Source organism: Medicago truncatula, chromosome 4 (genome assembly GCF_003473485.1).
Source record: "Medicago truncatula cultivar Jemalong A17 chromosome 4, MtrunA17r5.0-ANR, whole genome shotgun sequence".
Taxonomy (NCBI): Eukaryota; Viridiplantae; Streptophyta; class Magnoliopsida; order Fabales; family Fabaceae; genus Medicago; species Medicago truncatula.
The window spans coordinates 51,227,188-51,299,276 of NC_053045.1; the positions used below are offsets into that span (position 1 = coordinate 51,227,188).

Genomic DNA, 72,089 nt, shown 5'->3' on the forward strand with positions numbered 1-72,089 from the left:
GTGATGATCTATGTTTGTTACGATTTGGTTAACATGTGTTATATGATGATGTTTATAATGTGATGAATATGAAGTAAATGATAATTAGAAGATGGTTGAACTATTAGGAATTATTACATGAAGAATTATTATTACTAATAGATGAAGTTATTTATGTTGTTAAATATAATTATTGAATTATATGCTTGATATTATTGTTTTGTGAAATCTCACCCCTTCTGCTTGAAAATGTTGCTCTTCGTATGAGTAACTTGCAGGTATTAATGATTAGTAGGAGTGGTGGCTCAAGTGTCTTAGGTGCTCTGATACGTAACGGGATGAGAACTTTGTTATTACTTTTCTATTCCTTACGTATTGTTTTTGAAGATTTATGACTACGTTTTTAGATTGGATTTTTACGAGACATTTATAAAGAGGCCTTAGTGCCAAAGACTGTTTTTAGTTAGTGAAGAAATTCCGCTGCGAAGTATTAAAGATTTTGTTATTGAATTTTAAAGGATAAATAGTTATTTATTCAGTTTATGATTTTAAGAAAAGAATGTGACATTCCGTTAATATGAATACTCTGATTGATTAAATGAAATTTTTACGTTGGAAAAACGGGGTGTTACACCCTGGAATGTTAATCATTCAACTGTTGAGGGCTTATGCCCTGGAATGCATTGTCATTCAATCTGTTGAGGGCTCATGCCCTGGAATGATCATCGTTCAAATTGTTGGGGACTTATGCCTCGGAATGCTTAGTGATTCAACCCGTTGAAAATGGTACCACAATCCTTTAGATGTTGTCGTTGTTGTTGATTATGCCGTTGTAGTGACCGTTGATGGAGCTATTGTCATTGTTGTTGATTATGCCGTTGTAGTGGTCGTTGCTGGAGTTATTGTCGTTGTAGTTGATTGTGTCGTTGACGTAGTTGTCGATTGAGTTGTTGTTGTCGTTGGTTTATTTAGTAAGTGTTATTAAAGTTGAAGAAGTATGAATATTAATGTTGAATATATGTTGTTAATTATATTATTTAATTAAGTTGTTAAATGCAGTTGATGATTATATATATCTATTATTATTGTTTGTGAATCTCACCCCTTCTGCTTGAAAATGTTGCCCTTCGTATGGGTAACTTGCAGGTAATAAAGATTAGTAGGAGTGGTGGCTCAAGTGTCTTAGGGCTCTGATATGTAACGGGATGGGAAATTGTTGCTAAGTTTATCATTCATTTATGTATCAATTTTGGAACATGTTGTTGAAGCTTTTATTGTTGTTGAATTAATTCCGCTGCAAAGTTTTAATTATTCCATTTGTGATTTTTAAGAAAAGAGGTGTAACATTCCGTTTAAGGTGTTTTACTCTGATTAATTTATGAAATTTCTATGTTGGGAAAACGGAGTGTTACACAGCGAATTTCTTAACATGTACGTAAAAAAAATATGTTTGTCTATTACTAGTTAACATTTTTATTTTTATTTCAAACTTAAATCATGTTTTAAGAAAAGAAGAAACAGCAACAACCAACCTACGAGATGGTGGGAGAAGATACAGGGATAAAGGAAATGAAAGCGATGAAAAGATTATAAGCTGTAGTTTTAAAAATTAAATTACACACTAAATATTGATCTAAATTGCTTTGATTTAATCCTCTCATCTCTCAATATAAATAGTGTTCTCATTTGATACATCATATACATATATAATTGGAAAAATTATGGGACTAAGGCTGTAGCTTTGATGGTTTTGCACTAGCTATACACGGTCTAAGGATTTGATAAAGAAAATACTAACAAACTTTAAGATGTATCTTGAAATTTATGTCGTCAATTCTTTAAAGTTTAAAAAGTGTTATTTTTCAATAAAAAACTTTATTTTTTCTTGCAAGTGTCCTAGAGGAACTTTTTAACATGACCATATTTTAATTCAATAATATCTACTTTTTTATGTCAAGATCTATAATATTTATTTTAATAGAATAATTTGTTGTTTAGATTCATTTAATATATTACAAAAACATCTTAAAATATTTATAATCAAAGTCAATGGAAAAAAAAAAAATTTGCATTAGCAAAAACGTTCCAATCTGGTATTTTACTAGTTAGGTTCCTCAAAAGATGGGTTCCTCAAAAGACGGTGGCATTTAGAATGCACAAATACAAAATTTGTGCACCATGCACAATTTATGCATTGAAGGACAGGTGGCGGTTGATGACCTGCTAAAAAGAAAACATTAAAAAAAAAGGAAACATATTATATTGATTAATATATCATTTATTGTTTTTGTTGAATACACCCCCCAAAAGTGAAACATGGAGGTAGTAATGCACAGTTGCACACCACTCTTAGAAACAACACGTGTGTTATCAGCTTGGTTCTCACTTCTCACCTTAGTTTTCTTTCCTCATCTTCATGTTTTCATTCCGAGATTTAGTTTTCCGTATAATCCATATTTTGTTTTACAATTTGATGAGATTTCTCTTGTGTGAATAATTATTTTTCGAAATTACTGGGTAAAACGATGTAACTTCTGTGGAAAATCAAAGATTTTAAACAATTTGTTTTTGCAAGAACCTTAAACAAATTTGCTTGTGGATTTGCAAAATATGTATATGATTTCACATTGCCATTCAAATCCGAACAAAACAACGTAAAAATCGTTGAATTTCACTGTGTATCGAACGAGATCTGGTCGGGTCAGATCATGGGTCGAAACGACCCATTTTAAACTCGCGGGCGAAGAAGATGACTAATGAAAAAAATTGGCAAAAAAAAAAACAAAAATGGACCACCCAAGATTCGAACCAGCCAGCAGTAACGGCTTACACAATTGAATATTACAAACTGTACCAACAATGCACTTATGAAATTATTGGATTTTAATTTTATTTAATTGTTGTTACCAGTTTTGAATAGTGGACAATTAATCAATGATTTAATTCATTTTATTATGGGTTGACACAAGCTTACCATTATTTAATTGACACAAGCCTAAATAAAATTTATATTGACACATAATTAATTTTTGTGTGTCCAAATTTTTTGATTTGTAGTTGTGTCCAACTAAGAATTTCTCTTCTATATAATTAATTTGACCGTTGAATAAAACCTAAGCGGGCTAAGGACAAAATACGAATTCGATTTTCAGCGATCCAAAGTTTTGTTATAAATCAATCGCACAAACTATCCCTTTGTCAAAATTCAAAGTTTCTGGTTTATTCTAAATTCAATTAAGTCATATCCAACAATCAGAATGATTTTGTTTGATAGCATTTATCATTTGGGTAAGTTTTAGTTAGAAGATAAGTGTAAGTCTATGTTGTTTCCAAATGGATGGTTTATCATCGCCATAGTTCGTATTCCTAGTTAACTCTTAGTTCAATTAGGTCATATTCCACGATCAAAATGATTTTGTTTGACATCGTTTGTCGTTTGGTTAAATTTCAATCGACTGACAATGACAATTTTCTTTTTATAAGAACGATTGGAAAAAAAGTTGATGCTCGTTCTACGCACTCAACATATATACTTTTAATTAATTAAAAGGAACAATTAAATATAACAATCCTTATCACATTCCCTATAAAAAAAAACAGCCTTATCAGTTATCGCATGGAGCAAAGCCAAAGCCAAAAGAATGGAACTAGAAATGTTGTAGGAGCCTTATCAGTTATCACATGCACTTTTTTTTCCATTATTTTTCTAAATACAGAAGATCAATTCAAATTCAGATAACATAGTATATTCAAAATTATCATAGAATTGCATAATATTCAATTTACATATTCTTTCTTGTTCATATCCTTTTCATCCCTTTTCACCCATCTTAGTCTAGCAAGGCGCAAAGAGGCAGTGAAAAAGATACAATGATGCCGCATATAGGCGTAACATCCCAAAAAAACACCGCAAATAGTATAAAACCACCGCAAAACCACAAAAGGCAATGGCTGCGAAATCCCCAAAAACAAACACCAGGAGACAACAGTTATGACTCTGAAATTAAATTCACTTCATCAAATTTCAGTTCCATAGCCCTGCCGAAACTGCCTAAACACCAAACGGAAAGGGGACACGCCTACAAACCAAAAAACTGCCACAGCAGGGAGGAGAGAAACACAGCAGCAGCTGCTGCAAGCTGCAAAAAACAGGAGCCTACCGCAAAAAAAAACACCAGAAAGGCTATCACAGAAGCAAAAAACAGCACAGACAGCAACAACACTAAAAACACACCCCTCTGCATAAAAAAACAGTCAAACGGCTACAGCTTCCATCCTTACCGCCGCAAGCACTCCTCCGGACACCACACCCACTCATAAAACATACACGCCGAGGTAGCCAAGATAGGACTTGTTCATATCCTTCATTTTACACCATTACAACAATATCAACTTCACATCAGAAGAAAAAAAGTTCTGAAAGTATGAATTAATCAAACTCATACTTCATGTAAACCATAATCAACTATCAATACTATTTTGGAGGTACAGGAACAGTGGCATAAAAGATTAACCTAGTCTCTAATAATAAAGTCTTGTAACCAAATCCAAACCATATATGCATCACAAACTCAAACTAAACAAGTCTTGTGCATCATTTTCATATCCATTCTCCACATGAGAAGTAGATTCCAAAATTAGTGCTAAATCCATGAAAATTCATTTTCTCAAAAAATAACTTATATAAAACTAAGGATCAAGCATCGTTCATTAACATACAACAACCAATGAGTCATGATGCCTTTGTATGCATATTCATATATCCATCATGCTAGCTACTCAAGATAAGGGTGGCTATAACGAAATAAACATTCAACCATTACTCTTGCTTAACACAATCATGTCTACATACACACACAATCAATAATGCTTAATTTCACCACACATGACAGACCCTTTCATCGCTTATTTGAGAGAATGTATTGTCAAAAATTAATGTCTTTATAAGAGTAAAAAATTAAACACTTGTTCAGGTCATCTCTTATTTGATGTGAGACTCTTTAACAATCACTATAGTGAACAATCTCACCTTCAATTTCCCATCTTAATAACAATGCAGACAGTGTGACACAAAGGAAGCGACACATACAGTTCAAAACATGTTAAAATCAAGTATCCAAATTTATTCTAAAAGCTAAATGAAGAACCTTTCTAAACTAAATAACATAGTCAAAATATTAACAATGACCGGCATAAAAAAAGAAGCATAAAATTGGATAATCAACAACATGATATTCTTATTATGTTGCCTGTTCAATAATCAACAACCAATATGAGAGTGGATTGTTACCCTTCAAACTTTAATAATAAAAATTAAACTTTTCTTTTTTTTTAACACAGCACAAATAAGAAAAAGGGAAAATAAAGAAAGGGAACTAGATCTAGAAGATAACCTGTACTGCATGATGTTGAAGGGTCCTTCTACAAATCCTTTAGCTCATTCACGATGCACTTTGAAGCCGTAATAATTGAAACTTCAAAATAACAACAAATGAAAAACATAATAAAGATCGTCAAGTAACACATCACCTCGTGATAGGCTAATTTCACGATGCACTAATTTCATCAATACAAAATTAACCAAAAAGGTTCAGTTTTCACCTGCTCGGAAGGTCAAGATGTTGTCAATTCTTGTAGGTAGCGTGTTCAAGCTGAAGATCCCACCTATTAAAAAATCACAACAATACTTAATCAAATTAAACCTAGGATTTCTCAAATCAAATTTCAAAAATCGTAGAAGAGTTAGGAAAACAAACCGGCAAGAAGAGAATGTCAAACAATGTTATGATTAATGATTTAATCGTCAAGAACAAGAACAAAGATTTAGATTGATGTTGTTGTAGTCGCTATGGCACGAGAGAAAGGGGAATCAATGGTGTTGCGGGTATCGCCATCGCGACGAGAGAGGGAGAGAGTGAATCGATGATGCTGAGAGAGAGTTTGAGGGAGGCTTGAGCGATCGAGCGTATGAGAGAACGGAAAGAGGGAAATGAATCGTGAAAGAGAAAGAAAAGAGGAAATGACTTTGAGGAGAGGTAGTAATAGTGTAATACTGTGTTTTTTTTATTTGGGAGAAGAGAGAGAGAGAGTAGAAAAATGGGAGGGAGAATGAAAAAAAAAAAAAAAAAACAGAGAGAGAGAGAGAGCTTGATAAATTTTCGGAAGAGGGAAACGAAAACGTGAAAATTATGGGGGGAAATGTTGGAGTCATAAAGTGCTGAAATCATATTTTGGAGCCTTCTTTTTTGATAAATTTTAAATTTAATTTAAAAATTAAATAAATTTGATATGTTAAACACAAAAACCTGAGGAGGGAAAAATAAGGAGGGAGATAAAATTTGATTATTTTGGGAGAAGGGGGAAAGTGAAATAATTCCGCCAAAAAAAGTGGTTAAAATGGAATTGAATTTTTTAAGAAAAAATTATACTTTTAGTCCATTAACTTAATTTTAGATAATAATTTGGTCCTTTATCTTTTTTTCATTTCAATTTTGTCATTTTGATCCATTTACATATGAATTTTTAAGCTTAAAATTCTATTTTCTTATGGTCTTTCAGTCTTCAAATCTATTTATCCTCGTCTATATTTGCATAAGAGTATTAGATTTGAAGCTTGAAAATGTATATGAAAATGGACAAAAAAGACCAAATTGAAATGAAAAAAAGATAAAGGACAAAACTGTTACCTGAAATTAAGTTAAAGGACTAAAAATGTAATTTTGCCATTTTTCAATTATTTTGAGCGAAAACTCAATTCATTACCTTATAGTATCCATATCCATGACACTAATATGAGTGGTATAAATGGACCTCACCTAATATATTATATTACTTCACACTTCTCAATTATTTAAACACTTCACACTAATGACAAGTTTCTTTGACCTAAACTACTTCGAAGATGTCACAACGACTAATCAAACTCACAAATTTTACCCTAACCGAAAGAGTCTTGCATTGAAAGTACTTGGATGAACGTTCAATGACTAATCAAATTTTTGTTATCTACTAACCAAGCTTACAACTATCGCCCTAATGACAACTCCCACCCTAATGACAAGATTATTCGACCTAAACTGCTTCCAAGATTATAAAACGACTGATCAGACTCCAAACTTTTACCCTAACTAAAAGAATCATGGATTCAAAGTACTTGGATGAACGTTCAATGACTAATCAAACTATTTATCAACTAACCAAGCTCACAACTAGGACCCTGATGACAACTCTAACCCTAATGACAATATTCTTCCACCTAAACTGCTTCCAAGATTTCAAAACGACTGATCAATCTATTGTTATCGACTAACTAAGCTTACAAATCTAACCCAAATAAAAACTATAACCCTAATGACAAGATTCTTTGACTTAAACTACTTCCAAGATATCAGAACGACTGATCAAACTCACAACTCTTACCCTAACTGAAAGAATCTTAGAGTCAAATTACCTGGATGAACGTTCAATGACCAACCGAGCTTACCTAATGACAACTTTAACCCTTATGACAATATTCTTCCACCTAAACTACTTCCAAGATTTCAAAACGACTAATCAAACTCAAAATTCTTGCCCTAACTGAAAGAATCTTGGAGTCAAAGTACCTGGATGAACGTTCAATGACTAATCAAATTATCTATTGAGAAACCAAGCTTGCAGATCTAACCCTAATGACAAGATTCTTTGATCTAAACTACTTCAAAGATGTCAGAACGACTGATCAAACTCACAACTTTTACGCTAACTGAAAGAATCTTGCAGTGAAAGTACTTGGAACGTTCAATGACTAATCAAACTCTTTATCGACTAATCAAACTCTTCACCGACTAATCAAACTCACAACTCTCAACCTAATGACAAGATTCTTCAACCTAAACTACTTCCAAGACGTCATAACAATTTATCAAACTCACAACTCTTACCTTAACCGAAAGAATCTTGTAGTCAAAGTACTTAGGTGAATGTTCAATGACTAATCAAATTTTTCACAGACTAATAAAGCTTACAACTCCCGACCTAATGACAAGATTCATCGACTTAAACTACTTCCAAGATGTCATAACGACTGATCAAACGCACAGCTCTTACCATAACTGAAAGAATCTTGTAGTCAAAGTACTTGGATGAATGTTCAATGACTAATCAAATTTTTCACCGACTAATCAAATTTACAACTCTCAACCTAATGACAAGATTCTTTGACCTAAACTACTTCCAAGATGTCATAACGACTGATCAAACTCACAACGCTTACTCTAACTGAAAGAATATTGTATTGAAAGTACTTGGATGAATGTTCAATGACTAATCAAATTGTTCACCGACTAATCAAGCATACAACTCTCACCCTGATGACAATAATCTTTGACCTTTTCGACTTAAAAGACCGCTTATTGATTAATCAAGATGTTTGAAAGACTAATCTACCTCGCAACTCTTACCCTTACAAAAATAATCTTGTACGAAAGGTACTTCCATGAATGTTAATTGATTAATCAATATATTCACTGCTTCATTTCTATTTAATTAATATTATGATTATTATTATAATTTATTTATATTACATCATAAATCAACATAAATTTAATATATTAAAATGAAAATAAATGATGTATGTTGTCTTTAATATAAATCACATACACCAATTATTAGCCAAATATTACACACTATTTATTCAACTACTAACTTTCCAACAAAAAAATAATCCAACTGCGCCCAATTTACTAAAACAAATTCTACTACATTTTAATTCATTTTCGCAATTTTCCATATATATAAAAAAAATATAAGCAATTTCAGTTGACAAAATAAATAAGCAACTTGTTTCAAATTAAACTGGCAGCAAAATAAATTTTAGTGACATTAAAAGTAATTTTCCTACTAACAGATTTTCTATCAAAGATGCATACAAAATCAGCAGCCCAAGCCCATACCAAAGTCACCAAAAAAAGGAATAAAATATCATCTTTTATTCAAACTGTGGGGTCCTCAGAACACCATTCACAAAATCTGCAGCAGGTCACCAATTCCTTTTTAGTGACAGATCTGGACCGTTGGAATATAATAATAATAAATTAATGGCTCATATTTGATTTCAGCTTTTAAATGCATAAGTTGTGCATGGTGCACAAATTCTTTCTTTGTGCATACCAAACGCCACCTCAAAAGACACATGAGTACAAAAGTAACAAAAAAAGTCTCATTATTGGTACAAAACAACTTATTATTTCACATATTTTTTATCATTATTACTACTACAACAACTTATTTTACTTATATTTGTCATTATTAGTATAACAAAACAGTTCCATAATTTTCCCCTACTCCCTCATTTAGTTCTTATAAGGGGTTGCAATTGCCATAAGAGGAATCTTTCTATGCACTGTGAAGCCAAACGATTCAGACATGTCCAATCCTTCAGCAGCACCAGGTAATTCCCAGTTAAATTGATGTACAAGGTTTGCCAACACAAGATCATTGACAGCCGTAGCATAAACTGCCCCAGGACAACCCCTTCTGCCAGCTCCAAATGGAATCACCTGGAAATCTTTTCCTTTAACATCTATTGAACAATTCAAGAATCTCTCTGGCTTGAACTCTTCAGGTTGATCCCAATGTGTAGGATCTCTTGCAATGGCCCAAGCATTGATAAAAACTCGTGTGCCAGCTTTGATGTGGTGTCCATTTAGTTTGATATCTTGTCTGCTTTCTCTTGGTACTAGTAATGGAATTGAGGGATGTAAACGTAGGGTTTCTTTAACTACTGCATTTAAGTATTTCATGTGACTTAAATCTTCTTCAGTTATGTGTGTTCTACCATTAGCCACTCTCTTTACTTCTTCTTGCAATTTTTTCATGATATTTGGATGCCGTAAGAGTTCTGTCATTGACCACTCTAGCAAAGTGGATATGGTGTCTGTACCTGCAATAAACATGTCCTGAATAGAAACAAATATATGGTCAATAAAATTTGCATAATCATTATTCATTACTACTTAAAACATAACACCACCTAATGACATACAACATTTACAAGCATGCAAAATCATACATGTACCTAGAGGTGTCTCAAACATTATATTAATTAGTTTAGTGTGCAGGGTCGGTCCAATAATTTTTAATTGTGAGTGAGACTTAATTGAATATTTATTTTATTATTTTTTTTGTTGGAATATACCATGATCAAATAAAGATTTGATTTATATTATTCCTATTGTGATGGGATTGCTCATATAATAACAAAATTTAAGTGATTTTTTTAATTAGATTTAAATAAGATTATAAGAAGGATAAGATTGTAAATAAATACAATAATTTTAACGAATGTTATGTTGGAAGAAATTACTACAGCAATACATGCAAAGGATGATAGAGATTTTAGTTTTACACATACCAGTAGTAGAGCCTTTATGACCGTTTTGTCAATAGGAAAGCCAAGTGATTCTGTTCTTTGGATCCAAAGCAAAACTTCAACAAAGTCATCATGCTCGTCACTATCTCCTTTCGGATTATTCATATGATCTTCAACAACACCCTCCAAAAGATCATCAAATTGTTTAGCCACCTTTTTTGCTCTTGCATAATATCCTGAAAGATGGCTGAACCAATCAAGCCAAGGAACATAGTCCCCAACAACAAAAGCACCAAGTAACTCAGTAAAATCCATCAATAACTTTGAAAATCCCTTCCCATTTTCACCACTATACTTTCTTCCCAAAACAACCCTACAAACTATATCATTCGTAGTTGTTGCCATTAATTCACTTAAATTCGCTGGTAATGAAGTGGAAGAAGAACAGTGCTTTATTTTCTCCATCATTAAACCCGTTTCTTCCTCTCTTACAGCGCGAAAAGAACGAACGCTTTTAGCACTAAGAAGATGTAACACACATATGCTCCTTAACTGCCTCCAATACTCTCCATATGGAGCTGATGAAACATCCCTAAAATTGTATAAAAGTATGTCGTAATTTATTTTGGGGGGTCTATTTGCAAAGACATGATCATGTGTTTTCATTATCTCATGTGCTGCATCAGCCGAAGAGATCACGAGAACTGGTACACGACCAAAATTAAGTCGCATGAAAGGGCCGTATTTTTTAGCTAGAGATTGAAATGAGCGGTGAGGGAATTGGCCAAGTTGATGGAGATTTCCTATTATAGGTAATTTTGGAGGTGAGTTTTTGGTTTCTGTAGAATTAGAATACCATTTTATTAGCAAAAAGAGGATGGCAAAGATGGAAGAGATTATGAGTAGCATTGTGTTCTCTTACTTTTTCCTTCTAATGTGGAGGAAATTGGCACTACTTTATATATATATATATATATATATATATATATATATAGTCATCTGGACAAGTTTTCTGTTTCTAGATCATTGAATCGGCTTGAAAATATAGAAATGTCACGCAACTATTTTTATTCTAATTAATTTTCGTTGCTGTGAGTGTGACATGCCTGTACACACATCCAATAGTATTTTTTTTTTGTTGGTCAATTAGCTTAAGGCTAATATTCTAGAAAAAACCCTTTTAGCAACGTTTTTTTTTTCAACTGTTTGACAAATGTATGGTTGCGTAAAGTCAAAATGTTATACGGATACAAAGCCATAAGCATTAAATACTTGGTTCAATATCTTCAAAGCTTGGTGCACCAATTTTTTGAAACTTTGCCTAAAATCAAAATAGAAACACTTATTGGTACGACATGATAGAAATAAACGAAAGTGCACGGCAACATATTGCCGTTGAATGAATCAATTCATTCACCAATATCACCATAACAGCTCTTTTATTCCTCTAAAACCAGACTTTACACAAGACATTCTGTCATTTTTCGCATGCATTTGTTCGCACTATTAGTATATGGCAATGGTAAAGTCAAGATTTTTTTTTTTTTTTATGGTTGACTGAAGGAGTTAAGACCATGCACAAACTAAGGTGCAGAAGAATTAGTCGGTACTATTGAGTTGCTAGGAGCTGCTATAATTTTAAGTTAAATTAATCACCGAAATTGAACCTTTAAAGGATACTCTAAGGTTTCAAACCAACACGAAATGCTATTGAATTGTTAGCAATTGCAGATTCTGCTGCTATGAATCACAACCATTCATTGGCATCCGCTGCTATTGATTAACGCCATTCAACGACGGCCACAACTCAACGCCAGTCGGCGGTCCATGTTCAAATATCTTTACATGTCGCCATTGCTTACTTCTCCCCTCCATGACCGTTTTAGCTTGAATGTAGTAAATGCATTGTTTCTTTGCTGACTCAGTCCAAACTTGACAACGTTAACCTAGTTAAAGTTTAATTTAAATTAAAATAAACAAACGTAAAACAAAAAACAAAATCAGATTTCCCAAAAAAATATGCATATGCACTGTCACATCATTTAGTGACTTGTGATCAGCTTATTTCTTCAACATATCTAGTAAAGAAAAACTTCAAAATTTATTAGGGTGGAAAGTTTAAGAAATTTCAAAAATTATACTGATCACCTTTTTCGAACATACAAATTGGATAATCAAATTTGTGACTCAGCGAAATAAGGGACCATAATCATCGATCCATATGAAAAATAGTTAAAAAAATTGCAATAAAATTATGAGTTCTTTATACATAACTATGATCTTAGAACACTTGTTTATCACTCACTCAAATCAATGAAAAAATATATTACACTCAATAAAATGAAGCAATAGAAGTATATTATCACTCAATTCAAAAGTCAACATTTTTTTGGAACCGCAACTAAGAATACCGATCAAGTAAAAAAATACCAATACTAATTAATCACAAACTGGCGTAGGCGATCCATAATTAATTTGGATTGAACACATGTACGAGAATTGACTTTTATATGGTCAATATGTTTGAACCTTATATGCTGACTTTTAAATAATCTACTGTATCTTGTATTTTGCTTTTTATTTCAACTTAAGTTTTTTTTTTTTTTACTTACTCTCTTTTTTGGTATAAAAGAGGGCAAAACCTAATATAAAAAACTACGAAATAAAACGGACATTTTATACATGTAAGCCACAGAAATATCATAAAAAATGAGTTTTTAAAGCTTAATAGGAGGAGTCTCCAAAACAGTCAAATTAAAATTATCCACAAAAATGTTAAAGTTAGCAAGTCATCCACTTATATTTTCTTCACGTCAAATATGGTTGATTTGCAAATGCTAATTAATTTTTAATAGCTTCTTGATACGATGAACTAAAATAGGGATATTTCCATTAAGCTTGAAATTGTCAAAAATCATGTCGATCAATATCTTAGAGTCACTTTTAACTATAAGATGATCTAAATGCTCCCTCCAAGCCATGTCTATATCTAAATACAACCCATACATCTCAGCATGTAAGGCATCACAAGCTCACATCTTCTTAGTGTAGCCTTTAATCAATTTACCATCTGAATTACGAAAAAGACTACCACAACAAAAAATATGACCCCTATCCTTGCACGCATCATTGTTGATGAGCTTTGATCCAACCTTCATGTTGTCGTGTCCATCCTATCTAAACAGTGTCGTTCAAATTAATTATTATTATTATTATTTTACTTATTCTACTTAAGGCTTTTTTTATTAAAAATTCTACTTAAGCTTTGAATGTCGATTTCTTTATTAGAGGATATTATCCACGTTTCTCTAAAAGACTTTTTTTATTGTCCTGTAAGTAAATCTTTTTTTTTTTTGGGTCTCTGTAAGTAAATCTTGATTGGTAGTTTTATGAACATTGGCATGCATGACTTATGATTCAAATTCTAGATTCTTCATTTCTTCATATTTATCTTGTGCAAGTATAGCCATTACATTATTTGATAAAGACTTTTTGATTATATCATAATCAAAGAGGGTATGCACTGAAGCAAATTCTAAGTAATGATTTTATGACACGCCCAAAGTCAACGTTTTATTTAATAAACTTGTTTTCATATTTTAACCAAAAAAGTTTCAATTATTTTTTAGAACTTATTATTTTTTTTTTTTGGTCAAGTAGCCTAGTGGCTATAGCTCACACAATTTAATTGTGGAGAAGTGGGGTGTCTGGGGTTCGAACCCTGGTCCCTGCATATAATATGCAATATCCCTATCAACTGAACTAAGCTCACGGAGATTTATTTTAAACATTAATACATATTGCTAGCGTGCATGAGAAATTAATTTGAATTCAACACATATGTAAGCATTTGATTTTTATGGTCACTGTGTTTGAAATTTTATCTTGATTTAAATTATTTATGAAAAATGGACAAGAATGAAAAGAAAAAACCCTAAATTATTTATTGTAAAAAAAACCTAAATTATTTATTTTATATTTGAACTTAAGTTTTTTCTGCTCATCTATTTAAAATTTGAATGTTGATTTCTTTAGTAGAGGGTGTGATGTGTCTTGGAAAGAGTTTTCGAGCGTATAATTTTTAGCGATTAATGTAATGTTTTTTTGACAAAAACTCAAAGCAATGTTTCATTTAATTAGGCATAAGGGTAACTATTCAACTTAGATGTGTGGGAAAAAGGAAGTAATATGTAAGCAATAATCAAAGTTAACATCAGACCTAATTATGTCTAAAGCACAACCCATAAGCAAAACCAAAACATAAAGATAAAGAGAGCAGAGAAACAAACACATCAAGATTTGTTCGGTCCAACAATGACATACGTATGGTGGAGAAATATCTCTCCACTTCACTATCAAAGAGTTTCTTTTAAGAGAAACAAAATCCTTACAAAAAAATTAGCTTCAAAAAGCTCTCCAAGAGTAATCCTAATTTCTACCATTTTCTCAAATATCTTCCTGTGACCAAGAGACTCAATGATTTCACTAACCAAGATGTTTACAATTGGTTCTCAAATGTTCCCTTCTTTGGTTACATGAGATTACTCATCAAATGGGTCAAATAATGTTTATATAGTGCTCACATCTAGAGAAAATCATGCCGCAATTTGTGTTGATTGCCCCATGATTCATTGTTTCGTATACAATACGTACAAAGTTGTCATAAGTCAAATCACTTCACGATCTTACAAATCACGCCACAACTTTGGACGTACCAAAACATGCTCCTAACATCACCAAATCATGTCACGGATGCTCCAAATCTCACCTAAATTTTCTAGAACTTACAACATCAACTTTGAGTCATTTTTCAACAAATTCAATTGTGAAAAGGACCATAAATCTCGCCATGTTCAACAAGTGAATGGCAAAATCATAACAAAACAAAATTAAAATTTTTTTACCCGTAAGACTTGGCAACCACGTTTTCTGGGTGTAATGAGTCTTATAGTTGGAACCAGGTGTGATGGGGTCAACCTCTTCTTCAAAACAAGTCTGTTTGATTTTTATTCTTCTCTCCACAAGACGTACTTACATTAATATTCATCTCAGCAAATACATCAATAAGATCGTCATCAAGTTATTCTTCGTCTTTGTCTTCATCGTCCCCCTCAGTGTGAAACTAGAGACACATGCAACAACAACCTTTACCTCATGTTCTTGGACTAATTTCTCTGCGTTGAAAACTATATTCTTTGCCTCTTCAACATTATATTTCAGCAAGACATTACCTTCCTTAAACTCATATTCCAAGCCTTTAATATGAAGTGTCAAACCCTCAATTTTAATTTTTGTATCAGAAGCCAGTTTTGAGCCTCATCGCGAAACTTACTTTCATACTCCAATTGAGCATGAAGATCCTTCACGAATTTATCACTTGTGAATTTTCTCTGGCTCGGCTCCCAAACTCGGAGGCATCACCTGTAGAACTATCAAAGTGGGTTTGGCTCATCGGGCCTTTACTTTATCCAGGGGTGGAGCCACACACAAGGTTGTGTGTGATCCTACCTTCACAAAATTTTGACAATATTTTAATACTAGATATTGATAAGCACCACAAACCGTGTAGCCTCCAATAGAATCCAACCGCCACCTCCCACATGTAACATTAAACTGAAAAGAAACATTGCGAAGTAAAATGACACACTCCCCTAACATATCCTCCTCCCAAACCCACAACCGTCTCCTCCACCTCCACGTCGCGCCCCCTATTATAAATATTTTACTTATGAGAATATTTATTTCACGAAATTCTTTTGTGTTTCAATTTTTTTTATTTTCTAAAAACTTACGTGTATTTCTTCAAGTTTCTTCTATGAAAATTTATAACATATCTCGTCTGTGACATAATCTATAACAATTGTACGTAAAATAATATCCAATCTCAAATGCAATTTATTTAAATTATAATTCACATTATATATATATATATATATATATATATATATATATATAGTCACATATCCATGTTTAAATATATATCATTGATAATTTACCATTCAACCAATTAAAATTAGCCAAATGAGTTAATATGCAACTGATACCCGCAAACTAACTCTCACTTTACCTACAAATTTGTTCATGAGGCTAATATTGATTGACTGATGAATAAATTACCCACAATTTTTCAAGGATAACACAGAAACAAAACCCACTAGTAATTATTAGTATCATTACAAATTTTATTTTTTTTCCATCTTAAATTTCATTATTGCCTAATACTCCCTCATTTAATCTACTTCTTATTAGGAGTTGCAAGTGCCACAAGAGGAGTATTTCTATGTGCAATAAAGCCAATTGTTTCAGACATATCTAATGTCTCCAATCCTTTAGCACCACCAGGTAATTCCCAATCAAATTGATGTATAAGATTGGCTAACACAATTTCATTGGCAGCTATAGCATACACTACTCCAGGGCAACCCCTTCTCCCTGCTCCAAATGGAGTCAATATCAAATCATTTCCTTTAATATCTATTGGATTATTCAAGAATCTCTCTGGCTTGAATTCTTCAGGTTGATTCCAATTTGTAGGGTCTCTTGCTATGCTCCAATTATTGATAATAACATGTGTGCCAGCTTTAATGTGGTAACCATTTAATTTGATATCTTGTGTGTTTACTCTTGGGACTAGTAATGGAAATGGAGGATGTAAACGTAGGGTTTCTTTAACCACTGCCTTTAAGTAGTTCATGTGACTCAAATCTTCTTCAGTTATGTGTTTTCTACCATTAGCCACCAACCTTGCTTCTTCTTGCAATTTCTTCATGATATTTGGATGCCTTATGAGTTCAGTCATTTCCCACTCTAGCAAACTGGATATGGTGTCTGTACCTCCAATAAACATGTCCTAAATATAAACAAATACATGGTCAATAAAATTTGCATAAGATTCAAAGGGTAACAAAGAGATTTTAATTTTACACTTACCAATAGGAGAGCTTTTATAATTGTTCTATCAATAGGAAAGCCAAGTGATTCTGTCTTTTGGATCCAAAGCAAAACATCAACAAAGTCATCATGGTCTTCATTGACTCCTTTCTGACGATTGATATGATCTTCAACTACATCTTCCAAAAGTTCATCAAATTGTTTAGCCACTTTTTTTGCTCTTGCATAAAATCCAGAAACATGGGTCACCCAATCAAGCCAAGGAACATAGGCTCCAACAATAAAAGCACTAAGTGACTCGTTAAATTCCCTCAACAACTTCTTAAATCCCTTTCCACTTTCACCATCATATTTTCTTCCTAAAGCAACCCTACAAACTATATCATTAGTAATTTTGGAGGCTAATTCACTTATATTCACAGGTAATGATTTAGAAGAATAGTGCTTTATTTTCTCCATCATTAAACCTACTTCTTCCTCTCTCACGGCACGAAGAGATTGAACTCTTTTAGCACTGAGAAGATGTAAAACTGATATACTCTTTATCTGTCTCCAATATTCTCCATATGGAGCTGTTGAAACATCTTTGCAATCATATATAAGTATCTTGTAATTTTTCTTTTGGGGTCTGTTTGCAAAAACGAGATCATGGGTTTTCAATATCTCACGTGCTGCATCAGCCGAAGAGATCACGAGAACTGGTACACTACCAAAATGGAGTTGCATGATAGGGCCATATTTTTTAGCTAAAGATAGAAATGTGCGATGAGGTAATCTGCCAAGTTGATGAAGATTTCCTATTATAGGTAATTTTGGAGGAGAAGGTGGTAAGTTTTTGCTTTTTGTAGAATTGGAATACCATTTTATTAGGAGAAAAAGGATGAGCAAGATTGAAGAGATTATGAGTACCATTGTGTTCTCTTAGTTTTTCTTTCCAATTTGGAATAAAGGCACTGCTCTATATAGTCGTTGGACAAGTTTTCATGTTTTCTGTTTCTCTAGATCATTGATTTTTTTTTTTTTTTTTTTGTTACATTCTAGGTCATTGATTTGGCTTGTGGTCACGCAACTATTTTTGAAAAATAAAAGGTTATTGTGATTATTTTTTGATGGTGTGTAAGAGTGTCATATGTTGAATAATATGATATGATGTGTACCCTCCGCCCTCCGGTATCTTATAAACAAAACAAAAAAAACTAAATTTTTGGAGATTAAGGTACTGCTCTATAAAGTCATTCAAATCATGCATGCTACAGGGTCATTACGACGCATTTTTTGTCTCTAGATAATTGATTCCTTGAGGTCAACGTAATTAATTTTTAAAAGAATAAAACGGCTAAGTTTGGATTTACTCCTATGAAAGTTGAATAATATAACATGTAAAGTCACACCAGTGTTGGACAACTTACAACTCATGTGTGAATTATTTTTGTTGACAATACAACTTATAGGTGAATTAAATCTTTTTTTTTTAAAGACGCAGGTGAAGTAAATCTTATTTTCAATGCTTTCGAAAATGTTAACTAGTGCTTCGAAGCATGTTACGGAAATAAGTATAGTAAGAATTTTTTAGAATTTGTATAAATAAATATTAAAAAATTTAGAAAATGTTGTTTCAATGTAATTTTTTTTTTCTTAACTAGTGTTCTGACAACATTGGTTTAACATGACTTTTAAAGTATTTTGTTGAAAAAAAGGGAATGATAGTGTGTAAAGCATTAAAAAAAAATTAGTTTTCTCACAAAATATGTATGGTCATTTCACCGATGAACCCATTAGTTCATTCTTCAACATATCTAATTAGAAAATTAAGTTGTTGAGAAAATTTCAAAACTTTGAAAAATCATAGTATTATATGTTTACGAATTAAGAAATAGGAGAAACAAAATTGTGGCTCAACAAAAACTAAGAGACTAAAAATGCATTTTAAAGAATAAAGTAGTATAAAGAGTGAGTATTAGATTTAAATTTTAAAAGACTTTTTTATATTAAAAGAATTTTATAGTATTCAATCAAACCTTTTATAAAACATAATTCTTATGCTATATAATATTTAAGACTAAAAAAAATCATTGAAGATAATAAAATTCGGTAATATTTAATTGAGATTTTTCACAACTTATAAAATCTCTATTTGTATTCAAAAGTACAAAGATTTTGAGGGATTGCTGTGTAGAGTGAATTTTGTGAGATGAAATACATTTATGAAACAGTCAAATCAAATCCACACATTTGGGACTTTCTCATACTCTTCTCTTTAAAAGACTTTTTTTTTGTCCATCATCCTTCAAGTCAAGTTATTTTTCATTTCTTTCTATTCAGTTAGGGAGACTTTTTGAGGGGATAGTTGTATCGGACTGGGACTGCCTGCTGCGATTTTCAAACCAATGAATTTTGGTAGCTTTGATAACGTTCAGGATTGAAAAGGTGTTTCTATTTGAATAGTATATAGTATATTATTAATTTACTGAGGGTGTGTTTGGTTGTGAGAAGAAAGTGAGAAGAGAGAAATAGGTGAGAGAGAGTTTGAGAAGAGAGAAATAGATGAAAAATAGAGTAGATTTGATGGGTTGTTTGATATAAGAGAAAGAAGAGAGAAATTGAAGAGAAAGAGATATTACTATTTTTTGAAAAGACAAAAATATCCTCAAATAGAAACAACATATCATTTGGTTTTTCACCAATAACAATTTCTATTATCTCTGTACCACAACATTTTCTCAAATACACATGGCCTAAGCACTAGTAATAGTTTCCATTTTCACATTCATGTTTTTTTTTGTCTTTTATGACACAATGGAGGGATAAAATTGGAAAAGCCACAAAAAATTGTATCTCTCTCGTGTTTCTTCACTGATGTGGGGAGACTCTAAAAAGTGTGGGGGCCCACAGGTTCTAACTCTCTCTTCCCACTTTCTAACCTCTACCAAACAAGAGAAATGTGGTATTTCTCTTCAACTTCTCTCTCTTCAATCTCTCTCTCTCCTTTTTCTCCTCTACCAAACAGACCGTGAAGGACCGTCACTTGTGTAGTGATGGCAGCAGCTTATATATAGTTTGTAATGTATGTGGACTTGATAAAATTTATTCATATGATTTTGCTAGTATTTGCTTTGAATTTGTTTTTGACAAAATCAACAGGTTCTTGTTTGAGCAAAGTTACTTTTTCGATCAAAGTTACTTTTTGATTTTCCGTCTTAGTGCGGTGTTTATTTGATTCAGGTTGGAAGATTAACTTTGAGCAAGTGTATATCCGATCCATGACAACGACTTTGGCGTCGTCAACGTTGCAGATCCAGAGACACGAGTATTTCGAAGATTGAGAAGAAGAGAAGAGAGTTTTTATCTTTTCAAATTTTATAAACCCACAAAGTACTTTGAAATCTTAAAAATATATGTTATAAATCCATTGAGATTCATATACTTCAAAATATGGATTATAAAAAATATCTTAAAATTTCAATCAAAAACAAAAAATCTTAAAAGTCAATACCTAGAATCAATACAAATCTTCTAAAATCTTCAAAACTATTTTGGTCAAAATAAAATCTTACATAATATGTGATATTTTTTTTTGTTTGTTAACAATACAACTCATATGTGAAAATTAACAGTATTGTATTTTTTACGCTATTAAAGATTTATTTCAAAACAAACGTAAAACATTCACAAAAGTTAGATTTCTAATAAAATATTCATTTCTTCAACATATCAACATAGTGGAAATAAAATTAAAATACATTGTCGGTAAAATGTCGGAAAGACAACATTTTTGTAACATATAAGATATTAATAAAGAAAAGGAGTGACATAGAGATCCCATCTACTATTTTTGTTTACTTCAGTTTTTTATAGATTTATTTTTTTGACACCCTCATCACAGTGCTAAGACTGCAACTAAAAATACAAATCTAAACGGAAAAGAAAAACATATATTCGAAAAAGACAACTAGTGTAGATAATGGTCAATGTTTTAGTTTTATGATTTAAAATATATAGTAAAAAAATTATTTCATTCGAGATTCAGTTGTTCTTGATTTATAATTATCTAAAGACTAAATGTATCGTGAACCTCAGAAGAGGAAGAAAAGTACCCCTAAAAAAAGGAATAAAAGTATATTGTAAAATTTTCAATGTAAAATGGAAAAGTAGATTGGAATCACTTTTGTCCAGGGTCAACTTGAATATATAAGCTATATTTGCGTTAAAATTTTGTTAGTTTAAAATAAAAAGTAAAAACAACTCTCGTGTATGATGCCTCGTACGGTTGAAAAATACCCTCATTGTATCCATAAGTGCATTCTCACCAACAAATGGTAAGAGCAAGTGAGGAGTGAAAATTTCTCCTACTTGCATTAGTCGTGTGACGGATGATGAGACTATTCTCCATGTTGCATGATTGTCTACATGCGACTGAGTTTGAATTCGATTAGTTCCAACAAATTATATTACTATTAATTTTTTCTCTCTCTTTTGATTGTAGAGATCGGATTTTTAACAACCTTTACAAGTATGAAATAGGAGATTCTAAGGATGATCGGTAAACCACCTTCATGACTAAGTGTTGGTTTCTCCAGATGTAGAGAAATAAGGCAAATTTTTAGGATAACTTACTGCGTCTTTTTGACGTGGTTTGTGTGATTTAGAATTATTCTAAAGATATTAATGACAATATCTATCATCTTCTTCATCAAAATCTTCAAAAAAAGGAGACGACCTATATATATTGGTTGGAAAAGCCTTCTTAAGGGATGATCAAACTCTTTACACTGATGGTGCTTTCAAGGGGAATAGCGACACCACAAGGTGCGGAGGACTTTTTTGCAATTAAGATGAAAGGTGGATCAAAGACTATGTCATGAAAATTGGCTTGTGCGATCTCATATGCGAAAATGTGGGCCTTATATTTGGGTTTAGATGTGGCTAAGAGAGATCATATTTTGCATCTTATTGTGGGAAGTGATTCAAAACTTTTGATTGACATGATTAAGAAAAATTGCACTATTTGGAGGAATAATTCCCATTTTGGTTAAGTGTATTCGCAACCTTTTGACTTTGGATCGAAACACCCGAGTTTGTCATACTTGACGGGAGGAAAGCATAAATTTTGACTGGCTTGCTAGATCAAAAATCTACTACCAGTTAAACCATTACACAGGGTGGCACATCATAACGAGAACAATCTACTGCCAATTAATCAATTACAAACTTTTTTTTTTATTTTCAGGAATTACAAACCTTTTTTTTACAAGAATCAATTACAAACTCATATTCTTTCAAAAAAAAAAAAAATACAAACTTATGTGTGAAAATAATCACTAGAACGTAGCAGTTTCACCCTATCAAATTGTTTGATTAGCATCTTTTGAATTGAACTTGTCAAAGAAATTTGTATTGAAACTTATGATAAAAGGTGATATTGTTATTTTTATGAAGACTGTGAAACTATAGTTGTTCATAAAAAAAACATAACCGAGATTTTATAATTTTATATTTTTTTGAGTTTAATATAAATACAATGACGATATTGCCCAAAAAAATAAGGACAATATAAACTTTTTTATCCGGATATAACTAAATTTTTTGTTATGTTGAAATAATGAACTTGTAATTTTTTATGTCAAAGTCCACGTTTAAAATTTAAAAAGATATACGTTAATTTTTTACTCATAAAAGATATATTGTTGAAAAGTATGCTACAGAGAAAGAAAAAAAAAAGAAAAAAAGTATGTATACAAAACAGGATGGATCCGTGCGTCTGTCCATTTAACTTGTCTTTGTCTTTTTTAGAGTGAGTTGAGATTTTGAATCCATCAATTATAGTCATAGTCCACTCCGTCAATCACTAAAAGTGAGGTTTATTGGTACTTGGTACGTCCGGTTAAAATTAAAAAAAAAATTAATTAAGTCACAAATCAATTTTTCATTTTTCTCCTCCAAAAAGGAGATAAGAAATTCATTAAATTTAATCACTTCTCTTTTAAGACTTTAGCATCATATGTTTAATAGTTTGTGAATTAGTGAAACCATGAACTTTATTTTGAATGTTTTATTGGCATATGAATTATAACAGACTTTTAGTTGATGTAACTTGTATGTTTGAATGATAATTACCATATTTTTGTTAGAGTCATGCTTGAATTTACAATGTTTTGTTGAATTAAAAATAAATAAAAGCTTTTTTTGATTTATTAATTTATTTTATTTATTTAAATCAGATTAAATGTCATATGGAAATGCCACCTAAGCGTTTTTTTGGACACCTCATCAAAAAATGCAACACGTCAGCATTTTTTGAGGATAAAATGGGGGGTAGGACGAAAAATGCAACAAAAATATAATTGAAGAACATTTTTGTTCTGTTTTAAAATGGCATGACCATTTTCGTGAGTAGGCCAAAACACGAGGACTGTAATTAAGCCTAACAATTATTGGTGAAATAGTCTAAATATACTGACTTTCTTTTTAATCCCTCCAAAAAAATTCTTTCAAACTTTGGTAGCTCTAAATATTTTGTTTCTAATTATAGACACCTTTGTTTTTACAAAAGTTCACGTCGAATGTTCAAAGTGACTTTATTGATAAAATGTCATCGTTAAGGTCTTAAAAAATCGTTAGATTAATAATTTAACTGTTCAAAGTGACTTTATCCAAATTTGCATTTTTCGCAGGGCTGGCGCTTCCAGAGAGCCAGCGCTTGAGCTGGCGCGTATGCAGCTTCCTGGCGCCCAGCGCCCAGACCTGTCTTGTTTGTCATTTTTCACCATTTTCCTTTTTGAGTTGGCTTTAGGTGTTAACATGAAAATTGTAGGTTAAGATGTTAGCTTTCTAATGGCTATGGTTTTACTTCCAAATGATTTTTAGAACTTGAGTTATGATCAAATTACTACACATGGGTCATGTGGATTTTTGTGAAAACTTATCATAATTTTCTCTATGAGCCGTGAAACTTTTCCAAACTTGATATTGGATTTAATGAAGTACTTAGAGTGAATAATTGAGTATGCATTTATGTATTTGGGAATGTGAATGTGTTGATGGTTTGAGAAATATTTTGGGTGGAATTGAATCGGTGAAAACGGGTTTTTAGCTAAAATGTCGTTTTAAGTGATCACGTGAAATAAGCTATGTTTTGGCGATTGAACTTGAGATGTTAGAGTTGAAAATAATGTGTTATTTTGCTGTTTTGATTCATATTTTTGCTGGAACATATTTTACATGGTCAAAACTTGGATTTTCTAAATGGTTAGAAACTTGAGTTTGTGTCGTTTCGGTTTTTCGGAAATTGTTGGAACTTGGAATTTTGTGAACAAAAAGGGTTGCAAGCTTGGTCTACAATTCATATAATCTTAGCCAATGCTTGTAAAGTTGGTACAATGTCTTAATCATGTCAAACTTGATTTTCGGGTGGGATTGTGGAATGTGTAAACTTGGGATTTTCTCATACGAACTTAAGCTATTCTTTGAACTGATGTATAATAGTTTGTAAGTGGCTTAAGCTCATGACTATATGATTGATTAAGATTGATTTATTAGTTTCAAACTTGATTATGCCAGTTGATACGGTTTTATCGGAAATGGTTCTTTTAAGCCAATTATCTTATGATCTTTCGTGACTTGCCTTGTATGACTAAATGGAGATGTGTGAATGAATTGTTATGTTTTGGATATGATATTTATCACAAGTATGTTCTCTTACTTGGAATACGAGAAATGATTGGAGTGATTAAACTATATGATGTTGAATGATTTGAATGAGGTCGATGATTGTTGATGATTATTGATGATTAAGTGATGATGTGATGATGACTCTTATTTGATGTATGACTTGAATGTTGTGTGGACGTAATTTCTTGATAATGCAAATGTTGTGGAGGTGATCAATATATTTGGAAGTTGTCCTTTATATTGTTGTGAAAATTGTGAGGTGATGTCGCATTATCGAGTCTTTGCTACATGTCTATGCATCATAGTCGTGTTGAGATTTTATATGATGTTTTTGTTGCATCATTGGGCTTCGGCCTTGCAGAGATCATTTAGTGATCTAGTTTGTGGGTTTTGGCCTTTTAGAGATCCATTAGTGATCTAGATTGTGAGCTTCGGCCTTGCAGAGACCTTTGGTGGTCTAGATATAGGTGACGACCTTGAAGTGATTTGGTACCACATGCATATATGTGTCGAACTAGGTGCATATCATGACATGAGTCTTATTGGTGAAATGTGATTGATGAATGTTCATGACATATGTGATTGGTGATTGTTGAATGTAAGATATTGGAATTATGGTATGAGTGTATATATGGATATTATTATTATTATTTGATTATATACATGCTATTTGAATTGAATTATTCATGTCTAACTGTTATGTGGATTATGATGATGTAATACTTACCCCCAGTAGATCTGTGATGGACCGCCTACCTGTCTGTATGGATGGGTAGACGTTGTGCAAGATTAGTTGCTCTGGTGAGTTGATTGATGATTGGTTGGATATCGGGAGCTACCTCTGATATCGGTTTAGTAGGGTCTAGGATAGGCTTTGATCTAGGTGTCTGTTTGTTGTCTAGATTATTTGTTTGGATTATTTATTCATGTTGGAGATTTATCCATTGTTGGGATTTGGTGATTCATTTATGTTGATGTATTATTTGATTCATAACATGTATGCTTCGAAGTATTCTGGTTTATACCGCTGCGACTGTGAAGATTTATATGCATGCATGTTCAATTTGAGTTTTGGATGATGACGTAGCATCTATTTCCTGAATAAATGTATTATTCACATTGTAACGCTCTAGTCGTTATTTTAATTATTTTGGATTTATGTGGAGTCTTTTATGGTTTTAAAATAATATTTGTGGATTTTATGGTGTGTTATATTTTATTATATAGTTTATTTTAATAATAATTAGAATAAGTGAGAATTAATATTATTTTGGGAGTGTGGGGAGTTAATTAATAATTAATAGAATTAAAGGGAGTTTAATGAAATAAAGGGGGAGTTATAGTTTTGGGAGTTAGGAAAAGAAAAGGGTCAGAATCAGTTTTACGTAAAACAAGTTTTGGAGAGGAAAAACAAGAACAAGGGAGAAGAGCCTAGGAACCGATTTCGCTGTGCAATCTTTCTGCAAATCTAAGGTAAGGGTGAGGTTTACTGCAATTGTATAGGTTCTAAATTCTGATTTTGTTTTTAACAGGTTTATGAGAGAATTGGGAGAAACTAGGTTTTTGTTAAATTAATGGGTTTTGAGAGTAGGGATTGCTTTACTGATGTTAGATGTGGGTTCTGAGTGCATATAACCTTTCATTGCTTATCTGTAAACTGATTTGGGGAGTGAATTGGAGGAAAATGAGATTTTTGGGAAAAACCTGCATTCTGCCCGTACAGAAGTTCATCGCTCGCCTCGCGAGTAGCCTTTGCTCGCCAAGGCGAGTGAGTAACTTCATGGCTCGCCTCGCGAGTGAGACAACTCGCCATGGCGAGTACCGGTGAGGAAAACTGGATTTTTGAAGTGTTGTTATAAGCTGTATTTTGAGTAGTTTTATGTACCTAGATGATTTTAGAGAGGACTGGAGCAAGTTTTAGATTAAAAAGATGAATATGGAACTTAGAATTGATGATTTAGTGAGAAAAATGTCAAAACTCCCGAGAGCACCATATTTTTGTTCGCCTCGAACTCGCCATGGCGAGTGTTTTGTTTCCTAAGCTCGCCATAGCGAGCAGATGTGCTCGCGAGGCGAGCTGCACAGTATTTTGTTGGATTGATTTCTGTTGTTGATGGTTGATCTGTCTTGATGATTAAGCATGGCTATTATATTGGTGTATTCTTTTCTGGATGTTTTAAATTGGTTATAATGAGTTGATGCTGGCTGAATGTATGCTTTTATTTAATTAAGTTATACATGAATGTTGAAATTTGGAGTGGTGAGTCATGTACATATATATGCATAGGTTAGGTTGTATGTAGATATACAAGAGTGGGTCAGTTGCATAAGCATAAAAGTGGGAGAGCTTCGGCTCTGGGACGCCTTGTTGTTCAAAGTGGTGGAGCACTAGTTGCTCAAAGTGGTGTTAGTGGTGAGGACTTATGTCCTGAAAATGAATGTTTTAACCATTCTACAGCGGGGAGGGCTACGGTCCTGATTATGGTACCACATGCATGGGTGTTGTTAGAGGAGTCTTAGTGGAGTGGTGATGAGTTGCATGAGTCGTTGAATTGGTTTTTAACTACCATTTGTTGATGACATTGAAAATGATGATTTAGTATATTGTTGATGAATTATGATGTTAGGGTGTTAGATTCAATTGATGCATTCTTTATCTATATTATTGTTGTGAATCTCACCCCTTCTGCTTGAAAATGTTGCCCTTCCTATGGGTAACTTGCAGGTGATCTTGTGTAGTTGGTGGTGGCTCAAAGTGTCTAGGGCTCTGATACGTGGGATGGGATTTTGTTGTTTAATTTCTTTCCTATGTATCAAATTTTGAATATTGCTGTTGTTAGAGCTGTCAAAACGGGCGGCCCGGCCCGTTTAGGCCCGGCCCGGACGGGCCAAGGGCTTTTAAGGGCCGGGCTAAAAAGCCCGGTTTGAATATGGGCTGCAAAAATAGAGCCCGAGCCCGGCCCTATACGGGCTCCCGGGCTAACGGGCCAGCCCTGGCCCGTATTTTTTTCTTCCCTTTTCCATTCTTTTAAGTACTGAACATACATAAATATGCCAGGCTAACGGACCAGCCCGGGCCCGTATTTGTTTTTTAAGGTAATTTGAATACAAGATAAATTTTCAAAATCAGTTGCTCTTTATTTAACATGGTAAATAGCATTGCAGTCATCTTTTAAAAGAATAAGTTGCTAGTAACTTTAAAAATAAATTCAGTAGCATATTTGATGTATAAGATATGAGTAATGAACTATGTTTACAACTTCTATCAGAAGTTCAGCCTTTCCAATTGGTTATCCAAGAACAATCTCTGTAGTAGTAATGACAGTTAATTAGTCTAAAGAATGCTATAGGAAAAGTTAATAGCTAATTGTTCTTGTCAATATGATGAAACAGATCCCTTTCTTTTGCATGTTAGTATTTTGACGTTTTATTTCACTTCCAAACCATAAAAACTAAACCACTGAGGCAGAACATGGTGACATCAAGTAGCATAATAGTATAGAATATGTCAGTTTCCTAGAAAGAGTACTTGCTTTGTTTGGGCTATGCAACTTGTGGAGGAATCCAGTTTAGTAGTGAGCTTCACGAGAAGTAAATTCACTGTGAGTCAGCCAATCAGGCTGCATCTTCAGCTCCAGTAAATTCACGAGGAGTAAACTTTTTTTGCGGGCTGCCCGTGGCCCTAACGGGCTCCGGGCTTTTTCGGGCCGGGCTAAAAAGCCCTGGAAAAATTCGGGCTGCAATTATTAGGCCCAAGCCCTACGTTTTATTCGGGCTCTCGGGCCAGCCCGTTTTGACAGCTCTAGCTGTTGTAGCCCTATTGATGTTGGATTTTATGATGTTAAGGCTTTTATGCCAAGAATTTATTTTGGAGTTTAAAACAGTTATGAACTGTTGATTGATGAGAATATTCCGCTGCAGATTTAATGATAAATTCAAAGGATGTTTAATTAAATAGATTTTTATATTCTATTTAAGATGTTTATTATAAATGTGATGTGACATGCCTGTTTGGGTTTTACTTTGATATTGAATTATTTATTATCTAACTGAATTTGGGAAACGGGGTGTTACACACATGTTTTATTGCTTTAATAGAAATAGGGTGTTACACACATGAGTACAAAAGTAACAAAAAAGTCTCATTATTGGTACAAAACAACTTATTATTTTACATATTTTTATCATTATTACTACTACAACAACTTATTTTACTCATTTAGTTCTTGTTAGGGGTTGCAATTGCCATAAGAGGAATCTTTCTATGCACTGTGAAGCCAAACGATTCAGACATGTCCAATCCTTCAGCAGCACCAGGTAATTCCCAGTTAAATTGATGTACAAGGTTTGCCAACACAAGATCATTGACAGCCGTAGCATAAACTGCCCCAGGACAACCCCTTCTGCCAGCTCCAAATGGAATCACCTGGAAATCTTTTCCTTTAACATCTATTGAACAATTCAAGAATCTCTCTGGCTTGAACTCTTCAGGTTGATCCCAATGTGTAGGATCTCTTGCAATGGCCCAAGCATTGATAAAAACTCGTGTGCCAGCTTTGATGTGGTGTCCATTTAGTTTGATATCTTGTCTGCTTTCTCTTGGTACTAGTAATGGAATTGAGGGATGTAAACGTAGGGTTTCTTTAACTACTGCATTTAAGTATTTCATGTGACTTAAATCTTCTTCAGTTATGTGTGTTCTACCATTAGCCACTCTCTTTACTTCTTCTTGCAATTTTTTCATGATATTTGGATGCCGTAAGAGTTCTGTCATTGACCACTCTAGCAAAGTGGATATGGTGTCTGTACCTGCAATAAACATGTCCTGAATAGAAACAAATATATGGTCAATAAAATTTGCATAATCATTATTCATTACTACTTAAAACATAACACCACCTAATGACATACAACATTTGTTGTAACTTTTGGTTTTATTTTATTTTAAAAGTTAATGTAATTAACTATTTTTATTTAAGCACATTTACTTGTTTCCTGGGTCAAAGGCAGTTATATTTTCATTCCAACATGCACAATTGAATAGCTATTATTAAGGCTTTATTTTTGCATGACAAAGAATTCTTTTACTTGCTTAGAAAAAGTCTTTTTTACGTAAACAAATAGGAGTGAAGCTTTTTCTTAAATAGTCTTTCATGAGTAGCAAGAGAAATACTCCTCTCCCAAAAACATAAACAAAAAATAGTTTTCTCTCCTCTCAAAAAATATTGACTATTTTGGGGTTACATCTCCTGCTATCTTTGAGATAGATTCAAGCTGTTCTGTCACCTCTGATGTGATTCATATCTGAGAAGAATATGTTGTATCCTGGAAAGATATGCGCTTATGAGGCGAATAAATCCTTTAAGGACAGTGACTTTGTCACGCCTCATGTTATTCAACGGTTTACTATTGTGCATGTCATCACCGCCGTTAATGACTTGTTTATTTATTTCAACATTACCGACTTCGAATCACCGCAATTTCAAGAACAGATAAGTTTACTTGATATCCCTCTTGTTTATTCCCTTAAATATTTAATTGATGATTTTATTTATATGATGATTATTATTTATAGAGATAATTTATTCCTAATTTTTACAACATAAGGATTTATTTGATGATTTTTTGTGCCTAATTAGGATATCTATCCCCGTAATTCAGTTTTGGTGAAAGGTTAAGAAATTTAATGATGTTACACTCTCCTTGGCGCATCTTGGAGCATAATAGGCAAAAGGGTACAAAGGCCAATAGCAAATTAAAGGCGTAAAAATTAACTGCTTTAAACTCACTGATGAGTGGCAACTCTGGTTCTACTAAATAAGCCAACATATATATTGCTTTGAGCAATACACAAGGGACAGAAGATTATCAATCTGCATGTTTCTTCTAATTTGATTTGTGGATGGAGAAATGTATAAGAAATTGACTGAAAGTGAGCATGTTAAAGAGAAGCTTATAGATTGTGTTAACCGGAACCAGGGAGATAGCGTTCACTGATGTCGGTAGAATATTCTAATATGTCTATTTCAATTATGGTATGAAAGAATCAGAGCATGGAAACCTTTGTAAGTTTTAAACTTTTCTCCCCTTGGAATCATCCACAAGGGGTCAGGTACACATTCAAATCTCATATCTCAAATTTTGTGTGTTGAAATTGTGAGAGCATGTTGAATATGTTTGTAAAATTAGTGATTCTATGAGCTTCCAAAACCGTGCTTTTGTAGCTCTCATCTATGCCACTAGTGTGTTGTTGAGTTCTGTTTTGATAATGACTTGTTTGAGGCTAACTTTGGATGCCTTTTGAGCTTACGGTCTAATTTTGAATATGTTATAATGCATCATGAATTTTGGTTCTTTTCAAATATTATTAGTACTATTATGTCAAAAATTTGATTTCACCTTGAAGTTAATTTTAAAGTATATGTTATATACATTCTAAGAGTATTGTGTTGACAGTGTTTAGGGTGATACAAACTGAGCTAAACAATTTTGTAGTTTATAACAGCTATACATCGGTGCCCATTCATATTTGTTGATTGCATAATATTATGATTATTTTGCCATTGATGAAATAATTGGTTTAAATGTGTAGAACTGAGAGAAGTTTTCTGAAGCTTAAATTTCATTTTTTGAGCATAGATTAAACTGAAATGTCCATTTCAATATATGTAAAAATAATTGAGAAAGTTAAACTCATCAGTTTGGAGTTCTATTTAACATGTACATGATATGATTAAATATAATTACGTACCACTTTTGTGCTTATAATTGCTCAAAAACATGGAAATGGTTTATCCTTTTTCAAGTGAAAAGTTGTCTTCTTTATTGCAGTGTGTTCTTTGAAACTTTAATAACGCTTAGTGAATACTATCGCCCCGTTTGGATAAACAGCTTATATAGATGCTTATGGCATCAGGGCTTATAACATTAGAGCTTACATCATAAGCTCTTATACTTGATAAGCTATTTATGTTTGGATATGTACACTAAAAAGTACTTACATAAATTGAAGTGTTTGGATCTGACATTACATAAGCAATTATCGAAATTTTAAATATTTTTATTTTAACAAAAAAATCAAAGAATCGAACCACAAAAATCAAAGATAATAGTGTACAGTTTGTTATCAAAAAAAGACAAGTTAAGTTTGTTTTATTTATTCAGTTTCATTTTGTTACGTAACAAAAAAAATAATAAAAATCTTCCTTAAAAAAAAAAAACTTTGTTATGTGTGTTACTTTGGTAAGATAAGTATATAGCAATTTTGTTACTCATGACCGCCAAAGATAACCAACATTATAATTAAAATATATGTTTGTTTCTAAAAACAAAAACAAAAAAAATTAAAATATATGTTTTGAAAAAGTGGATCCAAAGAGAATCGAAGGAGGTTACATAAATTCATAAGCTCCTTAGGCTTATTAAAATATGGCATAAGCAGCTTATGAAACTATGATAAGCTATTTTTATTTATTTACTCAAACACCTTTAAAAAGGCTTATGTGAGTAGATAAGCACATAAAAGCTCAAAATAAGCCAATCCAAACGGAGCCTATGTGTGATATATATTGCAAATTAATCATGTGTCCACTTTTATTTGAGTGATTTTATTATGCATAAATGGATTTCTTATGTGGGGACTTATATCATGTTGTCAAGATTGAGTTTCACTAAAAATAAAAATAAGTATTAAAATATATATGAGTGAAATAAGGGCAATATAGATGTTGTCGCTTAAAAGTAATTTAAGCGGACATGTATATATTTTTTTGTGGTACTTGATAAACTCATGAGATATATATTGAGATACACCTTAAAATATTGGTGACATATTGTGAATTATCCATTGTATATTGTATATTAAAATAATGCAATGATGTTTGATTTATCTATGTGTGAATTTATTTTCCCCAATGTGGGGGTGATATCACTTGAAAAATAATTCTAGCAGACTTAAATAAAATTTACACATGGATTTATATTTACCTAATATGGGGTCGTTGTCGCTTGGAAGCATTTCCAAGTAGACCTGTATAATAATTCTAAACATAGATTCAAATTTTCCCCTATGTGGGGGTATTGTTGCTTAGAATTTATTTAAGCAAACCTATGATAATATATCATGGATGATGTTTTGATAATATACATGAGAATAGATGTTCTTTATAGAATGAATAAACCTTTATTAAAATAATACAAAGATGTCAAATTGATATGAATCCAATAAGAATGAAAAGTAGATTTATCTTGTTAATGAATAAGATGACGTTTAGTAGCCACTAGGCCGACTTGTGTAAATTTAGTGTGTAATCCAAGTTTATTATTATAGACTTGATGAAATAAGAGGTAATTGACTTAGAGATGTCTTAGTCAATATTTGTGAATTAAGTGGATCCGTATATAAAACCCCATGAGAAGAAATTTAGGGAAACGAGACTATGCCACTAGAAAACGACAAGTAATGGGAACCCAACCTTTGTGATTGGAGATCCCATGAAGAAGGTTCAATGGGTAAAAAAAAGTTACTTGTTAGTTCTGTTAGCACTAAAATAATGTTGTCTCTTTCCTGTAGTGTATGATAATGGATGAGATGTGTTAAATAATATAAAATTGATGGATAAGTTGTTAAGATTTTTAATGATTACCATAAGCCCTTATAGGTGGTGTATGGTCGTAGCATACACTAGATGGAATCACCTATATGAGTGTCAAGTGGGGCCGCTTGTATGAGACCGTGGCGGGTCTCTAGAGCACTCATGAATACCAGGCACGCGCACGGCCTATTAGGGCACAACCGCGTAACAACAAGAATTGTGGGGGTGTAATGTGATTGTGAGACCTCTTGCATACAACAAGTGTCTTGGGTTCCATAGCTTGCTAAACCAATTCACTGTGTGTTAAGTCTCATTAGTGTAGGACGGGTTTCATAGCTTGCTACACCGTTCCGATGCATTACATCTACGATGTTTACCCAAGAAAATTATATTTAACCTTTTATTATAACTTTTGAAATATGTGGGGGATTGTTGTAACTTTTAGGTTTTATTTTATTTCAAAAGTTAATGTAATTAACTATTTTTATTTAAGCACATTTATTTGTTTCCTGAGTCAAAGGCATTTATATTTTCATTCCAATATGCACAAATGAATAGTTATTATTAAGGCTTTATTTTTGCATGACAAAGAATTCTTTTACTTGCTTAGAAAAAGTCTTTTTACTTGCTCAAAAAAAAAAAAAGTATTTTTACGTAAATAAATAGGAGTGAACTTTTTTTTAAAACCCTAACGGAAACCTAACTGAAGGGACCAAAACGAGACTAAAAAGAAACTTAAAATCCTCAAACAATCTTTTTTTTAGTTAAGGGACCAAAGTGATACCAATTAAATAGTTAAGGGACCAAAAGAGCATTTAAGCCTTTAATAAACTTGTTTTTGCTTAATTGCACTTTTTTCCCCTATAGTTTGTCAATTGTGCGATTTTGCACCCCATAGTTTTAAACGAGCGATTTTGCCCCCTATAGTTTTTCCCCTTTCTGATTTTATGGTCCTCATGACATTTAGTGCTAGAAATATCACGTGCCCCATTCTCTCAAAATCTGAAAAATACCATTTTTTTTATTTTTTAAAAAATGAAATTACACACGTGGCACACATTAATTGATAAAAAACAGACATATCAACACTAAATGTCATTGGGACATAAAATCAGAAAGGGGAAAACTATAGGGGGCAAAATCGCTCGTTTAAAACTATGGGATGCAAAATCGCACAATTGGCAAACTAAAGGGGGGAAAAATGCAATTAAGCCAACTTGTTTTCATATTTTAACCAAAAAAGTTTCAATTGTTTTTTAGAACTTATTTATTTTAAACATTAATACATATTGCTAGCGTGCATGAGAAATTAATTTGAATTCAACACATATGTAAACATTTGATTTTTATGGTCGTTGTGTTTGAAATTTTATCTTGATTTAAAATTATTTATGAAAAATGGACAAGAATGAAAAGAAAAAACCCTAAATTATTTATTGTATATTATATTATATATTTGAACTTAAGTTTTTTCTACTCATCTATTTAAAATTTGAATGTTGATTTCTTTAGTAGAGGGTGTGATGTCATGTCTTGGAAAGAGTTTTTGAGCGTATAATTTTTAATGATTAATGTAATGTTTTTTTTGACAAAAACTCAAAGCAATGTTTCTTTTAATTAGGCGTAAGTGTAACTATTCAACTTAGATGTGTGGGGAAAAAGGAAGTAATATGTAAGCAATAATCAAAGTTAATATCAGATCTAATTATGTGTAAAGCGCAACCCACAAGCAAAATATTATCATGATGTTCAATGTGGTGTGGTGGGATTGAATTGTTTTCCATGTGTCACAATAAAAGAATAACCGAATTCATGAGGATTCTTGATAAATGTACTTTTGCACTGTGCTGCATTTGTCGTAGATAACAAGTTGGCTACCTGTAAATTAAGTTCAATCTATTAAAATCCTAAAGTATCTTCAAGAATAAGATTCATGCTTGGCATATTTCTTTTCTTCTTTTCCAAATCCGTTTATATTTTTGCCGGATCATAACATGATGGTGTAAACAGTATTTTTAGTCCACTTGTGAGTTGTCTCATACACATGATTTAGATAGCATTGTAATCTTTCTTACACATGCATAATGTGTAGGATTTTGGCCTTGTTTGCTTCCATTTCAGTTAAATTGGGATAAATTTTCACATCAAATATGTGGGTTGACCGACATAAATTTCAACCAATAAATAGAAAGTGTAAAAAATGGGTGTGTGCAATGATTTGGAACATCGGATCATAATTTAGCGGTGCATATTTTAAACTTGTGTTTTGAATTTGATTTACAAGGTTGGAACTCTAGCCTGTTGATTTTGATTTGATGGTCAAAATTGTTGATTGTGTCAAATGTGTGATTCTTTGATCGCCAAAAATCAAGATCCTTTTTAAAAATTGTGCTACTCGCACTTAGATTTTTCATTTTCTTGTAATCTATCTAGTTGGAGCATCTTCTAAGGTTGAGGAGAAAAAAATTAACTATGATACCAATTGATGAGACTAGAAGGCGCGCAGGAATGTTCAAAACTCCGATGCCATACTTTTTCATTTAATGTAAAACTTTTAGCTTAGCTCGAATTTGAGTAACATACAAGCGAGACAAGACAATTAATTATTTGTTGGTCTTAGGTGAATAGGTTTTAATTTTTATTTTAAGATTTGCAAATCATTCAATTAAGTGAAGTTGAATGCTGACAGAGTTGTTTAAGAACGCATTAAATTGTCAAAGCTGAAGATAGGGAACACCCTCATTAACTAAACCATCTACATTAGATGGTTGCTCACTAGGCCCCTGAGTTGCTCAACTTATCGGAACCTATCTTTTTAATAGGGTTTTTTCTCACATAATTCATTTTTGCAGCAATATTGCAATTATCTCTTACATTATTATGCCCATGCAGGAAGAGGTTTCTACCAGACATATAATATAACCTTGAAAGGCTAGTAAATAAAAACATTCTTTTGCACTCTGAAAATCATTATATCCACATTCAAATTACAAAAGTAACGGTGCTGCAAACATAAACTTAACACCTATGTCATGTCTCTGAGATGTTATCATTTTGGTTTGGTTCCTTTGATTAAATTTTTTTGTTGATTGATGAGAGTTATTCCCACAATATAAACTTAACACCTATATTCTTATCCTTACTACTCACTAGTCACTATAACTCAAGTATAAGTTGCATGCGAGTTGCGACACTAGGCAAGTAATGATTTGATACGAAGAATAATATATTATATGGTGAAAGTGGTAAAGATATAGAAACTAAGATAGAAAGGGAATAAGAATGTGTAATAGTTATATATATTGGACACTGATAAAGTAAACGAAGTCGATTTTCAGCATACAGATTAAAGAACTTACATATTATTTCGACAACGATGTCCGATGCAAAGCAAGCTTATATTCCCCTAATGAAATGTCTTCTTCTTAACATATGTTAAATTTGGTAATTATCCTATATACGCCAATCAAAACAAGTCTTATCAGTGAAATCAATCGTTTATATTTATCACCATGGGAAAATTTGCATGTCATTGTCAATTTCTATAAATGGAATATTTGTCCCAGTAGTACAATTTGTTTTTATTCTACGTGGCAAACTTTGGTTTAAGGTTGTTGGTACAATGTAGTAACACCCCAATCTTTAAAACAATATTATTAATAATTTTTGTCCTTCAGAAAATGCAAAATAGTAGTTTAAGATAGACAATTTGGGGTTTTACAGGAAAATAATGACAAAACAGCATAATTCGCACCAAGTTATTTTCAAATTATAAGATGGGTCTAACCTACTTAAAAAGTTTAACCTCTCGACCAGCATTATCTATTTTCACACCTACTTGCTACCTGAAAACGTCGTTGGTTGTTTTGTTTAAGGTCTATTACTTAAGCATTTATAACTCCATTGCGAATTGCACTACAGCAGTATGTATTGTTTAATTTAATTGGATAAACTTTATTTCAATCGTACAACTGTACGATCAAGTCGGGTTTTACACATAATAGCCATATTAGCATTCATGTGGTCGATGTATTTTTCTATGATCACAAATATAAATAAATAGTGTTTGGACGCACATAATTATAATATTTCCTTACGTGTGCACAAACACTATTTATTTGATCTTGTGACCATTTTAGAATTCCTTGTGAGATATAACAATACTCTTTAATGGATTCACATGTGCTCTCTCCGACTATTGTTTCAAGAAAATGTTCGACGATATAGTCATTTTCTTTGGTGTTGCAGTAATTAGGTAAGTAAAAGGTTAATCAATACATATTAACCAATCATAACTCATATTACAGATCTCAAATACAAACTAATACCAAGAACACAGATTATATATCATTTCATTCATAATAAACTCACAATTTTAGCTACAGCCAGGAGAATTACATCTAAACTTTTTTTTTTATCATTTAGTTGAGAAGTTGGATATTTTAAATTTTTCTGCAGTTCTCATAAATCAAGCTCAAGGCCTTAACACATCAAACATCAAGTGTTCATTCCTTTAAAAGACAACGTTCATTTCATCCTTAGCAGCACAAACAAAAGCACCTCTGATAGAACAAGTCCACCCGGTTATTCAAATCTAGCTTGCCGCTCAATACAAGAAGATTTGCCAAAATCAATCATTGTCAAAAGAGCATTTGATACAAATTTATTCAAATCTAGTTTACTGATCGATATATGAAGCTTTGCCAAAACACTCAAAATCGATCGATGTCAAAAGAGCATTTGATAGATAAGCATCCATAAATTATAAATTGTCAATTACAGTTAAGAAATGTACAACTATAGGCACATCCAAATCACAACTAAGTTTTCAATTAACCTTCAGCCATACGCCTGGCTGTTGATCAAAACGCTACATGGGATATAATAAGCATCCATGTGATATATTTGTTCCATTTGATCATATTGGGATTGGGACCACAGAATTATAATGCTCACCAAGCCCAAAAGCATGCATATGGTAAGAAAGCATGATACTGGAACCAGACGATCCAATACCATCAGCTGATTTATACTCCTTCCCCATCTCCACATCAGGGAAGGACCCTGAAAATATCATAATATGCTTCTTCAGGCAGTGAGTCAAGGCACCAAGCTCTAGTTGTCCTCCCCATATTGCCGTGGACTCTACTTCTTTGCAATAATTTTCAAACTTTTGAGCAATCGATTCATCAGAATCACCTTCAATCAAATTCTCTGACAAACAAAATGGGAGGAAATCTGATGTATGCTTCCTCATGTAAGCAGCTGCCATTTCTCGAAGTTGTTGGAATGTATATGGAGATTTTCCCCCAAAGAGGTGGGCCAATTGATTCTCAACAGCTCTGTAAAGGCAGTGCCCATCAGGCTTTATTTCACATACAGTCAAACCAAGAGGCTTCAACTTCCTTTCGAGTTTCTCATTTTCAACTGTGCGATCACTTATAATGTCATTCTGCTCTGCTTGGATTCTCTGTTCTCTCTCTGCTTCTTGTTGAGCTCTTTTGTCACGCCTCTGTTTGGCCTTGCTGACCTTTGTATTCTCAGGTTGACTACTAACAGATACTCCAGCTATGGCCTTCACCAAATTGTCCATATTGCTCTTTTCATTTCCGATACCACTGCTATAGCCTAATGCAGACAGTTCTTTGGCCTGCTTCTCCTTGAGCTTAGCAGAAAGTTGAGAAACCTCTTCCTCCACTTGCCTTTTCTTAGCTTTTTGCTCAGCCTTGCTACCTCTAGCTGCTTGCTTTTTCATTTCAACTTCTTTTTTCTGCAGTTGTGATATCTCTTTCCTGAAAATACATGTCCATGTGGACAAATATGCATTGCATGAGAACCATAAGAACCATAAGAACTTCAGTAGCCCACATGCTTGTCAAATTCAGAAGTCTATGTAAGATCATGGAATATCTGTAAAGTCGCAAGAGTTAACTTACAAAACAAAGCAAAAATGGTTATAAATATTGCTAATACACTAACAAAAATATTCTTACATAAAATGTAACATCAAAGCTTGTATGTGTATAAAAAGAAAATTAAATATAAAACTCCATCTTCTTGCGAACCAAACAAATAAAAGGTTATATCCCCTCCTTTGAACCAAACAAATAAAAGGTTATATCCCCTCCTTTGAACCAAACACTAAATCAGATAATTTTTTTGGAAGCAACCTATAAGTTAAACCAAGATGGGTTCAGCATAGCAAACCTGGATTAAAACCAATATTTTGATTGTTTCTAGGGTATTGTTCATGCTTTCCAGTTCATGACTTCATTCGTGCTGGGAATTGTGGGGTTGAGACTCAGGACAACAAATGTTAGACGCAGCTGGGAAGTTGAATGCGACAACTATAGGATGTGGACAGAGAACCTTATCATTCTGCTGTTGCATTTTATTTTTTTTAGAAAGCATTGAATTCAGTCATTTAGTCTGGGATAATAACCCATTGTTGCAAACCGCTTCAATCATCCTTATATTGGTGATTCCATGTGGGTCTATATAATTCTAGTTGAGCCTACCAGAGTTTCACACAAAATGATGTTATAAGCGAGTTGACACGATTATGATACCTAGAGACTTAAACTCCTAGCCAATTCCAGGAGTAATGTGGAAAGAGTCCAAAAAACAAATGTGGAAGGTGCTAAGGCAAAAGGAGGTACGGGGTACCCATCAAGCCAAATGAATCAATGAAAGCTTTTTCTATTTTTTTTTTTTTTAGATAAAATATAGATGAATAATGCAATTGAAATTATATTTAAAACTATTTGAAAATTTAGAGGAACAACCAAGGAAAAGCTCTTGATCAACTCGTTTTCCTAGATTTCTTATTCATTGATGCAAAGGAGAAAAAGAACGGTATCAATTAATGCATTACTTATCAACGGTAAGCTCAGTGTGTTAAAAAAGAAACAGCATTAAAAAAATAATACAGACCCAATAAAAAGAGCAACTTAGTGCTACAATATAAAGCTTCCACCATGGCAATATCCATATCCAACAAAGGGTCAGACCTGTTGGGTCTATTGTAGATAGCCTTGTGTAAGAATTAGCAAGAGGCTGATTCCGAGATTCTAACATGTGACCTCTTTGTCAAAAGGTGATAGGCAAGAAATAAGTGAGAAATAGAGGATTAAACCTCTGGATAGCAAGTTAGTTGGAAGGTGAGTGAAATGGAATAAATAGAGGATAGAGGAGGGTAGTAGGCATAGAAAGTATTGGGTGCGTTTGTTTCGCCTTTATAAAAATAAATTTCTGTTGATTTTTTTTTTTTTAGATTTTAAAAAAAAAAAATCTGAAGCTATTTCTATTTGTTTACTACCCATAAAATCACTTTTTTTAAAAAAATAAAAATTAACTTGTTCATGTGTTACCTCCTTGTTATTAAAAAACAATAGATTTTGGGAAAAGCTAGCTACTCCTAATGGCTTTTCAATTTAGAATAAAAAATGTTTTTTTTGATAAAATGATTTGTTTCAAAATTTAAAAAACCTAAACAAACATTTAAAAATGACAAGTGATTTTTTTTTCTTCAAAAATCTCAAAAAAACACACTCATTGCGGGACTAAAGGAATTTCAGGTCTCTTAAAAAACTGAAGGATTCTTTCATTTCAATGCAAAAAAAAACAGTATTCTTTTTCTTCTCTCTTCTTATCCACTTCTGTCCTATCACATTGCAACAACTCAACCATTTAAAAGAACTTTATGAGCACTGCCTCAAAAGAATTGAGCAAAATAACCAAGTGAATGACAAAATTCATAAAACACATTTTATCTTATATATTGTGACGGAGACCTTTGAAATTTGAATTGGTATTCTAGGCTTGAGGGCCTTGATATAAATACACAGAAGAAGGTTTTGAAGATGAGGGTTGCATCCCCTAGAAACACCTAGATGGCAACATATTTCGATACATATAAGTACACAACCACTCTCACATCTGATAGAATAGAACTAATGGCAACCATATATAATGAATATAGGAAGAAACGGCCCCCTACGTATTTGATCAACCGAATAAATCCCTAACAAAAACAACAAGTATTCTGTGGCAACTAAATGCTTTCAAATTTCAATACATGGCAAGTATTCTTTCACTAATCTAATAAAACCACACCCTAACATTCTATATTATAGCTGCGTGATAATGTTCTATTTTCCAACTACGACTCTACCTTAACTTATTTTTATCTTGGTTGTGCATGATTTATGTGTTCTTGGAAGATAAATACATTTCATAAACACAGTGAAACCTCGGCGCTGATAGTTTCAAGGAGTGAGTTACCTGTGGCGTGCAAGAATTTCATCGCGAGTTTCTTCTTCCTTGTTTTCAGATGTTTTGTCTGAAATCACTTCTTCTTGTACCTCCTCAACTTCTTGGGTATCCTCCATTGGAACAACCCTAAAAATAAACAAATAAAACATTAAATTTTATCATACGATTATTATTGTAAAGTAGTTGATATTCTCTCTGTCCCATTATGTATTGTGTTTTAACAAAACCTATTTATCTCAATTTTACTGTCATTTTACATATCCAACGAAACAAAATAAATTTTACACGTATAACCTTATTCATTTTTATTGTGCTTTTTGATCAATAAATGATAAAATACCAATTATAAAATCTACACTGTTAGCAGCTTTTCTTAAGGAGTGTCCTACAACCTTAATATGGAACAGAAGACACTAAACAGTAGTTTTCCTTCATTTACTCTTTGATTGTAAAACTAGCATATACTACATGAACTCTTAGAGTATACGATAAATATTCACTGATTATGTGCTTACTTTAGCTGCTTACCCTCATTGTTCAATTATTTTCATAATCTACCTAAGATAGCCTACGAAAACAACTTATAGCCTATGAAGCACCGAAACTCCGCAGATTAGGTGTGTCCTGGTATTGGACACACGATGGTTTCCAACACCGGCAGATATGATTACATTGAATTATGTAATTTTCTCAAATTATTATCCGTGTCTGCATGTCGGGTGATTCGTTGTCCGTGCTACATAGCTTATACGAAAATAAGCTAACTTTATATTTTGTTATATGAATTGCTTGCTCGTACACACATATGCTCTAAGCAGCAAATTAAGCTGTTTACCCAAGAAGGAACTTAATTTGTAGATGACAACCTTTCTGCTTTCTGTTTGGTGCAGCAGAAAGATTGATTAATCGATTTCAACTCAAAATTAATGAAATTAAATAATCCAAATAAACCCTAATTAACTACTAATAACAGTGACGCATGAGTGAATCCGCAAACAGTTACTAAAAATTGAATGTTGCGAATGATTAAGAGAGAGAGACCTGAAAAAGTTTGTGACTGACGAGCAAGTCCGCCAGCATTCAATTTTTAGTAACTGTTTGCGGATTCACTCATGCGTCACTGTTATTAGTAGTTAATTAGGATTATACAAATTAAGTTCCTTCTTGGGTAAACAGCTTAATTTGCTGCTTAGAGCATATGTGTGTACGAGCAAGCAATTCATATAACAAAATATAAAGTTAGCTTATTTTCGTATAAGCTATGTAGCACGGACAACGAATCACCCGACATACAGACACGGATAATAATTTGAGAAAATTACATAATTCAATGTAATCATATTTGTCGCTGTTGGAAACCATCGTGTGTCGAATACCAGGACACACCTAATCTGCGGAGTTTCAGTGCTTCATAGGCTATAAGTTGTTTTCGTAGGCTATCTTGGGTAGATTATGAAAATAAGTGAACAATGAGGGTAAGCAGCTAAAGTAAGCACATAATCAGTGAATATTTATCGTATACTCAGAGTTCATGTAGTATATGCTAGTTTTACAATCAACGAGTAAATGAAGGAAAACTACTATTTACTGTCTTCTGTTCCATATTAAGGTTGTAGGACACTCCTTAAGAAAAGCTGCTAACAGTGTAGATTTTATAATTGGTATTTTATCATTTATTGATCAAAAAGCACAATAAAAATGAATAAGGTTATACGTGTAAAATTAATTTTGTTTCGTTGGATATGTAAAACACCTATGTGACAAGCTAAAAAATGCTGCTATAACAACTTAGCCAAATAAAAGCATCACAGTTCACACAAACACACCAACAGGCCCAAAAAATACTACAAAGTGGTTATAACAATTATGCTATATTGCTATATCAAACAATCAGCAAAGTTTCTAATTTATTCACACATTCATGAAAGTATTTAACTTGTTTTAGACCATTTACCAAAATTTGAGCCTCTTGAAGTAATAATCCTAAGAAATCCTTATTCAAGTTATTACATTGGACTTGATCAACTTATACAACAGTAGAATCAAAATTCTGAAATTAACAATTCTCTTTGGACAAACAAAGAGAAGAACCAAAATGTATAAAAATAATTAATTAAATTGAAGATCTTGATAACACAAGAAATTCGTAAAAGATCCTTATTACAAAGAGGATGCTTCTGCTGCAAAATAGCACCACACGAGCTAGTCTAGGATCTCTGTGGCAGCTGAGAACACATTGTACAAAGAGATTAGGTTCACATCCATGGTTGATAAATCTAAAAAAAATTGCCAAAAGAACCAGCATCTATGCAATATTCAGGATCTTTTTCCATTAACTCATCATTTTTTTCAGACAAATTAGGATTAACAATTCTCTTTGGACAAACAAAGAGAAGAATCAACAATTCTAAATTAGGGTTTGGGAAATCAAAATTAGGGATAATCAACAATTATAAATTGCAGTTTTGTATTTAAATAATCAAAAGTGAACCTTATTAATCAACTAAAAATTGACGGAAACCATGAATCCAAGAATCACAAAACGACACAAATTGACGGAAAAAAAAAAAGGTAAAGCGAGAGAGAGGACCTGAGAAGGAAGTGAGATGGAGAGTGACGGAAGGGAGAGCGGTGGCCGGAGAGACAACACCTGCAGGGAACGCCGGTGAGAAGATGAGAGGATGAGAGGGAGAAGATGAGACTCGCGCGATGCCCTTATGGTTTGTGAGAAAAAGAATGAATTTTTTGTTATAAAATATTATTTTATGTGTTAAGGGAAAAAAAAAAAAAAAGAGGAAAAGAAAAGGAAAGGGATTTTCTACAATTTTAGGGAAAAAAAAAAGGGAAGTAAGTGCCCCAAATGTTATGGAGTTGAAAAAATTAAAAACGTTAATATTGGCGGTCTAAAATGCCATAATAAACAAGATTAATTGTGCGGTAATATTTTGTTAATACCGACAGTCGAAACTGCCGTAATGTACAGTAAAAAGCGGCATCCAATAAAACTGCCGCAATACACTGGTTATAGTGGCGGTTAACATGGACCGCCGGTATAAAACCGCCAGAATTAACGCGTTTTTTTTTGTAGTGAAACCAAAACATAAAGATAAAGAGAGAAGATAAACAAACACATCAAGATTTGTTTGGTCCAACAATGACATGCGTATGATGGAGAAATATCTCTCCACTTCACTATCAAAGAGTTTCTTAAGAGAAACAAAATGCTTACAAGAAATTAGCTTGAAAAAGCTCTCCAAGAGTAATCATAACTTCTACCATTTTCTCAAATATCTTCCTGTGATCAAGAGACTCAATGATTTCACTAACCAAGATGTTTACAATTTTTTCTCAAATGTTCCCTCCTTTGGTTACATGAGATTACTCATCAAATGGGTCAAACAATGTTTATACAATGCTCACATCTAGAGAAAATCATGCCAAAATTTGTGTTGATCGCCCCATGATTCATTGTTTCGTATACAATACATACAAAGTTGTCATCAGTCAAATCACTTCACGATCTTACAAGTCACGCCACAACTTTGGACGTAACAAAACAAGCTCCTAGAATCACCAAATCATGTAAGGGATGCTTTAAATCTCGCCTGAATTTTCTAGAACTTACAACATCAACTTTGAGTCAATTTTTAACAAATTCAATTGTGAAAAGGACTATAAATCTCGCCATGTTCAATAAGTGAACGACAAAATCATAACAAAACAAAATTAAACATTTTTTACCTGTAAGACTTGGCAACCACGTTTTCTTGGCGTAATGAGTCTTATAGTTGGAACCAGGTGTGATGGGGTCAACCTCTTCTTCAAGACAAGTCTGTTTGATTTGTATTCTTCTCTTCACATGACTTACTTACATTAATATTCATCTCAGCAAATACATTAATAAGATCGTCATCAAGTTATTCTTCGTCTTTGTCTTCATCGTCCCCCTCAGCGTGATTCACAATTTGGTCACCTCGAATTGTTTTGGAATAACTCGCCTTGGTGAATTTTTCTCTAGGCACTATCATTATGGCCTTCCAGATTTCCGCTTTGAAACTAGAGACACATGCAACAACAACAACCTTTACCTCAAGTTTTTGGACTAATTTCTCTGCGTTGAAAACTATATTGTTTGCCTCTTAACCATTATATTTCAGCAAGACTTTACCTTCCTTAAACTCATATTTCAAGCCTTTAATATGAAGTGTCAAACCCTCGATTTGAACTTTTGTATTAGAAGCCAGTTTTGAGCCTCATCACGAAACTTACTTTCATACTCCAGTTGAGCACAAAGATCCTTCACGAATTTATCACTTGCGAATTTTCTCTAGCTCGGCTCCCAAACTCGGAGGCATCACCTGTAGAGCTATCAAAGTGGGTTTGGCTCATCCGACCTTTACTTTATCCAGGGGTGGAGCCACACACAAGGTTGTGTGGAATCCTGCCTTCACAAAATTGTGACAATTTTTTTTAATACTAGATACTATATTGATAAGCGCCACAAACCGTGTAGCCTCCACTATTATCCAACTGCGCCACCTCCAAGAATATGTAACATTAAACTGAAAAGAAACATTGCGAAGTAAAATGACACACTCCCCTAACATATCCTCCTCTCAAACCCACATCCGTCTCCTCCACCTCCATGTTGCGCCCCCCTATTATAAATAATTTTACTTATGAGAATATTTATTTCACGAAATTCTTTTGTGTTTCAATTTTTTTTAATTTCTAAAAATTTGCGTGTATTTCTTCAAGTTTCTTCTATGAAAATTTATAACATATCTCGTCTGTGACATAATCTATAACAATTGTACATAAAATAATTACCAATCTCAAATGCAATTTATTTAAATTATATTTCACATGATATATATATATATATATATATATAGTCACATATCCATGTTTAAATATATATCATTGATAATTTACCATTCAACCAATTAAAATTAACCAAATGAGTTAATATGCAACTGATACCAGCAAACTAACTCTCACTTTACCTACAAATTTGTTCATGAGGTTGATATTGATTGACTGATGAATAAATCTTTTTTTTTTTTTGTGATGAAACTAAATCTCTTTCTCCATAGGGTTTTGATTTTTGTGTTTAAAAGAAGATTTGAGGTGAACATAACATTAATTCATGAGATTTTGGAGATATATTTGTGTAGAAATTTTTTTGATTCAATGAAGATGATGAACATCTTCATCATAATTCTGGATTTTTTCATTTTTAATAAAAATATATTTAAAAAAATAAAATTATGTATTTTTTTTAATAAAAAAAAAAAGAGAAAAATGATGTATATGTGCTTTGATGAGAGATAAAAGACCTAAACTGAAAAAAATAAAGATAAAGGACCAAAGTGTTACAAATAAATAAGATAAAGAACCGCTAATATAATCCTGTCTATAATTTAATAAAAATTAAAAGTATTAAAAGTTACCTTATAATTAAAATTGATTTTTTTTTTAGAAAAAATTGACTCATTTATGACATTTAATGTTGTCGATGTATATTACATTTTGATTGGTTGATATCATGAAAGGGTAAATACCCTCTAAACAAGAGAGGGTAATCTAAAAAAAACCATATATATTGGTTGGAAAAGTCTTTTTAAGGGATGATCAAACTCTTGATATTGATGGTGCTTTCAAGGGGAATAGCGACACCACAAGGTGCGGAGGACTTTTTTGCAATTAAGATGAAAGGTGGATCAAAGACTATGTCATGAAAATTGGCTCGTGAGATCTCTCATGCGAAAATGTGGGCCTTATATTTGGGTTTAGATGTGGCTAAGAGAGATCATATTTTGCATCTCATTGTGGGGAGTGATTCAAAACTTTTGATTGACATGATTAAGAAAAATTGCATTATTTGGAGGAGTAATTCCCATTTTGGTTAAGTGTATTCACAACCTTTTGACTTTGGATCGAGACACCCGAGTTTGTCATACTTGACGGGAGGAAAACATAAATTTTGACTGGCTTGCTAGGTCAAAAATCTACTACAGTTAAACCATTACACAGGGTGGCACTTCATAACGAGAACAGTCTGTTAGAACAATTACTTTGTTCATGCACAACAAAAGTGCTTATGAGAAGAGAGAACAATGGAGATAATTATTGTGTAATGTGAATATTGCTCATTAGTTATGAAGTTCACAATTACAAAGCCTTTTATAGGCAAAATGGTTACTTACTTGCTATGCAAGTTAACTCTCTAACTAATAGGAAAAATTAAAACAAACTTAACCAAATTAGTTACAAGCAGTTATTATTAATACAGTAATACAATCTACTACCAATTAATCAATTACAAACTTTTTTTTTAAGGAATTACAAACCTTTTTTTTTACAAGAATCAATTACAAACTCATATTCTTTCGAAAAAAAATAAAATACAAACTTATGTGTGAAAATAATCACTAGAACGTAGCAGCTTCACCCTATCAAATTGTTTGATTAGCATCTTTTGAATTGTTGTCAAAGAAATTTGTATTGAAACTTATGATAAAAGGTGATATTATTATTTTTATGAAGACTGTGAAACTATCTATAGTTGTTCATAAAAAAAACATAACCGAGATTTTATAAATTTATATTTTTTTGAGTTTAATATAAATACAATGACGATATTACCCAAAAAAATAAGGATAATATAAACTTTTTTACCCGGATATAACTAAATTTTTTGTTATGCTGAACTAGTTAAAAATGTTGTTGTTATTTCTGATGAGAAATAATGAACTTGTAATTTTTTATGTCAAGTCCACATTTAAAATTTAAAAAGATATACCGTTAATTTTTTACTCATAAAAGATATATTGTTGAAAAGTATGTTATAGAAAAAAAGAAGAAAAAAAAGTATGTATACAAAACGGGATGGATCCGTGAGTCTGTCCATTTAACTTGTCTTTGTCTTTTTTAGACTGAGTTGAGATTTTGAATCCGTCAATTATAGTTATAGTCTACTCCGTCCAATCACTAAAAGTGAGGTGTGTTGATACTTGGTACGTCCAATTGAAATTAAAAAAAAAAATTTAATTAAGTCACAAATCAATTTTTCATTTTTCTCCTCCAAAGAGGAGATAAGAAATTCATTAAATTTAATCACTTCTCTTTTAAGACTTTAGCATCATATGTTTATTAGTTTGTGAATTAGTGAAACCATTTTGAATGTTTTATTGGCATATGAGTTGTAACAGACTTTTAGTTGATGTAACTTGTATGTTTGAATGATAATTATCATATTTTTGGCAGAGTCATGCTTGAATTTACAATGTTTTGTTGAATTAATAGTTGTTTAATTGAAGTTTTGATCCCTCTATTTTCACTAGTTTATTGAATTGGTCCTTCTAATTTAAAATTTGATAGTTATGGTCCCTCTAACAAATATTTGATTTAAAAATGGTGATATGACATGTTTTATATGAAGTTTTTAAGAGTTTATTTCATCGATGTTAAATTTATTTCTAATAACTAGTCATATATCACATCATTTAAGACCTATCAAATTGCCAATTTCTAGTTCTAAAATATGATGAAGAGATCAAAAGTGCCATGTTATAAAATTGAGGGACCAAATTCACAAAATAGTGAAAATAGAGTGCCCAAAGTTTCAATTAAATCTTAATAGTTTAACTCATTTATTTTTTGGAAATTGACAACATATGAATCTTCTTAATTATTTTGTTACAATTGGGTTGTGTCATCATTCTTTTTAAAAGGAAAATCAATGCTATTGAGTGTTTCTCGACACTTTTTAAATATCTTAAACAATAAATTCTTATGAAAATTTATATATTCAATATAATACAATCCAATGAAAGTTGAAGTTATAATAACACTCTACACCAACCTCACCCCACTCACCCCAACTGATAACCCCCTATGAAACATGTATGCCAAATAAAAATGTTTAGAATAATTATATTTGAACAACTTTTTTTTACAATTTTTGGGATAACCTTGTTGTGCTCTCTTTTTATTGGTTAAAAACAATAGAGAGAGAAAAAGAAAGAGAGAGAATAAGAAGATAATGCAAATATCATTTCCCAAATATAGTTGTACAAAAGTTGTACAAAAATGGTTGTACAAATATCATTTCCCAAATGTTTATTAGCCACAAAAGCTAGAAATTATACTAAAACTCTAACACAACAAAACCTCATCCACAAATACAACCAAAAGGATGTATCCCTAAGATTACCAAATATATTAAACATTTTTCCAAAAAGCCAAATTGTGATCCCACCACCTCTTTTACTTATTCTTAAGGGTTGCAACTGCCAAAAGAGGAGTCTTTCTATGCATGGTTAAACCAAATGTTTCAGACATGTCCAAGGTTTCCAATCCAGGTAATTCCCAATTAAATTGATGTACAAGGTTGGCTAACACAAGTTCATTGGCAACCATAGCATAAACTATCCCAGGACAACCCCTTCTCCCTGCTCCAAATGGAATCAAATGGAAATCATTCCCTTTAATATCTATTGAACTATTCAAGAATCTCTCAGGTTTGAACTCTTCAGGTTGATCCCAATATGCGGGATCTCTTGCAATGGCCCAAGCATTGATAATTACTCGTGTGCCAGCTTTGATGTGGTAACCCTTTACGGTGATATCTTGTCTATTTTCTCTTGGAACTAGTAGGGGGATTGGAGGATGTAACCGTAATGTTTCTTTAACCACTGCTTGTAAGTATTTCATGTTACCCAAATCATCTTCAGTTATGTGTGTTCTATTGCCAGCTACACTCCTTACTTCTTCTTGCAATTTCTTCATGATATTTGGATGTCTTAAGAGTTCTGTCATTGACCACTCTAGCAAGGTGGATATAGTGTCAGTACCTGCAGAAAACATGTCCTGAAGATAAACAAATTGATGGTCAATACAAGTAGCATAATCAAACTGTACTTTTAAATCATTATACAATTTAAAACAATACAACCAATGATGAAATGTTTTAAAAATGGGACAGGTGAGACCTTCGGGTCATGATCATTAAGCAACAAAAAATGTAAAAATTGAAAATTGGTTGAACGAACCAACTATGGTTCGTTCAATTTGGTTAAATAACTTAAATCAAACGAACCATCTAACTATTTGGTCTCTAATGCATCTAGTTCAACTGACATATTCGAATTGATTTTTAAAACATTGCATGTAGCATTTTACTCCATGGAGAATCAGTTAAGTGTCTCAATATCATGAGTTGAGGTGTTTTTTTCATAAAATTGTCTTTACTTTTTTTAAAAAAATAAGTGTCTCAAAAATCATGATTTGGGTTACCCTACAAAAAAAAAAAAATCTGAATACCCCTCCTCCTCTCAAAAAAACAAAAATGGGTTTCTAAAATTCTTTTTTTCTTTTTTATGTGTTTGTATCTTAAATTCCGTTTTCTTTAATCCCCTTTTTCAATTGAAAATAAATGTATATCTTTCGGTCACAAAAGAAAAGTCAAACTTTCAGCACAAATAGCGACCGTTAACTTTAAATTCTTGAATCTTAATCTATTCTTTCTTAACGTCTTTCTTTTTTTTCTATTCATTCCAAGGGAAAAATTCAAAAATCACTTAGCCAAAATCACGGAACTATTTATATGTTGTTGAATAGAAATAAGGAATATCGATCTTGGATAATTTTCTCATCATTTAATTGTTTTCAAATAAGACCATTCAACAATGTTAAATATCACAATGGGATAAAAAAAAATGCTAAAATTCCAATTAATAATAATAATTCATTAGGCCCGTCTATGTAGGCATGGCAATGGGGCGTGGTGGGGACGGGTTTTACCTTCCCCATCCTCATACCCTAATCTCGTATCTTTACCCGTTACCCTACCCATACTCAACAGGGATGAGAAATTGAACCTCATATCCGTCCCCGACGGGTTCGGGGATCCCATCTCCATCCCCGTACCCGCGGTGAATTATTTTTTAATAAAAAAAGTTTTTTTTTTCCAACCCCAATAGCAATTTTAAAAAACAGTATGTTCCCTTTAACATTTCCTTAACATAATGATTTGATTGCTCCTTTAAAAATCAAAGCAATTTTTATAACATAGGGATTATTAAACCAAATAACATAACATGATCTTGGGTTGTGTTTCTATTTATATAAAAATGGGTAAAAAAATAATTTTTTACATTTGAGACAGGTATGGGTATGGGTTCAGTGGGCACATATAACCCCGTTACCCGTCCCATACCCGTGTTTTGAAATCGGGAAAAACCCAAACTCATACTCAAACCCAGTCAAAGCGGAGAAAACCCGTCAAACCGGGGTGAATTTGGGCGGGTACCCATGAAAACGGGTATTGTTGCCATGTCTACGTCTATGTTCAACATCCGTCAAGATCCTCTTCATTTCTTCAATTTAAAGAGATAAAGACACACAAAGTGCTAGACCAAAAAAAAAAAAAAAGACACACAAAGTTTTGAAAAAAAAAAAAAGATAATTAATAATGCTGGAATCCACGTCCTATTTTATCTTTTTAAAAATGATATCCTCCATTTATTTCTATAAATAAAGTGGATCCTTATTCGTGCAACACACATGGATGATACCAAATAAGGTAAGTATTAGGCTAGCAGCATCACTCAAAATGATAAGAGTTTGAGTTAATAATCGCCAATAAGAATAAAGATAATAACAATAAAATAATCCACTATGATACAACTAGTGTTTAATTTCTATCATATAGTTTCGATGTAAAGTTATTTTTTATTTTTTATTTTTTGTTTTCGTACCTGTTTCTGATCCATTAAAGGTGGACGGCTAATTCAACTCGTGCGTAAAGGCATACGCACTGGCCAAACATTATATTTTCACATGCATCAAACTATATTTTATCACAAGCCATATTTTTGAAATTAAATTAATAGCTCACAGTACTAATATCTATTATATTATTTTTCAAAATGTATCAATAAAATTTTACAAAAAAGAATATAAAAAAAAAAATATATATATATATATATATATATATATTGAAATATATAACTGGATATAAGTATAAAACATTTTTACACTGAAGTTAAATTAATATCTCACAGTACTGTTTCGTTATATTATTCTTCAAAATATATCGTTTAATGTCTATATAGTGAAATATACCAAATACATATATATATATATATATATATATATATATATATATATATATATATATATATATATATATTGAAATATGATTACCTATATGCATGTATGAAGTAATAAAACATTTGTATGCATGTCTTAAGCTCCACAAAATATAAAGATTTTAGTTTTACACTTACCAATAACAGGGCCTTAATGACTGTTTTGTCAATAGGAAAACCTAGGGATTCTGTCCTTTGGATCCAAAGCAAAACATCAACAAAGTCACCTCCTTGGTCTTCAGTGTCTAAACAAACTTGCTCATCACTAGCTCCTTTCCGACGATTGATATGATCTTCAACTACATCCTCCAAAAGATCATCAAACTGTTTAGCAACTTTTTTTGCTCTTGCATAAAATCCAGAAACATTGGTCATCCAATCAAGCCAAGGAACATAGTCACCAACAACAAAAGTACCAAGTAACTCAGTAAAATCCAATAATAACTTTTTAAATCCCTTCCCACTTTCACCACTATACTTTCTCCCCAAAGCAACCCTACAAACTATATCATTGATAGTTGTGGAGAGTAAATCACTTATATTCACGGGTAAAGATGTGGAACAACAATGGTTTATTTTCTCCATCATTAAACCAATTTCTTCCTCTCTCACAGTGCTAAGAGATTGAACTCTTTTAGCACTGAGAAGATGTAAAACTGAAATGCTTCTTATCTGTCTCCAATATTCTCCATATGGAGCTGTTGAAACATCTTTGCAATCATATAAAAGTATATCGTAAAGTTTAGTTTGAGGTCTGTTTGCAAAAACACGATCATGAGTTTTCATTATCTCACTTGCTCCTTCAGGTGATGAGATTACAAGAACTGGTACACTCCCAAGATGGAGTTGCATTAAAGGGCCATATTCTTTAGCTAGAGATTGAAGTGTGCGGTGAGGAAATAGACCAAGTTGATGGAGATTTCCTATTATAGGAAATTTGGGAGGAGAAGGTGGCGAGTTTTTGGTTTTTGTAGAATTGAAATACCATTTTATTAGCAGAAAAAGGATGAGAAAGATTGAAGAGATTATGAGTAGCATTTTGTGTCCTCTTAGTTTTTCTTTCAAATTGTAGTAAAGGCATGCATTGCATTATATAGTCAAAAGAGCATAGGGAAATTTGGACATGTTGACAATTTTTTTTGCTTCTAAGATCTTATGAATCGGCTTGGGTCACGCATGCATTTTTTTTAGATAGAATTAGTATAAGGATACAACAATCAAAAGACAACAATAGTGTCCGATTGCAACTAAGAAACCAATCACAAACGTACATGTGCAGTCAATGGACAATGTCTTTGCTTTATGATTAAAAATATATGATTAAAATATTCTTTGAAAAGTTCATTCCATTAAGTTGGAAATTAATCTTGATTTAAAATTATCTATAGATGTCACGAATCTAAGAAAGAAAAAAGTAGATCACTTGTTACATTTCGTGGGGCGGCCCAAAAGTAATAGTTTATTTTATTTTATTTGACTATTCTTTACTCAAGTTTATCTTATTTTATATTTATAGGTTATACAACCGATAATCTTATCAAGGGAGATTTTTTTTTTTTTTTTAAGGAATCTTATTAAGGGAGATGTTAACTTTAAATGATGAGTCTTATACAAATTTGTGTATTTGATGCATTAAAAATTAAAGTATTTTCTGAGTTTTTAAAAAAAATTAAAGTATTTAATTTTTTTAATAAATATTTTTTTAGTTTAGAATCCTTAAAAAGTATTGGATTAATATCACTTCTGGTCCCTGTAATATTAGCAAATTCCGATTTTAGTCCCTGTAAAAAAAAAAATTTAAATTCTGTCCCTGTAATTTCAGATTCCTCCACTTTTAGTCCCTCGTTTAATCCTGTCAGCAAAATCTGCACATGTGACACGCTGACTGTGTAATTTTTTTACTTTTATCATTAAATTTATTTCCTAGTGGCTTTTATTTTGATTTACATTTACTTAATTAGTTAAAAACAAATTTTAGAATTGAAATAAAATAACTTAAATTAAAATAAAAAACTACAATTCATTTATTCATGTTCATCCTTCCCATGTTCTTCATATTCATCTTTCCCTTTCCTGCCTAATTCTTCTTCTCCAGCTTGACCCCCAAAAATCACGACATCATCATCACCTTCCTTTCCCCCATTAACTTTCTTCTTGAACCTTCATCTTCTTTCTCCAAATCAAATCTGACCCAATACATCTCAAATCGAAATCCATTTTTTATTTTTCATTCTTGGTCCTTTTTATCAACAAAACACAATTGAATTTCTGGGTTTATAAAAATCTCATCTTTCAATTTCGAATTTATGGGTTTCTTAAAATTTGAATCACACACTTAAACAAACATAAACATGAATAGGAGTGTTGTTTAGAGAGAGAGAGAGAGAAAGCTTTGTTTTAAAAGAGGGAAAGGATGAAGAAGAAGAATCTGAGTTGAATCATCCACAATTTATATGTTTGGTTTTGTAAACAGTTACAAGCGGCAAAAATCACTGCTTCAAGTGTGCCTTCTTCACCATCAACAATAATGGTGATGAATTTGGTGGTGGTGTTTGACGATAATGGTGGTGAAATAGGTGGGATGATGATTATGGGGATGAAGAGCTTTCTTATTTCTTGTTAAAAGTTTGTGAATATTTGAATTTGTGAATTTCTTATTGAAGCTTGTGTTGTTGTTGTTTATGAAATTTTGTGAATCTGTTTTTTTTTTTTTATATAAACATGAAGCTTGCTGCACATTTTTGTTCTTGTTACTTGGGTTTGTGATGAATAGGAAGAAGAAGAAGAAGAAAAACGATGAAAGAAGAAGCTGGAAAACAAGGGCATTTGATTTTTGTGGTTTTTTAATTGTAATTTTAATTAGTTTTTTATTTAATTTTTAAATAAAAAACAACTTAAGCTATGTGGCATATGATTCCTTTAAAAAAAATTAAAAACTAAAATAATTACACAGTCAATTGGACACGTCAGCAGATTCTGCTGACAAGTTTAAGTGAGGGACCAAAAGTGGAAGAATCACAAATGATAGGGATGGAATCTAAACTTTTTTTTTACAGGGACTAAAACCAGAATTCGCTAATATTACAGAGACCAAAAGTGGTATTAACCCAAAAGTATTTTAGGAGATTCGTTAATAATACCCTTTTATTAAATATTATTGTATTGTTTCGATAATTTTTTTTTTTGTCAAATGGCCTATAATTCTCTCAAGTATGTAAATCCCTCACCTTTAAAACCTCATCACTCCTTGGTCCTTCTTTTTTAATATTTTGTGAACTCTCTCTTCAATGTGTGGTGGAAATTTCACCAGATGGATTCTTACGCATGTGAGAGAATCTACTCACGTCTAATAGTAAGTTGATACTCTAGGTTAGAAATCTGTTTGAGGAAATGCTATGAAGATTTTGACCATCGATTTCCAAATTATCAATGATTAAGATTTTTTTTTCTTCAGAACTCAATAATTAAGATTTTAACCATTGATAATATGTGAAGATTAATGATCAAGATCTCTAGGTAGTTTTCTAAAAAGAAAAACAATTGAGAGAATCTATTTTCGGTTTAGTAGCAAATATCATACACTTTGAGTGTGGAAAATCACAAATTCAAATATGCACTCCAACACATCAAATATATTTGCACCTATCAACGATGTTAGATTGAAGGAGCTCCGGTTGATTCTACTCTATTTACACACCCTACACACTAACTATTTGTGCTAGACTTCATCCATCGGTCAACCAATCCTTATTGGAAGGATGTAAGGTTGCAATTGTTAAAATATTTTCAATAATCTAAGCATATAGCTTACACTAATTTTTTTTCATATTTAAATGTATTTTTATAAAATAGAATATTTAAAATATGTTTTGTATCATGAAAAGTTCATTTTTTAAAAATGTTTTGTTAAATATCACAATGGAGTTTATTCTAATTGTTATATTAATTTGTTAATTCGTTAAACTCACTACTATAATTAGAGATGGAAATGTGAGATCCCTCTCTAATTCCATAGAAAATTTTGCAACGAGAAGATTAATGAGATATTTCATTTTTTATGTCACTAATTTCCTCCATTGACACCTAATTATTTAAAATCATTTATATTAAATAGACTTCTAAGTAGACTAGCATGTTATATATACCAAACTTTTTTTAGCAAAAAAATGTTATACCAAACTTTTTAAAAGATCAAACTTAGGTATAAAAATAAGAAAAAAAACAAATCAGGTCTAGACATTAAACCTTTCAAGTTTCAACAACAACAAAAAATCATTGGTCACTTTTACAAAGCCTAGCTGGACATATTAACTTATTGTCACTTATAGTGATCTTTAACTAGCTAGTAGAGACTCGAATCTCTACTGTGTATTAAAAAAAGACTCGAAATATCTTGATGCTCAAGTCAACTCTTTTAGAAGGAAAAAAACCTTGCATGAATCAATTTTATATTTAGTAGTGTGCACAGCACCGCGGACACTGCATGAATTCGAGCTTGTTAAACGTCATCATGCACAAAAACTACTAACTTGTCCTCAAATATAAAAACTTATGTATGGATTAAACTATACAGGGATTAATAAAATTTATTGTAATATATGTTTGCTGACAATTGATATTGTTTTCAAATTTACCATTCAAAAGAAGATAATAATTTGTTTATATTTTTTATAAGGGTGCATAGTTTATATTTCTTTTATCATAGTATTTATTTCAAGTTGAATAAAAAGATATAAAATAATTAGAGATATCTTGATAAATCAATATTAATGTAGTTGAAAATTTTGGAAAGAACCTATAAAAAGGATTAGAAAAAAAAAAACTTAAATCCCATATTTAGTGAGGTAGACAGTGAATGTTAAATGCTTTATGGTACGAATAATTTCATGTACGAAAACTGGCAAATGCGCAAATCATGTATGCTGGAAGAATTTTAAAGGAATAAAAAACTGATCTAGTAGGCTAGAATACAAATTATGGGTAGCGTTTATACTCACGACGTTTATACTCGGGGTAGTAATGACTTATATTCTCATAATTGTTTGAGAACGTTGAACCTAGTCATACAAGAGGAATTATCGATTTCTCGGCAAGCGATACAAGCAAATAATATTATATCATTTTGGATAAAAAGACGAACTTAATCAAGGATATCTAACTTGTGTTTGACTCAAGATCAAAGGAACCGAAAAGAATTATATATATATATATATATATATATATATATATATATATATATATATATATATATTAAATAAGTATAATTCAAATGGCATTAATAAAAAAATTCTCAGATCAGAAACTTCTGTAAATACCAAACAAATAATGGAGGTTCATCTCTGAATACTAATTTTAAGTGTTTAGTTACTCATTGTAATTGAATATATCATAGAGAGAAAAGATAAGTAAACATACACCGTAAAAAAGTGGAAATGGGGTTGGGAAACATCTTTTTTTGTTTCTCTGGTCACACTCCTTAGCCTTTGCACCGTCAAGTATTTTGAATGAACATTGGCTCAAAACACACGCTAAATAGGCAAAAATCCGCACCTAGCATGCACATGGCACACATACCAAAGAGCTTTTCTTGTTATGTAGCTTGCAGGACACGCAGGACGCATGAACCAAAAGCAACATCCCATGGTTTCTTCGTTCTTCGTTAGTTTTTCATCCTTGATATGATTTTGGGGCTTGAGATATAATTTTTCCAAGTTGTTTTGTCTTCAAATTTTAATTGTGCTCGATCCTCTAGCTTCTACAACTTTCATGAGATGTCTTGATTTTTCATTTACATGATTTATACAGCAAAAAAAAAAAACCTCAAAACATGTATATATGAATTAAATTAAACTACTAAACCACACTCTCATCGACACAAGTTGTATTAGAGAAGAGAGAAAAAAACAATGTCTGCAACATTATAGGAAGCAAGAAAATAAAAAGGAAAACTAAAATTAGGCAATGCCCGAACACAACAATGGGCTAACCTTTTATTTTTTATTTTTTGAGGGGACAATGGACTAACCATTAAAAAGAAAGAAGTTTAACATCATCTAAAGTGTCGAGCATGCTTTCTGATTATAAGTTCAAACATTCCTTTTCTTGTAGATAATCCAGGTCCAAGCGCACCAAATCAAATTCATCATCGAGGGTTTGGCTTTTGTGCGTAGTACTAACTAAAGTATCAAACTGCATTAAGTGATCAGATAAATTAGCTTGATGAACCTAAACATATTTATTATATAATTTACATTTTATTCTTTATATGTTCATTTTCATCAAAGAATGTTCAACATTTTATCAAAGTTTACTATAATAACGTATATATGCGATTTTTGATAGGAGCATATATGATCGTTGTGCATGATCAATGCAAACTCAAAGAACTTTTATAATTTAGGCTAAATTGTATTTTTGGTCCTTAACTATTAAGGTAGTATCGCTTTGGTCCCTTAATTAAAATTTTATTTATTTTGGTCCCTTAACTTATCTTTGTTACACATTTTGGTCCTTTCCGTTAGTTTTAATTCAAAAACGTTAGGTTTTCTTCATCTTCTTCTCCTCTTTTTCATCTTCATATCATCTCCATCAACCTTCAACAACAAGAATTCCAGAAAAATTTCAGAAGAAAATGAAGGAAACCTAACGTTTTTCAATTAAAATTAACGGAAAGGACCAAAATGTGTAATAGAGAGAAGTTAAAGGACCAAAATAAATCAAATTTTAATTAAGGGACCAAAGCGATACTACCTAAATAGTTAGGAGACTAAAAATGCAATTTAGCCTATAATTTATATCATTGTGTACCAGTACATAATTTTTTTTTAAATAAAATAAAAGACAAATATTTGTCTTTGATAAAAAATTTTGGATAAAAAATTCTATATCTATACTATATAGAAAGAAAATCACCCTTTTCAGCACTTTTGGGTTGAATTTTTCTTTTCAAAAATACCCTCAATTTTCAATACAAATAACACATGTAACAAATAGATAAGAATAAATTTAAATATTAAAACAAAAGTAACAAACACGATATGAATATATAAATATATATATATATATATATATATATATATTCCTTTTTTTGTTGTTGTTAATGTCATTAAAAAAAGAATTGAGATTATATTTTTTTTTGTTATATTGTATTATTTCGATGTCTTTGAAATATATAATCATGGTTAGTTTGAGTTTTTATAACTTGAAAGCAACAAACATTTATATTTTTTTTGGTTTTAATTAAAATCGAAATTTCATAAAAACAACACCGTTCCTAATTTTTAAACGTTAAAGCAATAAAAAGAACTGAAAGACGGGCACGGTTTCGCTAGTCCAAAATTAAAAGCACATAAACTTGCAACGGACATAGTGCAAAATTACAAATATTTATTCTCAAATCAGTTACTTATAGATTAGATCGTTTTTATCCTTTTTTTTTTATATAAAAAAATAAAATGATATTCATTCAAATTGATAGAGTACAACATTTAAAATTGTTAACATAAATAATGAATCTATGAAGAAACTCACAACATTTAAGTTAACAACATACAATGAAAAAATTGTTAAAAACATAAAAAATGAATTTGTGAACAAACTCACAACATTCAAATTAAAAGCATACAATGAAAAAATTGCTAAAAATGTAAAAGAATGAATATGTGAAAAGCTCACAACATTAAAGTTAATAGCATAAAGTGACAAAATACCTATAAATAATGTGATAAAATTAAAGTGACCGAAATATTTATGCCCCCAGATCTATAACATTGATGCTTAAATTACTAGTGTATTTACCCGGCGTTGTCCGAGTTAGACATATTCAAGAAGATAAAAAAATTATATGTATGATATCGCAAATAAAATTTATCACAGATTGGTATAGGATGAATATCTTAATAAATACACACAAATATAATAAAATATATCATATTATAAATACTCGTAAATTTATAGATGCATATACAGATAAAATTAATTGGATTTAGTAAAAATATTAACACATATAGAATAAAATCAACTTTTATGAATTTGTAACAGAAATAACAGAAATTCATTTTTTTGTTTTGTTTTTGTTTGACCTATTAGGGGGTAAATCAAAAAAAAAATATTCTACAGGGGGTAAATCAAAATAAAAAATTTACAGGTGGAAAACCAGAAATGACCTATATTACAGAGAGTGAAGACCTATTAACCCTAAAATATTTAATAGATAAGATCAAAAGTTTGTTGAGATATTTATGCCAATTCAAATATTGGTTTTAAAAAATAGAAAAATAATAAAAATATTGCGAATAAATATGAAAGTGACACGTGACATAAAAAACATTACTTTATATATATATATATACACTATTGATTGATTGATTGATGATTTATAGTTGAAGGGTATATATCGTATGTAATTTGTTGAGATATTACTGTTATATAAAATATTAGGAATTCAATAAAAAGGTCAAGTAAACTATTTAATAGATAAGATCAAAAGTTTGTTGAGATATTTATGCCAATTCAAATATTGGTTTTAAAAAATAGATAAATAATAAAAATATTGCAAATAAACGTGAAAGTGACATGTGTCATAAAAAATCTTACTTTATATATATATATATATAATATTGATTTATTGAATAGTCAATCTTTCAACAAAAACTAAATAGACATCGCAACAAGAGGAGAAATCAAATAATGTTGTCCAAGACGACGAGTACGACGATCAATACTTTTTTTTCCCTTTTTTTTGTTTTTTTGAAGGAAATACTCTTTTATTTATTTTTTTCATTGAAGTTTGATACCTTCCCTTATTTGAAGATAACGAATGCAAGATGAACGGATACGATTGAATCAATAATCGGATATCCATTATTCCATTCCAGCTCCGCCAAACCTAACTAAACCATAGTTAAAAGCCTGGCCCACATCAAACTCTAGTTTAAATTTGACAGCACAATCCACTCAACTAAGATCTTCCTTCAATCCACCACGTGGACGGCTAGATTTCATTTCAACCGTTTCCACGGTTCGTTATTATCATAACCAACATCAAAATTAGGGTTCAATTGTATCAAATTCACAAATCTTCTCTAAATCGATTTTTCCCCAAATTTTCTCTGAATTTTTCGCACCTCTTTGAATCATGGAGATGGAACGCGTCTTCGAATTTCCTCACACTCACATGGATCGTCGACCAAGGAAGAGAGCAAGGTTGGGTTGGGATGTTCCTGAAACCCCAAAGGTAGTTTTTTCTCTCCAATTCCCAAAAACTTAGTTCTGATAATTTTTTTCATGTTTTCCGATTTCTATGGTTGTAGATCTGGTGGAATTGTTGAGGTTAGGTATGTTTGATTCAGGAAAATTTGATTTTTATGTTTAATTTGATTTGATGGATCTGTTAAGTTTTGGTGTTTTGATTAACATTACAGAACTGGTATTGCTTTATAACACGGATCTAGTTGAATTCATTGATTTTGATTAATATTATAGAACTACGGATCTAGCTGAATTCATTGATTTTTTTTTATATTTTTTTTTTATATTTTTTTATCTTATTTGAATTCATTGATGTTAACCAAGGTGTTTGCATGGTTTTATATCGCCTGCTACAATTAAATTTGTTAATATTTTTCGAAGTTGTTATCGAATTATCTGTATGTTTCAGCTTTATATAATTTATGTAATAAGTTGACTATTTTGTGATTTATTTCGTTGGATCCTTACGATATTAACTTTTAATATTGATAATTGAACTTTTCTTATGCTGTCATTAATTAATTAATATTAGATTCGATCTCTGGGGTTTCCTGTTGATGGAATTTTAAGAATGAATTACCTCTGAATTTTGATTTAAATCTTTTGTAGTTGGTTTGAATACTTTAGTTTTTGTTGTGTTCTTAATGATTAATTATGGATGCTATCATTTGTTAATTTCTTGAAATAATTTGAGATGATGGAGAGGTTATTGGTAGGGTTTTCAGTGAGAAAAAAGTGTTTTTTAACTGTTAGTGGTGCATGAATGGATGGATGTGTGTAGGCTCAGGTAGAATTGTTTTTTGGACAAGAGCTTGGGAATATTTCAAGCTATGCTCCTTCAGGGGTTCCCTCGGAACACACCACTAGTTCCCTATCTGTTAAGGGTGTTGCTCGAAATGGTTCTCCCCCTTGGCGAGATGATGACAAAGATGGCCATTACACTTTTGCTGTTGGAGAAAATTTAACTTCCCGCTGTAATTACACTTTGCCATAATTACCTAATTTACCTTTATATATATGTCTTGTGTCAGATCCTAGTTCATTGTTTTTAATGTAGGATCTGCAATTATTTGCTCTCAAAACACAGCATTTTGATGCATATGCATCTCCGTTCCCATGTTAATTTTTAAGTTGTTAAATGAAGACTTAAATTTATGTATTTAAATACATTTAACTTTTAATGTTTCGGATGTATGAATCTCATCATTGATGACCATTTTCATTTTAAATGTTTCTAGCTGTAGACTTGTTTTGAGCATCATGTAATCAATGCATATTTGATTTTCTTGTTTAGCTAGGCTTGCATTGTTTACACTCATTTCTATTTATTTCTAATGGTTACAGATAAGATCCACAGCAAAATGGGAGAAGGAACTTTTGGGCAGGTATTGGAATGCTGGGACAGAGAAAGGAAGGAAATGGTTGCCATTAAAATTGTCCGTGGAATAAAAAAATATCGTGAAGCAGCCATGATAGAAATTGAGATGTTGCAACAGCTTGGTAAACATGATATAGGTGGCAATCGGTAAGTGGTTTTAGCTTTATTTTATAATAATAATCAACACCATCACGATGTAAATATTTGATTCCATTGCATCGGTTAAATTATTTTATTCCTTGCAGTTGTGTGCAAATACGGAACTGGTTTGACTATCGTAATCATATATGTATTGTAAGTATTTGATTGATTTGTGATGGGTTGATTTCCCCAATATACAAATAATGTGGGGGTTAAAACGAAAGTGAATTTAAATGGTTTTAACAGGTCTTTGAGAAACTTGGACCAAGCTTATACGATTTTCTTCGGAAAAACAATTATCGCTCATTTCCCATTGATCTTGTCCGTGAGATTGGCAGACAACTATTGGAATGTATAGCATGTGTGTAGTATTTACCTAAACTATCATTCCTTTATTCTTCCATATATTTCATTCTGAGTTGTGCAAATTATTGTGCTTTATCATATCCTCCGCGTGTCCTTATTTGTATGGTGTTTGTTGTGATGTGGTAATCATCGGAAATTTTTGTTGCATATTCTCTAATATGTTTCTTTTGTTAATTTTTCAGTTATGCATGATTTGCGCATGATCCATACTGACCTAAAGCCTGAAAACATACTCCTTGTTTCACCAGACTATGTCAAAGTTCCTGACTACAAGGTACTTTTCTGTTTTGCACTCGTGTTCATTCTCTGTTTGTACATCTGCATTTTTCTTTGAATTTTGCAAAACTAATAGCCACCTGTGAAGCAGACCTTAATTACAGATGTAATTACAAAATTAATTTCAGACACCAGTCCATATTTTTAGTGTATTAGGATAACTAAAATCAAACCAATAAACCCAACATGGCTTTATCATTCTCTGACATCTGTTGATTCTCTTAACAGATTTCATCTAGGTCACCAAACTCATATTTCAAGAAAGTGCCCAAGTCTAGTGCTATCAAGGTTATTGATTTTGGAAGCACCACATATGAGCGAGTAGATCAGAGCTACATTGTCTCAACTCGTCATTATAGAGCACCTGAAGTTATCCTTGGTATGTGCTGATGTAGACAGGATTGGAGCCTTTTTCACTGAGTTTGCATGATGATAATTCATAATAACCAGCCATCTCAGCTAAGAAGTTGATTTTGGTTATATATTGTAGGTCTTGGCTGGAGTCATTCATGCGATATATGGAGTGTGGGTTGTATATTGGTCGAGTTATGCACGGTATGCTTTGCTCATTGAGACTCTGTTCACACATTTGTCAATCTTCTACAGTTCTGACTCTCAGTTCTTAATGTAGGGCGAAGCTTTGTTTCAGACTCATGAAAATTTAGAGCACCTTGCCATGATGGAGAGGGTACTTGGTCCACTACCAATGCATATGTTGAAGAGAGTCGAGTAAGTGAACGACAATGGAAACTAAACGTTCAATTGTTTGATCTCTAAATACCATATAATGACTGTTTTTTGTTGTGCATGTTTAGCCGACATGCTGAGAAGTATGTCAGAAGAGGTAAATTGGACTGGCCGGTGGGTGCAACCTCGAGGGAGAGTATTAAAGCTGTAATGAAGCTCCCTAGACTACAGGTTTGTTTATTTGCCATATATTTTCTGACTTGTATAAAGCCATTTATATTGGTCTATTTTGAATTTATTCTTAATGTTTTTCTCAAATATTTGCAGAATCTAATAATGCAGCATGTTGATCATTCAGCTGGTGATCTCATACATCTGTTGCAAGGGTTACTTAGATATGACCCCTCTGAAAGAATCACTGCCAAGGAAGCCCTCAGACATTCCTTTTTTATGAGGAGATCACATTAGATGACCCACCATTAACTAAAGTTAGATCACGTTAGATCCATCAATTACTCTTGGCCACTCCCTCCCCCCTGCAAGGTCGTCATCAAGGTGGATGCACATGAGCCCATAACAGTATTGTGATTTGATGGCCACAGCCCTTCCCAATTAAAGAGGAGGGCCATGGCACTGTAAAAAAATTTGTGGTCGTCTTGTGATGCTATTGACCACAGATCCCTTTTTAGCTGTTTTCCGCCCTCATCTCTTTGGCTGTCGATCCTTAATTAGAAAATGTGTGCGCTCATACTGATCTATATGAATTCAATGTACAGAAGATAGTTACAATTTTTAACATTTACGATGTAATTTTTGAAATTTAAAATTGACATGCTTATGTTAACTTACAGCTTATGTTCGAATCTGTAGGGGAAAGGACTGTTCTTTCCTTCCACAATTTTTATCTCCCATCCACTTTCAACAAAGTTAGGCATTTGTCTGATGGGAATTGCCCCATTTTTGTTTTATTTGCTATTACATTTACACCCTGCATTTTATATTTCAATCTATAATTTATAGCTCTGCTCAATTATAATTTGACCAAAAAAAAAAATTTACTTGTAGTTGACCAAAAAAAAAAATTTACTTGTAAATACATTATTTTTGATTTTTTTTGCCAGATTGCCTATCGATTAGAATTAAGATTTTTCAAGGTGAATAAGTGGGGTGTCTGGAGTTTGAACCCCAGCTCCTGCATAATAGTGTATGTCCCTGCCAATTGAGCTATGCTCACGGAAATTGTAGATACATTATTTTTTATACATTATTTTTTAATCTCCCGTTTACAAATTTAATAGGTTCAGTTCATTCTCAATAATTTTTTTAATTTGAAAACGTCGACATGTTTAAATCTAGGCTAAAAAAAAATGATGTAAATATATATTTACTACATTATTGATAAATAAATAAATTTAGTTTGTATCTAATTTTGTAATATTAATCCCTTCCGTAAAACTTTTTAATATTAATTAGGGTTAAATATATTTTTGGTCCTTATAAATATAACGAATTTTATTTTTAGTTCTTTTAAAAAGTGACTTGTTTTTGTCCCTCTAAATTTTTTTAGCATGTAGCTTTAATTTTAATTTAATGAGGATTAAAATTTTTTGTCCCTATAAATATAACAAATTTTATTTTTAGTTCTTATAAAAAGTGACATGTTTTTGTCCTTTCAAAATATTTTAGTCCCCATTAAATTAAAGGAAAATTCTTTGTTACCCATCTTTCTATGGTGGGTATTTGTACCCATGACATTTTAAGTCGGTTAAAATGTTAACTGACGTCATAAGATTTTATTTTTTTTATTTTTTTTAATTTTTTTTTAGAAACGAGATTTTCTTTAATACCAGAGTTTTAGCAGAGTGCGGAAGACTTTTTCTATAGAAAAATTTAAATTCTTTTGTCTAGTTTTTCGAGTTGTAGAGACAACTTGAGTTTTGTAATTTATTTATCTCTTTTTGTTCTGAGATTTCAAAATCTCTTTTGGGTGGTGTTACTCTAAGGCTTTAATCCGTGATCGATGATTTTTCTGTTTCTTCAAATATATATTTCTCAGCTTCTATCAAGGAAAAACTATTTATTGCTAAATTTCTAAATATAGGTGACTTTAGGGTAACTAAAGGTGTAAATATTCATCAATATGAATTGTATTTTTTCCTATAAATTCTATGCTATGGTGTGAATTACTCAAAGAATAATTAATTCTATAACATATTGTAAAAGGATGATTACCCTTTTTCATAAAATTCGAGTTTTCCAACTTATAATGAAAAACTATAGATCTATCTAGATCTTTATCTTTTAGGGATAATCCCATTTGTAAATTTATATCAAATTTTATTTTTCCATATTTTAAATTACACTTTACTTGTGCAATTGTTGCTTGTCTTTTGTCTAAAATCCTAGAGTCTTCTAGGGCTATTTCTAGAGGTGAATCAATACCTTTCATAAAGGTACTTTTGATTAAAATTTGAATAGTTGATATATGAATATAACCACTTTTGCTTTTTTCTTTTTCAAAATTGGTTATATTCATATATCAACTATTCAAATTTTAATCAAAAGTACCTTTATGAAAGGTATTGATTCACCTCTAGAAATAGCGCTAGAAGACTCTACGATTTTAGACAAAAGACAAGCAAAAATTGCACAAGTAAAATGTAATTTAAAATATGGAAAAATAAAATTTGATATAAATTTACAAATGGGATATCCCTAAAAGATAAACATCTAGATAAATTTATAGTTTTTCATTATAAGTTGGAAAACTCGAATTTTATAAAAAAGGGTAATCATCCTTTTACAATCTGTTATAGAATTAATTATGCTTTGAGTAATTCACACCATAGCATAGAATTTACACCATAGAATTTATAGGAAAAAATACAATTCATATTGATGAATTATTTAAACCTTTAGTTACCCTAAAGTCACGTATATATAGAAATTTAGCAAGAAATAGTTTTTTCTTGATAGAAGCTGAGAAATATCTATTCGAAGAAACATAAAAACCATTGATCAGGAATTAGAGCCTTAGAGTAACACCACCCAAAAGAGATTTTGAAATCTCAGAACAAAAAGAGATAAATAAATTACAAAGCTCAAGTTATCTTTACAACTCGAAAAACTAAACAAAAAAATTTAAATTTGTCTATAGAAAAAGTCTTCCGCACTCTGCTAAAACACCGGTATCAGAGAAAACCTCGTTCCTAAATAAATAAAAAAATAAATAAAAAAAAAATTAAAATTAAAAAATCTTATGACGTCGGTTAACATTTTAACCGACTTAAAAGGTCATGGGTACAAATACCCACCTTAGTGAGATGGGTACACAAGTTGTCACCTAAATTAAAATTAAAATTGATATAGTACAAATAAATATGACTATAAATTAGAATATATAAAAAATGCAGTGTGGACAACTAATAGCAAATAAAACAAAATTGATTTAAGATGGGACAGTTTGACAATTGTCCCATGCTAAAACTCGTCTGTCTGATGGAGTTACGAAAAATAAGTCCAGAGTCAATTTCTGATTATTTTCCCCAATTTGTATATATGTTTGACCGCTAATTAGAAGCTATTTTCCTCTCCATCCAATTTTTTGACCTTTTGATTAATATTGAGGAGTGTTATTTGAATAAACAATTTGGTGATAACTTATTTGACAATTATAATTTACAAAAAAAAAAAGTAGTTATTGATATGGAAATTATAGCAATAGAGAGATAAAGTAAAAAATAATATAATTTTATTTTTTTATTATTTTTTATCAAGCAACTTATGGGCAGAAAATTATCACCTCTCTTATGAATCTGACCCTCGCATTGGAGACAACATCCAATTTGATATTTGATATGGTTAAAAAATTTGAAATATCTTGTAAATTGCTTTATATAACGGTGTTATCAGATTTCATATAGGCTCAGTTTGGTAAAACAGCGGATAGTTTATAGCTTATAGCTGATGACTGATAGCTTATAGCTGATGATTGATAGCTGATAAGCCAACTGACGTGTTCGATAAAATTAGCGGTTCAACTAAGTGATAAATGTAAAATGACATAAAAGAACATTTTAATTCATAATAAAATGTATATAAATTACTATTTAAGTATTTAGTAATTTATTTATTTTTTAAAAGTAATTTAAATTTATTAATTTATTATATCACTTATATTATTAAATTAATTTTTATTTACTAAAATTTTATTTTATAATTATTTTCAAATATTAATAAAAAATAATCCAAAAATTATAAATTATTGGGAAAAACTTCTGAATTTTTTCTTGTTAAATGCAAAAAAATTTATTTTATAATTATTTTCAAGTTCAAATATTTGTAAGTACTTTATTTATAATATGTATGTTTTTTCCTCATATGAGCTCCTTTTTCAAGTTCAAATATTAATAAAAAATAATCCAAAAATTTTAAATTATTGGGAAAAACTTCTGAATTTTTTTTTGCACTACTTTTTGAAACAAGACTTTTGAACATAGGCGTTTGTTAGCGACTGACATGACCTCTTTTACTAAATTAATTTTCTTACTTCAATAATTCCTTAAATAAATCATGCTCCATAAACTAGGCAAGTAGCATTTAAAAAAATTATGAGAGAAAACATTCGCAATAAATGTAAACGCTACTTAAAATAGGCATGCAACATTTAAAAAGAAAATGCAATATACTATTTTTTTTCAGGTAGTTTAGTGGCTAAAATTCACTTTATAAGGTAAATAAGTGGGGTGTGCGGGGTTCGAACCCAACCCCCTGCATATAATAATGCATTATCCTACCAATCAGTGCTCATAGGACAAAATGCAATATGCTATAACTCATGAAAAATATTATAAACTCGTAAAAAGACTTCCTATTCCGCCTGCTCTCACTGGATTCGTCCTCCAGCTGACTTAGAGTCTCTCCTTCTAAAAAACAATCTAACTAGATAGTTTTTTTTTTTTTTTTTTTTTTTCTGTTTTTGTTTGTTACAATGTAACACCACAAAAAAAAAAAAAGAGTTTAATTTATCAAATATATCTATATACTCTATTAAAATTGATGCCATATGAAATTTCCATTTTGTCCCTGGAATGGGCATTTAAGTAATTTTCTAATTGGTGGGTTTGGTTTGGTGCCACCTCATCTTTTTTATGCCAAATTTCCCATTTTACCCCTCACCAATTTTTTAAATTATTTTCTAATTTTTAATAACTTTTAACTATTTTTCAATTTTTATGTTTTTAACTATTTTTCAATTTTTTCTCCCAAATTCAGTTGCTTCTACATTGCCGTTGTGGGAGATTAAGGTATCGTTTGACCCGGCTTTTTTCCAAATTCTCTACATTTTTAAGGAGAAGTTAGGTCAAACACAATATCAATTATTTTAATTTCAATATTGTTTAATCATCACAACCTCACAGATATATTTATTCACGTTGTCATTTAATGATATCAAATATTTTTATTTCCTTTCTTCAACCTCGCGAATATACACACACATTAATGTTTCGAGTAATATTATATGTCTGTTTGTCTATTTTTTTGTTACGATAATGCATATAATTTTTTTTTGGTGTTGCTTGGTTGGGTGCTACCTCACCGATTTTTTTATTTTTTAGTTTTAACTATTTTCCAATTTTTTCTCCCAAATTCAGTGGCTTCTACATTACCGTTGTGGGAGATTAAGGTATCGCTTGACCCGACTTTTTTCCAACTTCTCTAAATTTTTAAGTAGAAGTTGGGTCAAACACAATATTAATTATTTTAATTTCAATATTGTTTAATCATCACAACCTCACAAATATTTTTATTCACGCTGTTATTTAATGATACCAAATATTTTTATTTCCTTTCTTCAACCTCGCGAATATATACACACACATTAACGTTTAGAGTAATATTTTATGTCCGTCTGTCTGTTTTTTGTTACGCTGATGCATATAATTTTTTTTAGTGTTGTTTGGTTAGGTGCTACCTCACCGATTTTTTTTTAACTATTTTTCAATTTTTTTTATTTTTAACTATTTTCCAATTTTTTTCTCCCAAATTCAGTTGTTTCTACACTGCCGTTGTGGGAAATTAAGATACCGTTTGACCCGGTTTTTTTTTCAACTTCCCTATATTTTTAAGGAGAAGTTAGGTCAAATACAATATCAATTAAGTACTTTCTAAAAAATGTACCTTTTTTAATGCATAAAATTGAATGCAATGAACTTTGATCAAAAGTTGTTGAATGCTTCTTCAAAAAACTACTTCTCGACAATTTATTTCACAAGCATCTCTCTTCAATTCACGTTGGGAACCTTTTTTTTTTATTTTTTAATATTATACTTCAATATATTTTTTTCTTCCATTTAATTTGAAGCGTTCAATTTAATTTTTTTTAAGGAGGTTCCATTTAATTTTATTACCTTTTTTTCAAAGGAATTTTATTATCTTTTTATCACTTATAATTTCAATATCGTTTAATCATCACAACTTCACAAATATTTTTATTCACGCTGTCATTTAATGATATCAAATATTTGTATTTTCTTTCTTCAACCTCGCAAATATATACGCACATACACATTAGCGTTTAGAGTAATTCTTTATGTGTGTCTGTTTTTTTGTTACGCTAATGTGTATAGTTTTTTTTAGCGTTGCATAATGCGTATGATTATTTTTATAAAATTTAAATTTTAATTAAAAGTAAAATTGTAGATGTCTTTTCTTCAAAAAAAGGTATAGATGCCTAAAAAGGTGTATATATATATATATATATATATATATATTGCACCTTTATATCGTAACAAACTATGCATATCATTTTCATGTTCAAAAAAATTAAACATATCTGTTTCCATGACACCAACAATGTAAGAAATATAATATCATATAATATAAATTCTTATCTTTTTGAAAGACACAAAAAATATGGTATTCTTATAACGAAATTTGTTATAGAGTATATTGAAATAGAAAAAATCAAATATTTTGATATTATTTATATTATTATTCCAGACTCCTTAAATTGTTTCTCCTATTCAAATATTTAACAAGTTATTTATATGATGATATTAATTTGTATTCATGTTACA

General features: G+C 31.5%; 6 protein-coding genes and 1 long non-coding RNA gene across 13 annotated transcripts; 1 reads left to right on the forward strand and 6 right to left on the reverse strand.

Annotated features, from left to right (window-relative positions):
- Window positions 1-3,703: 3,703 nt before the first annotated feature.
- On the reverse strand, window positions 3,704-6,082 carry LOC112421016 (uncharacterized). The gene is made up of 4 exons (XR_003010944.2): window positions 5,736-6,082; window positions 5,581-5,643; window positions 5,373-5,453; window positions 3,704-4,341 (listed from the first exon to the last, which is right to left on the reverse strand). It is a non-coding gene; the product is annotated as an uncharacterized lncRNA (long non-coding RNA).
- A 2,835-nt stretch (window positions 6,083-8,917) lies between these two features.
- LOC25493691 (cytochrome P450 736A117) lies at window positions 8,918-29,801 on the reverse strand. Its single transcript, XM_013602268.3, has 2 exons — window positions 29,109-29,801; window positions 8,918-9,311 (listed from the first exon to the last, which is right to left on the reverse strand). Exon 1 carries the CDS (start codon window positions 29,763-29,765, stop codon window positions 29,109-29,111), a length of 657 nt encoding a protein of 218 aa, XP_013457722.2. The 5' UTR covers window positions 29,766-29,801; the 3' UTR covers window positions 8,918-9,311.
- On the reverse strand, window positions 9,072-11,292 carry LOC25493689 (cytochrome P450 736A117). The gene is made up of 2 exons (XM_013602266.3): window positions 10,373-11,292; window positions 9,072-9,917 (listed from the first exon to the last, which is right to left on the reverse strand). Exons 1-2 carry the CDS (start codon window positions 11,237-11,239, stop codon window positions 9,312-9,314), a joined length of 1,473 nt encoding a protein of 490 aa, XP_013457720.2. The 5' UTR covers window positions 11,240-11,292; the 3' UTR covers window positions 9,072-9,311.
- LOC25493690 (cytochrome P450 736A117) lies at window positions 16,393-18,172 on the reverse strand. Its single transcript, XM_013602267.3, has 2 exons — window positions 17,261-18,172; window positions 16,393-17,180 (listed from the first exon to the last, which is right to left on the reverse strand). Exons 1-2 carry the CDS (start codon window positions 18,131-18,133, stop codon window positions 16,566-16,568), a joined length of 1,488 nt encoding a protein of 495 aa, XP_013457721.1. The 5' UTR covers window positions 18,134-18,172; the 3' UTR covers window positions 16,393-16,565.
- Window positions 29,802-38,103: 8,302 nt separating the features above from the next.
- LOC25493692 (OVARIAN TUMOR DOMAIN-containing deubiquitinating enzyme 5) lies at window positions 38,104-44,505 on the reverse strand. 4 transcript variants are annotated; one of them, XM_013602269.3, is made up of 4 exons: window positions 44,348-44,494; window positions 43,922-43,982; window positions 41,767-41,883; window positions 38,104-39,275 (listed from the first exon to the last, which is right to left on the reverse strand). In XM_013602269.3, the coding sequence occupies exons 3-4, from the start codon at window positions 41,871-41,873 to the stop codon at window positions 38,402-38,404; spliced, it is 981 nt and encodes a 326-aa protein (XP_013457723.2). In that variant the 5' UTR covers window positions 41,874-41,883; window positions 43,922-43,982; window positions 44,348-44,494; the 3' UTR covers window positions 38,104-38,401. The 4 variants fall into 4 exon arrangements, with proteins under 4 accessions (XP_013457723.2, XP_039689272.1, XP_024637880.2 ...); XM_039833338.1 differs by lacking the exon at window positions 43,922-43,982 and adding an exon at window positions 39,691-39,997 and having other exon boundaries at window positions 44,348-44,489; XM_024782112.2 differs by lacking the exon at window positions 43,922-43,982 and having other exon boundaries at window positions 44,348-44,505.
- Window positions 44,506-49,794: 5,289 nt separating this feature from the next.
- LOC25493693 (cytochrome P450 736A117) lies at window positions 49,795-53,982 on the reverse strand. Its single transcript, XM_013602270.3, has 2 exons — window positions 53,052-53,982; window positions 49,795-50,631 (listed from the first exon to the last, which is right to left on the reverse strand). Exons 1-2 carry the CDS (start codon window positions 53,949-53,951, stop codon window positions 50,029-50,031), a joined length of 1,503 nt encoding a protein of 500 aa, XP_013457724.1. The 5' UTR covers window positions 53,952-53,982; the 3' UTR covers window positions 49,795-50,028.
- A 7,969-nt stretch (window positions 53,983-61,951) lies between these two features.
- Window positions 61,952-65,978, forward strand: LOC25493694 (serine/threonine-protein kinase AFC2). Of its 4 annotated transcripts, XM_013602273.3 has the most exons (11): window positions 61,952-62,148; window positions 62,944-63,136; window positions 63,507-63,687; window positions 63,786-63,834; window positions 63,928-64,042; window positions 64,230-64,321; window positions 64,552-64,702; window positions 64,814-64,878; window positions 64,955-65,052; window positions 65,139-65,241; window positions 65,338-65,978. In XM_013602273.3, the coding sequence occupies exons 1-11, from the start codon at window positions 62,050-62,052 to the stop codon at window positions 65,476-65,478; spliced, it is 1,287 nt and encodes a 428-aa protein (XP_013457727.1). In that variant the 5' UTR covers window positions 61,952-62,049; the 3' UTR covers window positions 65,479-65,978. The 4 variants fall into 4 exon arrangements, with proteins under 4 accessions (XP_013457727.1, XP_024637878.1, XP_013457725.1 ...); XM_013602271.3 differs by lacking the exon at window positions 62,944-63,136 and having other exon boundaries at window positions 61,980-62,148; XM_024782110.2 differs by lacking the exons at window positions 63,786-63,834; window positions 63,928-64,042 and having other exon boundaries at window positions 61,970-62,148.
- Window positions 65,979-72,089: the final 6,111 nt, after the last annotated feature.

Bases quoted from the DNA above. Each gene is read 5' to 3' on its own strand.
- LOC25493689 (XM_013602266.3), bottom strand. From the start codon at position 11,239: ATGCTACTCATAATCTCTTCCATCTTTGCCATCCTCTTTTTGCTAATA. The intron at 9,918-10,372 runs GTATGTGTAAAA...GTTTCTATTCAG, and splicing joins TCATAAAGGCTCTACTACTG to GACATGTTTATTGCAGGTAC.
- LOC25493690 (XM_013602267.3), bottom strand. From the start codon at position 18,133: ATGGTACTCATAATCTCTTCAATCTTGCTCATCCTTTTTCTCCTAATA. The intron at 17,181-17,260 runs GTAAGTGTAAAA...GTTTATATTTAG, and splicing joins TTATAAAAGCTCTCCTATTG to GACATGTTTATTGGAGGTAC.
- LOC25493691 (XM_013602268.3), bottom strand. From the start codon at position 29,765: ATGAATAATGATTATGCAAATTTTATTGACCATATATTTGTTTCTATT.
- LOC25493692 (XM_024782112.2), bottom strand. From the start codon at position 41,873: ATGGAGGATACCCAAGAAGTTGAGGAGGTACAAGAAGAAGTGATTTCA. The intron at 39,276-41,766 runs GTAACTCACTCC...ATGTATTTTCAG, and splicing joins GAAATTCTTGCACGCCACAG to GAAAGAGATATCACAACTGC.
- LOC25493693 (XM_013602270.3), bottom strand. From the start codon at position 53,951: ATGCTACTCATAATCTCTTCAATCTTTCTCATCCTTTTTCTGCTAATA. The intron at 50,632-53,051 runs GTAAGTGTAAAA...GTTTATCTTCAG, and splicing joins TCATTAAGGCCCTGTTATTG to GACATGTTTTCTGCAGGTAC.
- LOC25493694 (XM_013602273.3), top strand. From the start codon at position 62,050: ATGGAGATGGAACGCGTCTTCGAATTTCCTCACACTCACATGGATCGT. The intron at 63,835-63,927 runs GTAAGTATTTGA...TGGTTTTAACAG, and splicing joins ATCGTAATCATATATGTATT to GTCTTTGAGAAACTTGGACC. The intron at 65,242-65,337 runs GTTTGTTTATTT...AAATATTTGCAG, and splicing joins TGAAGCTCCCTAGACTACAG to AATCTAATAATGCAGCATGT.